Consider the following 72,089-nt stretch of genomic DNA (forward strand, 5'->3'; position numbering starts at 1 on the left):
ATTTTTTATTATTATAAGATGTCAATTATCGGAGAGTTGAAATATCAGTTCAACAGAGACATTGGAGCTTAATAAGGTCATTTTCTACACAAAAAAGATTACTAGGAACAAGGGCCTTAGACATAAGCTTTACTTTCATACTTTGGATTGAGATGTGAGTACTATACCACAATTTTTTTTAGTTAATTTATTTTCAAATTACGTTATTTATACCACTATTTTGGTACATCCTTATTTAGGCTGATTTTTTTTAATATAAAAAATGTGGAATTTGATATTGAAATAGATGCGTATAAAATACCATCACACTAATATAATATAATAACAATAATAATAATAATAATAATAATAATAATAATGACCATAACAATAATAACGATAATAATAATAATAACAATAATAATATATAAAAAATTAATAATAATAATAAGAATATATTAATAATATATTATTAATAATATAGTAATAATAATATACTATTATTACTATATTATTCAGAATAATAATATATTAATAATATATTAATAATAATATACTCATAACAGTAATTAGTATTAATAATAATACTAATTAATCATAATAACAGTAATAGTAATTGATACATCACTCGTATCCTCAATCGCCCGGTATACTCAGCACGCAAGTATCTGAGGCTGGCGTCACGTCAACCAACTTTGGAACGTGAGCAGATAAGCTCGGCCTCATCCATTCGAAAAATAAGAAACGTGCTCAACAAAACCTAATCACCAAAATATAATATCATAACCAACCTACAAACTAGGACTTATCCACAGAAAACGGTAAAACAATTCCTATAAAGCCGAACTAATATTCTCTGCTAAAGATCAGGTTCCACTACCAGTTTTCATATTCACTTATTCACTCTCACTTAATTACTCTCTCTTAAGATTATTACTAACTTAAGCGTTGGAGTATCTTTTGCAGGTATTTCCGCCGCGGTGTTTGATCCTGGCTGACGTAAAGCTCTTCCTCTCTGTTGACGACTTACTCAGAAGCGCTTAAGCTCGACCTCCTAAGTGTTCGGATGAATCAGTAATAATAATAATAGTAAATAATAATAAAAAATATTAATAACATATTATTAATAATATACTAAGATTAATAATAATATATTAATAATATATTAATGATAATAGCAGTAACAATAATAATACACTATAAAAAACACGGAAGATAGCAGCGACAAATTGTGTGCGGTTTTTTTATCAGCTACAATTTGTAAAATCGGTTAATTAATAATTAATTACCTTATAAATAAGGAATTTATTGTAGAAAGCCAAAAATGTGATTTGTATGGCTTAATATGATAGAGGAGATTGAAACGAGAATTTCAATACCAATTTTATAGAAATCAACCCAAGATTAGACTGAACGGGCAAAATCGGGCCAACTGGACCCAAATTGGGCCCTTGGTCCAACATAACTAAACCTAAAACCCTAATTTTCAGCACTATCTCTCCTCACTAGACACTCATACACGCTGAAAATGAAGGCACAAGGGGAAGAACACTCTCTCAAAGTTTTACCCTTGTTTGATCTTCAAACCACCATAACTTTTGATCTAGAGCTCCGATTGTCGCATCGTTTGCGGCCACGCGTTCACCGCGAAGAGCTCTACAAAACCCACTACTTTATTCTTGAAGTAAGTCACGATTTTATCTCAGTTCTTCATCCCTTAATTTCGAATTTTATGGAGAAAAGTGTTGAGATTTTGGGCTCTTTGATGTTATAGAACCCAACTCTCTTGAAGGAGAAGATTAATCTTGTCTCCTTGAACATTGGGTGTGGTGAGATTCTCAACCCTAGTAGAATTTATTGTTCTATGATGTTTGGATATTGACTTGCTGTGTTTGGGTATGATAATTGTGGCTTAGGTGGTGTGTATGTGAATATTGAAGCTTGATTGAGATTTTGGAAAGCTTGAAAAAGGGCTTTGGTGTGCTAAAAATCTTTTCTTGGAGGTGTTGGGACCCTGAGAGTTTGTGTAAGAGTGATTTGGAAGTGCTCCGGTTGAGCGGGGGAAATCGGCTAAGGTATGGTCTCGGTTTTCTGTATCTAAAATATAATGTGGTGTGAAAACTTAAGCTAGAGACCCTAAGATAGGGATTGAATTGTTGATGTTGTTGAATGGTTGAGATATATTGTGTGGTCATATATGTGATTATGAATATTGGTGCCTTGATGGTATGATGTATGAGAAATATGAATGTTATGATATATGCTTGATGATTGATTGAGGTTAAATTATGGGTGAAACCATGTTGATGGTGAGTATGATATTGATTATGTGTAATGATGGTTAGTTGGAAATGGTGATGTTAGAAATTGGGATGAGGAAGAATATATGACATGGAAATGTGTTGAAATTAGGTATTTGATTGAGATGGGTTAAAATGGTGCGTTGGTGGTTTTGTGAATTTTGGTAAGAATGTGAATATATAAGTTGAGGAGGCTTGATGTTGATTTTTGGTATGTTTTGGGTGATTTTCAAAAGGGTTGAAATTAGTTTGTTTTGAAAATGGCACTTTGTGGTTTTGTATGACATGTAGTTTTTAGGCATACTTTGACGGAGCATAACTTGGACTCCAGATTCTCGATTTGTGCCAAACTTGTTTAGAAATGAAATTGGATCTGAGATGTTTATGCCGTTTGAAGAATGGGTGAAAAATGATTTGAAACGAAGAAGTTATGCCCATCAGAAGATTGGGGTTTGAAACTGTAAATTCTGCAGCTTTTAACTTAGAAAAATTTTTGGCAGAACGCACCCCCACGCATAGGCATGGTTGACACGTACGCGTCGGTGTGCTGCATCAGTTGCCCAGCCAAAATTCCCAAGAGTTGTGCCTAAGTTGTGCTTGTTTTGTGAATTTTTTGAGATTGTCTAATTGACTGCATATTACTTGCTAATTGCCTAAATGTCGTATCTGTTTCCTATTTGTATATCTCTTGTCTGATATAACTGTGTTTGCCATATTATACTCCTGCTGGTGGTTGGGAGGTTTGAAGAATTTGGAAAGGGAAGTATTAGTTGGACTGAAGATCTTTAGTCAGTTGCCATTTGTGGTTTAGCCTGTTTATAAGCTTTGAATTATCTGTTGGAAGTTCTAGGATTGCCTTCACCTTTTCCAGTACATTACATGTTGGATATGTGGGCACTATTACCATACTGAGAACCTCTGGTTCTCAGCCATGCAGATTTTGAGGTTTTCAGATGCAAGACGTGAGGCTTCTCGCTGAAGCATGTTGGAGACTTCTGGATTAGCGAAGATCCTTGGTTCTCAGGACTTTATTTTGGTTTTATATTTTTTGATACTTTTATCTCCACTAAATAATACATACTATGTTGACTCCTCTTAGAGGTGGCTTTGGAGATTAGGTTTTGTAATTCGCCCTTTGGGGTTTCCTTTGGGTTTCTTGCTTTATATATTTGTATATATTGCTATGCTCGGACCGGTTATCTTCGTAACCGGGTCTTGAGTTTTGATATTCGTGTTTTTGGCACTTCTTTGTATATATATATAATCTCGCATTAGCTTATCCTTTATTTGTTACGTTTTCGATCGGAGTGTTGCGCTTTCGAGTTACAATTTTGTTTTACCGCTTTTTCTTCAAAGGCTCCTAGTTATAATCATTTTTCACACTACTATACGTATTAAATTTTATTTTAGAGGTCGTAATACCTTGCCATCTTTGAATTATGACTTAAGCATAAGACTTTGTATGGTAGGGTGTTATATTATGGTATCAGAGCAGTTCATTCCTATAGAGCCTGAGGGACGGACTGATTATGCTTATGTGCATTCTCTATATGTGTGTTTATGTGCTATTAGAATATCTAACTGATATACCTGGTATAAACATTCATGAGCTTGCATTTGGGACTTGAAGCACTAAACTTCCGATATTGAGACTGATCAACTTGATATCGATTGTTTGGTGTGTATAAGAACTAGATGGCGCCTCGTGAACGCGGTCGAGGTCGTGGTAGAGGTCGTACTAATCATGAGGGGCCGGGGATCAACCCAAATGACCCGGTAAACTTTATGACAACATTGGAGAACATCGTTGCTGCTATGCAGGCCACTGTAGAGGCTCTTGGGCAACAGATGAACAACTATGGCAATGACAGAAGTGGAGCTCAGGGCCCGATGACATTGACAACCTTCTTGATCAGGCTATGAAGTGAGCACTGCAAGCGCAAATGGTATCTGAGGGGTAGTGTATTGAGTTTGCTACCTATTTGCTCACCGGGGAAGCATCGCATTGGTGGCGAGGAGTCCGACGTCTCCTGCAACAGGGTGATGACTATATCACATGGGATGCCTTTCAGGAGGAGTTCTATAAAAAGTACTTTCCAACTTCTGCCAGGACAGTCAAGGAACTTGAGTTGCTGCCGCTGAAGCAGGGTACTATGTCCGTATCTGAGTATACTGACAAATTTAACGAGCTGTTAAGGTTTTCCCGTATGTGTCAGTGGACTCCGGTAGACTATGAGAAATGGAAGTGTATTAAGTATGAAAGAGGACTCCAGAGTGATATCTTTAGCTCAGTGGGACCAAGGGAGATCAGAACTTTCTCCGAGTTGGTGAACAAGAGTAGGGTTGTTGAAGAATGTGTGAAAAAGGCAACTGCAGAGAGAGGAAGTCATAGGGGACCATTCCCACATAACCGAGGGAAGAGCTTTGCTCCTAGAGGTCCGCCTTTTAAGCGGGGAGGCTCTTTCAAGAGGGCCAACAACAACAACAACTCCCAGGGGAAGGGATTTGGGAAGCAACCTCAGAATAAGCAAGCATGTGCTAGGTGCGGAAGTCACCATCCGGGAGCCCCGTCCAAGGCCGGGTGGAGCTTGTGCTATTCTTGTGGTAAGGCGGGGTATAAAGCCGCAAACTATCTGGAGAAGCAGAAACAAGGTGCAGGGAGAGCACAGTAGCCTGGTCAAGTGTTCACCACCTTAACTATAGGTGCCGAGGGATCCAAGACACTTATCCGAGGTAACTGTGAAATGGCTGGCAAAACCTTAAATTCTTTATTTGATTCGGGAGCAACACATTCATTCATTGCATTCGAAAAAGCTAGTGAGTTAGGATTGAAGATTGTAGTTTTAGGTTATGACCTAAAGGTGTATAATGCCACCCATGAAGCCATGGTAACTAGGCTAGGATGCCTGCAAGTTCCATTTAGGATCAAGCAACATGACTTTGTCCATAATTTTATCTGTTCGCCGATGATCGATCTTAATCTTATCTTAGGACTGGACTGGTTAGCTGAGAACCATGTCCTGCTCAACTGTTCTGCAAAATTGGTGTACTTGATGCCTGAAGATACAGAAGGAACAGTTGTATTGAATAGTTATTACTTGAATTCGATAATGGTGAATTGTTCAGGAACTGAATGTCAGGGTATCTTGTTGTTAACCACAGGTGTTTTGGGTGATGATCAAAGATTGGAGCAAATTTTGGTTGTGTGTGAGTTTCTGGAGGTGTTTCCCGACGATATTGATGAATTTCCACCTAACCAAAAAGTTGAATTTGCTATTGAGTTGGTGCCTGGGGCGGGACCAATATCGAGTGCTCCTTATAGGATGTCAACGCTAGTAATGGCCGAGGTAAAGTCTCAGTTAGAGGATCTATTGGGTAAGAACTTTATCCGATCAAGTGTTTCCCTGTGGGGCGCGCTAGTGCTACTGGTAAAGAAGAACGACGGGAGTATGCGGCTCTGTGTGGATTACAGACAACTGAACAAGGTTACTGATGAGCGGATAATTTGTATGCTTTTTGGCATTGTTTTTAGTATGTTTTTAGTATCTTTTAGTTAGTTTTTAGTATATTTCTATTAGTTTTTAATTAAAATTCACTTTTCTGGACTTTACTATGAGTTTGTGTGTTTTTCTGTAATTTCAGGTATTTTCTGACTGAAATTGAGGGTCCTGAGCAAAAATCTGATCCAGAGACTGAAAAGGACTGCAGATGCTGTTGGATTCTGACCTCCCTGCACTCGAAGTGGATTTTCTGGAGCTACAGAAGCCCAATTGGCGCGCTCTCAACGGCATTGGAAAGTAGACATCCTGGGCTTTCCAGCAATATATAATAGTCCATACTTTGTCCAAGATTTGATGGCCCAAACCCGCGTAGCAATCCGGCCTCAGAAATTCCAGCGTTAAACGCCGGAACTGGAATAAAAGTTGGAGTTAAACGCCCAAACTGGCATGAGAACTGGCGTTTAACTCCAGAAAAGGTCTCTACACGAATTTCCTTTATTGCTCAGCCCAAGCACACACCAAGTGGGCCAGGAAGTGGATTTTTCTGTCATTTACTCATTTCTGTAAACCTTAGGATACTAGTTTACTACTTATAGGACCTTTTTACATTGTAATCAGTACCGGATGTGACCTTATGACATTGTACACATTTTCTTCCACAGCATGAGTTTCTAAACCCCATGGTTGGGGGTGAGGAGCTCTGCTGTGTCTTGATGGATTAATGCAATTACTACTGTTTCTTATTCAATCATGCTTGCTTCCATTGTAAGATAACACTTGTTCTTAATCCGGATGAATGTGATGATCCGTGACAATCATCATCATTCTCAACCATGAACATGTGCCTGACAACCACCTCTGTTCTATCTTAGATTGAGTAGTTATCTCTTGGGTTCTTTAATCGGAATCTTCGTGGTATAGGCAGGACCTGATGGCAGCATTCAAGAGAATCCGGAAGGTCTAAACCTTGTCTGTGGTATTCTGAGTAGGATTCAATGATTGAATGACTGTGACGTGCTTCAAACCTGTAACCTACTGGGCGTTAGTGACAGACGCAAAAGAGTGATTCTATTCCGGTAGGGGAGGGAACCAAACCGGTGATTGGCAGCACTGTGACAGAGTGTGTGCATTAGCTTTCACTGCGCGGATGGGAGGTAGCTGCTGACAACAGTGAGACCCTACACGAGCTTGCCATGGAAGGAGACATGCGTGTTTGATGAAGAAGACAGTAGGAAAGCAGAGATTCGGAAGATGGAGCATCTCCAAACCTCAACCTATTCTCCATTACTGCAATACAAGTAACCATTACATGTTCTTTTGCTTTTTACAATCAATCCTGATAATTTCTGATATCCTGACTAAGATTTACAAGATAACCATAGCTTGCTTCAAGCCGACAATCTCCGTAGGATCGACCCTTGCTCACGCAAGGTATTACTTGGACGACCCAGTGCACTTGCTGGTTAGTTGTGCGGGATTGCAAAAGTGTTATTGCAATTTCGTGCACCAAGTTTTTGGCGCCGTTGCCGGGGATTGTTCGAGTTTGGACAACTGACGGCTTATCTTGTTGCTTAAATTAGGACTATTTTATTTTTTTTTTGGTTTAGAGTCTTTTAGTTGAGTCTAGTTTCATATTCTAAGTTTGGTGTCAATTGCATGCTGTTGTTTTTCTTTTGATTTTCGAATTTTTCTTATTCTTAGTCCCTTTTTAATTCACAAAAGTTCTAAGTTTGGTGTCCTCTTTGTGTTTTCCTTCAAAATTTTCGAAAATTTAGTGTTTGATTTTCTAAAAATTTTAAGTTTGGTGTCTTTTTGTGTTTTTCTCTTTCCTCTTTTTAAGAATCAAATCTTTTTCATAAAAATTTTTCAATCATATCTTTTTAATTGCTGTTTTCAAAATCTTTTTTTTTACTAATTGATTCAGTTCTCAATTTGCTTTGATCTTATTCTCTTTTGATTTTTGAATTTTCATTTTAATTTTCCTTTATTTTATTTTCTTTTTTTTCGGTTATTTCAAAAAAAAAAAATTTAAAAACAAACAAAATTTATCTCTTTGCAATTATTCTCATTTCCCTTTTGTCCATTATGGACTTAAGTGGAATTAATCAGTCCAAGAGGACTCTGGGGTCTTATGCTAACCCCATTACAGCTGCATATGGGAGTAGCATCTGTATACCTCCCATCAAAGCAAGCAGCTTTGAGCTAAACCCTCAACTCATTATCATAGTGCAGCAAAATTGCCAGTATTCCGGTCTTCCACAGGAAGAACCTACTGAGTTTCTGGCACAGTTCTTACAAATTGCTGACACAGTACATGATAAAGATGTAGATCAGGATGTCTACAGACTATTACTGTTTCCATTTGCTGTAAAAGATCAAGCTAAAAGGTGGTTAAATAACTAACCTACAGCAAGCATAAAGACATGGAAACAGTTATCAGACAAATTCCTGAATCATTTTTACCCTCCAAAGAGGATGACACAGCTAAGGCTGGACATCCAAGGCTTTAAACAAGAGGATCATGAATCCCTTTATAATGCCTGGGAGAGGTATAGAGGTATGCTAAGAAAATGTCCCTCTGAAATGTTTTCAGAGTGGGTACAGTTAGACATTTTCTACTATGGGCTTACAGAAAAAGCTCAGATGTCTTTAGACCACTCAGCTGGTGGATCTATACACATGAGGAAGACAATTGAAGAAGCTCAAGAGCTTATAGACACTGTTGCTAGGAACCAATATCTATACTCTAGCAATGAGTTCTCTCCAGAAGAGGAAGTCATGACAGTAGTCACTGACTCTAATCCTCAAGAACAGGTAATGGAGCTTAATCAACAACTACTCCTGATGACAGAACAGTTAGCAGAATTTAAAGAGATGCTCAATGAAACTAAAGTTGCTAATAAAAGCATAGAACTACAGTTGAGTCAAGCAAAACAGCAAATATCTAAACAGATAACAGAAGAGTGTCAAGCAGTTCAATTGAGGAGTGGAAAGACCTTGAATAACACTGTTCAAAAGAGCAAAAAGCCAAATAAGGAACAAATGACAGAGGACAACCAAACCACTGTTCAAAATCCCTCTGAGGACAGTAAGAGCCCAGAGAGGAATATTGGCGTTCAAACGCCAGAAAGGGAGGGAAAGTTGGCGTTAAACGCCCATTCCTTGCCCAGTTCTGGCGTTCAAACGCCAGAAAAGGAAGGGAAGTTGGCGTTTAACGCCCAAACTTCACCCATTCCTGGCGTTCAAACGCCAAGGGAGGATCAGACACCTGAGAGTGCTGACAGTAATCCCTCTAACAAGGCTTCTTCAACCACTTCTGTAAGGAATAAACCTGCAGCATCTAAGGTTGAAGAATATCAAGCCAAGATGCCTTATCCCCAGAAACTCCGCAAAGCGGAACAGGATAAACAATTTGCCCGCTTTGCAGACTATTTAAGGACTCTTGAAATAAAGATTCCTTTTGCAGAGGCACTTGAGCAAATACCTTCTTATGCTAAGTTCATGAAAGAGATCTTAAGTCATAAGAAGGATTGGAGAGAAACTGAAAAAGTGTTTCTCACTGAAGAATGCAGTGCAGTCATTCTAAAAAGCTTACCAGAAAAGCTTCAAGATCCTGGAAGCTTTCTGATACCATGCACATTGGAAGGCACTTACACCAAGGTAGCCTTATGTGATATTGGAGCAAGTATTAATTTAATACCTGCATCCACTATCAGAAAGCTTGGGTTGATTGGAGAAGTCAAACCAACCAGGATATGCCTCCAACTTGCTGATGGCTCCATTAAACACCCATCAGGCATAATAGAGGACATGATTGTCAAGGTTGGGCCGTTTGCCTTTCCAACTGACTTTGTGGTGCTGGAAATGGAGGAGCATAAAAATGCAACTCTCATTCTAGGAAGACCTTTCCTAGCAACTGGACGAACTCTCATTGATGTACAAAAGGGGGAAGTAACCTTGAGAGTCAATGAGGATGAGTTCAAGTTGAATGCTGTAAAAGCTATGCAGCATCCAGACACACCAGAGGACTGCATGGACGCTGACATTATTGACTCTCTGGTAGAAGAGATCAATATGGCTGAAAGCCTAGAATCAGAGCTTGAGGACATCTTCAAAGATGCTCAAACTGATCAGGAAGAGCCAAAGGAGGCAAAGGAATTTTCGAAAATTCCTCAGGAGGAGGATAAGCCTCCTAAGCCTGAACTCAAACCACTACCATCATCCCTGAAATATGCATTTCTGGGAGAGGGTGACACTTTTCCAGTGATTATAAGCTCTGCTTTAAATCCACAGGAAGAGGAAGCACTGATTAAAGTGCTAAGGACACACAGACAGCTCTTGGGTGGTCCATAAGTGATCTCAAGGGTATTAGCCCAGCTAGATGCATGCACAAGATCCTGTTGGAGGATAATGCCAAACCAGTGGTCCAACCACAGAGGAGGCTAAATCCTGCCATGAAGGAGGTGGTGCAGAAAGAGGTCACTAAATTACTGGAGGCTGGGATTATTTATCCTATTTCTGATAGCCCCTGGGTGAGCCCTGTCTAAGTTGTTCCCAAAAAGGGAGGCATGACAGTGGTTCACAATGAAAAAAATGAACTGGTCCCTACAAGAACAGTCACAGGGTGGCGCATGTGTATTGACTACAGAAGACTCAATACAGCCACCAGAAAGGATCATTTTCCTTTACCATTCATAGACCAAATGCTAGAAAGACTAGCTGGCCATGATTACTACTGCTTTTTGGACGGCTATTCAGGCTATAACCAAATTGCAGTAGATCCCCAGGACCAAGAAAAAATAGCATTCACCTGCCCTTCTGGCGTGTTTGCCTACAGGAGAATGCCTTTTGGTCTGTGCAATGCACCTGCAACCTTTCAGAGGTGCATGCTCTCTATCTTCTCAGATATGGTAGAGAAATTTCTGGAAGTCTTCATGGATGACTTTTCAGTATATGGAGACTCATTCAGCTCCTGTCTTAACCACCTATCACTTGTCCTGAAAAGATGCCAAGAGACTAACCTGGTTTTAAACTGGGAGAAATGTCACTTTATGGTGACTGAAGGAATTGTCCTTGGGCACAAAATTTCAAGTAGGGGAATAGAGGTGGATAAGGCAAAGGTAGAGGTAATTGAAAAATTACCACCACCTGCCAATGTTAAGGCAATCAGAAGCTTTCTGGGGCATGCAGGATTCTACAGAAGGTTTATCAAGGATTTTTCGAAAATTGCTAAACCTCTGAGTAATCTGTTAGCTGCTGACACACCATTTGTGTTTGACACACAGTGTTTGCAGGCATTTGAGACCCTAAAAGCTAAACTGGTCACAGCACCAGTCATCTCTGCACCAGATTGGGCATTACCATTTGAATTGATGTGTGATGCCAGTGATCATGCCATTGGTGCAGTGTTGGGACAGAGGCATAACAAACTTCTGCATGTCATTTATTATGCTAGCCGTGTTCTAAATGATGCACAGAAGAATTACACAACCACAGAAAAAGAATTACTTGCAGTGGTCTATGCCATTGACAAGTTTAGATCCTACTTAGTGGGATCAAAGGTGATTGTGTACACTGACCATGCTGCTCTTAAATACTTACTCACAAAGCAGGATTCCAAACCCAGGCTTATCAGATGGGTGTTGCTTCTGCAAGAGTTTGATATAGAAATAAGAGACAGAAAAGGGACAGAGAATCAAGTAGCTGATCATCTGTCCAGAATAGAACCAGTAGCTGGGGCGTCCCTCCCTTCTACTGAGATCTCTGAGACCTTCCCAGATGAGCAACTCTTTGCCATTCAGGAAGCTCCATGGTTTGCAGATATTGCAAACTATAAAGCTGTGAGGTTCATACCCAAAGAGTACAGTTATGTGCAGAGAAAGAAACTAATTTCAGATGCCAAGTACTACCTTTGGGATGAACCATATCTCTTTAAGAGATGTGCTGACGGAGTGATCCGCAGGTGTGTACCCAGAGAGGAAGCACGAAGGATCCTATGGCACTGCCATGGATCACAGTATGGAGGACATTTTGGAAGTGAGCGAACAGCCACTAAAGTTCTCCAGTGCGGCTTCTACTGGCCTACTCTCTATAAAGACTCCCGAGAGTTTGTGCGTAACTGTGACAGTTGCCAAAGAGCTGGTAACCTGCCTCACGGATATGCCATGCCTCAACAAGGAATACTAGAGATAGAATTGTTTGATGTATGGGGAATTGATTTCATGGGGCCATTCCCACCATCATACTCAAACACTTACATTCTGGTGGCAGTGGATTATGTATCTAAATGGGTAGAAGCAATTGCTACACCCACTAATGATACCAAGACTGTGCTGAAATTCCTCCAAAAAAACATTTTCAGCAGGTTTGGCGTCCCCAGAGTGCTAATCAGTGATGGGGGCACTCATTTCTGCAATAAACAGCTATACTCTGCTATGGTTAGATATGGAATCAGCCATAAAGTGGCAACTCCGTATCATCCACAGACAAATGGGCAAGCTGAAGTCTCTAACAGAGAGCTAAAAAGAATCCTGGAACGGACTGTAATGGCCCGAAGAAAGGATTGGGCAAAGAGCTTGGATGATGCTCTGTGGGCATACAGAACAGCATTCAAGACTCCTATAGGAACCTCTCCATACCAATTGGTGTATGGGAAGGCCTGTCATTTGCCTGTGGAACTGGAACATAAAGCCTACTGGGCAACCAGATTCCTAAACATGGATGCACAGTTAGCTGGTGAGAAAAGACTGCTCCAGCTAAATGAGCTAGAGGAGTTCAGACTCAATGCCTTTGAAAATGCAAAAATTTATAAGGAAAAGGCAAAGAAGTGGCATGACAAGAGATTGTCAACCAGAGTCTTTGAGCCAGGACAGAAAGTTCTGCTCTTCAACTCCAGGCTCAAACTGTTTCCAGGAAAACTCAAGTCCCGGTGGAGGGGTCCGTATGTGATTACAGGAGTATCACCATATGGATATGTTGAGCTTCAGGATATTGATTCTGACAAGAAGTTCATTGTTAATGGACAGAGGATCAAACACTATCTTGAAGGAAATTTTGAGCAGGAATGCTCAAAACTGAGACTTGAGTGATTCTCAGTGAAAGTCCAGCTAAAGACAGTAAAGAAGCGCTTGCTGGGAGGCAACCCAGTCATTAGGAAGTTGTATGATTAGTTCTTACAGAGGCAAGTATCAAAAATGAAGGAATTCACAGAGTTACAGAAGGATTCAGCTAAAAAAGCAGAGAAAATGAGCTTACTGGCGAAAAAACGCCAGTAAGGGGCATTTTGGGCGTTAAACGCCAGAATGGGTACCATTCTGGGCGTTTAACGCCAGGAATGGTGCCATTTTGGGCGTTAAACGCCAGAATGGGCACCATTCTGGGCGTTTAACGCCAGGTGAGCAGCATCCTGGGCGTTTTAGAAAAACGCCCAGTAAGGAAGAATTTCTGGCGTTTAACGCCAGCCAGGGTACCTGGCTGGGCGTTAAACGCCCAAGTGGGGCAACAGATGGGCGTTAAACGCCAGAATGGGTGCCATTCTGGGCGTTTAACGCCAGCTTGGTGGGGGGACCACAATTTTGTTTTCAAATCAGATTTTTTTCAAACTTTCCTTTTCTCACCCATACTTTTCTACAAAATCACACTTCAATCATTCATCATTCACTTTCAAATCTTCAAAAATCAAAACCATTCTTCAAATCTATTTCAAAATAATCTCAAATCTTCTTCAAAAACTCACCCTTTTCTCAAATATTTTTCATATCTTTTCAAATTTCCTTTCAAATCTCTCTTTTGTTTTCGAAATTCTACTCCCCCCACTCTATAAATGAACGTTCCTCACCCCTCCTTCCTCACACCATTCGAATTTTCTCCCCCCTCTCTCTCTTATCTTCTTTCTTTTCTTTTTGCTTGAGGACAAGCAAAACCTCTAAGTTTGGTGTGCTTTTCCGTGATCACTAAGCCAAGATTCATCAATATCATGGCTCCCAAGGGAAAACAAACCAACTCAAGAGGAAAGAAAGAGACTAATCCAAAGAATCTTTGGAATGAAGAGAAGTTCTTAACCAAAGAACATGAAGACCATTATCACAAAATAATGGGTCTGAGGTCAGTGATCCCGGAAGTTAAATTTGATCTGAAAGAAGATGAATATCCGGAGATCCAAGAGCAAATTCGAAACAGAGGTTGGGAAGTTCTGACCAATCCTGAGACAAAGGTTGGAAGGAACATGGTTCAGGAATTCTACTCAAATCTGTGGCTAACAGATAAGCAGAGAATGACTGGAACTGCTTACCATACCCATAGAACCATGGTCAGAGGGAAAGTTATATACTTCCATCTGGACAAAATAAGAGAAATATTCAAGTTGCCTCAACTGCAAGATGATCCTGATTCCTTTAATAGGAGGATGGTGAGAGTAGATAAGGGGTTGGATCAGGTTCTAGAGGACATATGCCTCCCTGGAACTAAGTGGATAACCAATTCTAAGGGTGTCCCAAACCAACTCAAGAGGGGAGACCTCAAACCAATTGCAAGAGGTTGGCTAGACTTTATTGGGCATTCCATATTGCCCACTAGCAACCGTTCTGAGGTCACCATCAAGAGAGCAGTGATGATTCATTGCATTATGCTTGGAAAAGAGGTGGAGGTCCATCATGTGATTGCCTGTGAGATTTACACAATTGCAAATAAGAATTCCACTGAAGCCAAATTGGCTTATCCAAGCTTGATTTCATTGCTCTGTAAAGAGGCTGGGGTGAAGATGGGGGTAGATGAGTTCATACCCATTGAACACCCAATCACCAAGAAGTCAATGGAAGGACAAGTGCAAGACAACTCCATCAAGAGGAGGGCGCAGGAATTCCTCCCTGAATTCCCAAGAGTTGACTACTGGTCCAACCTAGAAGCATCTATTAACAAGTTGCAAGAGACTATGGAGCAACTGAAGGAAGAACAGCAGAATCAGAACTGCATGCTCTGCAAATTGCTGAAGGAACAAGAGAAGCAGGGGCGTGAAATTCAAGAGATGAAACGCCAAAAGCTCTCCTCTCAAGCTGAGGGAGCATCCACTTCTCAAAATCAAGGTTGTTGAGTTCTAACTCTGTGAAAACCTCTATCATTAGGAGCCTATTATTTTTCGTTTTTTTTATTTATTATTTTTAGTCTCATTTTATATCTATATTTGAGTCTTGTTCTTAATTAATAAAATTTAAGTTTATGCCTTAAAGCTATGAATGTCCTATGAATCCATCACCTCTCTTAAAAGAAAAATGCTTTAATCACAAAAGAACAAGAAGTACAGGATTTCGAAATTTATCTCTGAAACTAGTTGAATTAGTTTGATGTGGTGACAATACTTTTTTGTTTTCTGAATGAATGCTTGAACAGTGCATATGTCTTTTGAATTTGTTGTTTTAAGAATGTTAAAATTGTTGGCTCTTGAAAGAATGAGGAGAAAGAGAACTGTTATTGAGGATCTGAAAAATCATCAAATTGATTCTTGAAGCAAGAAAAGCAGTGAAAAAAAAAATTCGAAAAAAAAAGAAGAAAGAAAAAGAAAAGAAAAAAAGAAAGAAAAAGAAAAGAAAAAAAAAGAGAAGGAAATAAAGTTGTGATCCAAAGCAACAAGAGTGTGCTTAAGAACCCTGGATACCTCTAATTGGGGACTTTAGCAAAGCTGAGTTACAATCTAAGAAGGTTCACCCAATTATGTGTCTGTGGCATGTATGTATCCGGTGGTAATACTGGAAGACAGAGTGCTTTGGGCCACAGCCAAGACTCATACACTGGCTATGTTCAAGAATCAATGTACTTAACTAGGAGAATCAATAACACTATCTGAGTTCTGAGTTCTTATAGATGCCAATCATTCTGAACTTCAAAGGATAGAGTGAGATGCCAAAACTGTTCGGAGGCAAAAAGCTACTAGTCCCGCTCATCTAATTGGAGCTGTGTTTCTTTGATATTTTGGAGTCTATAGTATACTCTCTTCTTTTTATCCTATTTTGATTTTCAGTTGCTTGGGGACAAGCAACAATTTAAGTTTGGTGTTGTGATGAGCGGATAATTTGTATGCTTTTTGGCATTGTTTTTAGTATGTTTTTAGTATCTTTTAGTTAGTTTTTAGTATATTTCTATTAGTTTTTAATTAAAATTCACTTTTCTGGACTTTACTATGAGTTTGTGTGTTTTTCTGTAATTTCAGGTATTTTCTGACTGAAATTGAGGGTCCTAAGCAAAAATCTGATCCAGAGACTGAAAAGGACTGCAGATGCTGTTGGATTCTGACCTCCCTGCACTCGAAGTGGATTTTCTGGAGCTACAGAAGCCCAATTGGCACGCTCTCAACGGCATTGGAAAGTAGACATCCTGGGCTTTCCAGCAATATATAATAGTTCATACTTTGTCCAAGATTTGATGGCCCAAACCCGCGTAGCAATCCGGCCTCAGAAATTCCAGCGTTAAACGCCGGAACTGGAATAAAAGTTGGAGTTAAACGCCCAAACTGGCATGAGAACTGGCGTTTAACTCCAGAAAAGGTCTCTACACGAATTTCCTTCATTGCTCAGCCCAAGCACACACCAAGTGGGCCAGGAAGTGGATTTTTCTGTCATTTACTCATTTCTGTAAACCTTAGGATACTAGTTTACTACTTATAGGACCTTTTTACATTGTAATCAGTACCGGATGTGACCTTATGACATTGTACACATTTTCTTCCACAGCATGAGTTTCTAAACCCCATGGTTGGGGGTGAGGAGCTCTGCTGTGTCTTGATGGATTAATGCAATTACTACTGTTTCTTATTCAATCATGCTTGCTTCCATTCTAAGATAACACTTGTTCTTAATCCGGATGAATGTGATGATCCGTGACAATCATCATCATTCTCAACCATGAACACGTGCCTGACAACCACCTCTGTTCTATCTTAGATTGAGTAGTTATCTCTTGGGTTCTTTAATCGGAATCTTCGTGGTATAGGCAGGACCTGATGGCAGCATTCAAGAGAATCCGGAAGGTCTAAACCTTGTCTGTGGTATTCTGAGTAGGATTCAATGATTGAATGACTGTGACGTGCTTCAAACCTGTAACCTACTGGGCGTTAGTGACAGACGCAAAAGAGTGATTCTATTCCGGTAGGGGAGGGAACCAAACCGGTGATTGGCAGCACTGTGACAGAGTGTGTGCATTAGCTTTCACTGCGCGGATGGGAGGTAGCTGCTGACAACAGTGAGACCCTACACGAGCTTGCCATGGAAGGAGACATGCGTGTTTGATGAAGAAGACAGTAGGAAAGCAGAGATTCGGAAGATGGAGCATCTCCAAACCTCAACCTATTCTCCATTACTGCAATACAAGTAACCATTACATGTTCTTTTGCTTTTTACAATCAATCCTGATAATTTCTGATATCCTGACTAAGATTTACAAGATAACCATAGCTTGCTTCAAGCCGACAATCTCCGTGGGATCGACCCTTGCTCACGCAAGGTATTACTTGGACGACCCAGTGCACTTGCTGGTTAGTTGTGCGGGATTGCAAAAGTGTTATTGCAATTTCGTGCACCAGTTACAATAAAGAATAAGTATCCACTGCCGAGGATTGATGATCTCATGGATCAGTTATAAGGAGTTGGGGTTTTCTCCAAGATCGATTTGCGATCCGATTATCACTAGATAAGAGTGAGTGGTGAGAACATCCCTAAGACTGCTTTCAGGACTCGTTATGGTCATTACGAGTACACTGTAAGGTCTTTTGGATTGACAAACGCTCCTACAGTGTTTATGGATTATATGAATAGAGTGTTACGTCCGTTTCTGGATAAATTCGTTGTTGTCTTCATTGATGACATACTGATTTATTCTAAGAGTGAAGAAGAGCATGCAGAACACTTGAAGATCGTGTTGCAGATACTAAAGGAAAAGAAACTCTATGCGAAATTGTCCAAATGTGAATTTTGGAAGAGTGAGGTGAAGTTTTTGGGTCACGTGGTGAGTAAGCAAGTGATAGCAGTAGACCCATATAAAATGGAGGCGGTAATGAATTAGGGGCGACCAACTTCAGTGACTGAGATAGGGAGTTTTCTGGGCTTAGCTGGTTACTACCGGAGGTTCATTAAAGGTTTTTTGCAGATAGCTTTGTCATTGACAAGGTTAACCCGCAAAGACACACTATTTGTTTGGACTCCTGAGTGTGAGGAGAGCTTTCAGGCGTTGAAGCAAAAGTTGACCACCGCACCTGTGTTGGTGTTACCTGAGCCAAATGAGTCATTCGAGGTGTACCGTGATGCCTCACTGAAGGGTCTAGGGTGCGTGCTGATGCAGCATTGTAATGTGGTGGCGTATGCCTCACGTTAGTTGAGACATCATGAAGTTAATTATCCTACGCACGATTTGGAGTTCGCTGCTGTTGTGTTTGTGCTAAAAGTTTGGAGACATTATCTCTATGGGGTTAAGTTCCAAGTCTTCTCTGATTACAAGAGCTTGAAGTATCTCTTTGATCAGAAAGAGCTTAATATGAGACAGAGGAGGTGGATGGAATTACTGAAGGACTACGACTTTGAGTTGAATTACCATTCGGAGAAGGCGAATATAGTGGCGGATGCGTTAAGTCGGAACTCTTGTATGCTGCTTGGATGATGCTTCATGAAGAGGAGTTGCTCAAGAAATTCGAGAGTCTGAGGATTGGTGCTCAGGAAATGGCTAGAATTCTGTGTTTGAGTCAATTATAGATCTCAAGTGATTTTAAATCCGAACTCCCAAAGGCACATGAAAATGATGACGTGTTACCGAAGGTGCTACCAGCTATTGAGCAAGGGAAGCAATGGAGAGTGTCGGAGGATCAAGATGGGTTATGGAGATTCAAGGGTAGGATCATTGTGCCTGATGTTGGCACTTTGCGGCAAGATATCTTAAAAGAAGGACACAAAAAACGGATTTTCTACTCACCCAGAGAGTACTAAGATGTACCACGATTTAAAGGCGAGGTTTTGGTGGCCGGGTATGAAGAATGATGTAGCGGAATATGTTTCAAAGTGTTTAACCTGTCAGAAGGTGAAGATTGAAGACCAGAGACCTGCCGGGATGTTGCAACCTTTAGAGGTTCCACAATGGAAGTGGGAAAGCATAACAATGGACTTTGTGTCGGGATTGCGAAGAACTAGGGCCGGTTTTGATGCTGTCTGGGTGATTGTGGACTGACTGACAAAGTTAGCTCACTTTTTACCCGTTTGGATGACTTACACCCTTGAAGAGCTAGCACGGTTATACGTAAAGAAGATTGTGAGAATTCATGGTGTCCCTGCTACTATAATCTCTGATAGAGACCCTCGTTTCACTTTGAGGTTTTGGGGTGAATTTCAGAAAGCTTTCGGAACCTAATTAAGCTTGAGCACAGCATACCATCCTCAAACAGATGGTCAATTCGAGAGGATGATCCAAACATTAGAAGATATGTTGAGGGCTTGTGTTCTAGATCAGCCGGTGAGATGGGATCGATATATGCCACTAGTGGAGTGTGCGTACAATAATAGCTACCATGCGAGCATCGGAATGGCTCCGTATGAGGCTTTGTATGGGAGGAAATCTCAAACTCTACGATGTTGGTATGAAGCTGGGGAGAAAGGCTTGTTGGGCCCCGAGATGATAGTGAGACCACTGAACAAGTCAAGAAAATTCGAGATAGGTTGCTTACTGCGTAGAGTCGTCAGAAGAGTTATGCCGATCAGAGGCGGAAGCCCTTGGAATTTGAGGAAGGAGACCTGACGTTAGGATTTTTGCCAGTAAAGAATGTCATAAAAACAGTTGCGTTGTAGATATAGTCTCTAAACCGACAAAAATCCCTTCGTACAAATGTTTTGGGTGTCACAAGTAACAAACCCCTTTAGAAATTGTTAACCGAGTATTCAAACCTCGGGTCGTCTTCTCAAGGAACTGCGAGGAAGTATGTTCTTATTATTGGTTATAAAGGTTGTAATCGGGGTTTAGAAGGTGAGAAGCAAGTAATTTAAATGATGAGTGAATTAAATGGCAATTAAAAATAAATAATAACTGTAAAACAACTCTTGGCAAGATAAGGGAATTTAGAGGTCTAACTTAGTTATCTCTCTCAACTATAATGAAAGTTGAATCTAAACTCCACTTGGTCAACCTTTACCAGGGCAATAGAAAGTCAAGGGACTAATTAAATTGACCTTTGAATCCTAATTATTTCCTAAGAAAATGTTAGGATTATTCAGGTTCAGCTCAATTAGCAAGATAACGATTATTAATTACGTTGAGTTTAAAAACTGTTGAGTTACTAAATTCTTGATCAGAACCAAAAGGGAAAAAAGTAAAATTGCTGGAATAATAAAAATATCCTTAGATGGGAAGCAATGGCAACTTAATTCAAAGAGAACAATTATAAACTGAAAATACCTCAATTATCATTAATTCAAAGAACAATCCGTGACATGGGAGAAATTCATAAATCAAATTATAATAATCAATTCAAATGTTGGAATAAATAAATAAAAGTAAAACTTAAAATAAAAGAACATTAAACCTGGGATCCAGAGTTACTCTTAAAACAAGAAGAAATCCTAAATCCTAAAAGAGAGAGAGAACCTCTCTCTAGACTAAATCTAAATCATAGAAAAAAACTAGAAAATTGGCGAGCTCCCCCTGAATGGATGCATTCCCCTACTTCATAACCTCTGGTCTATGCCTTCTGGACTTGGATTTGGGCCAAAAAGGGCCTCAAAACTCGTTATGAGTGTTTTCTGCAATTTCTGGTGCGTGGCCTCTGTCACGCATCCGCGTGGGTCACGCGGTCGCGTCATTCGGAGCTTTTCCTTGCCACGCGGTCACATCAGTCATGCGACCGCGTCATGTGCGTTCTGCTTAAGACACGCGGTCGCGTCAGTCATGCGGCCGCGTCGCTGCTGATTCGTGCTTGGCACGCGATCGCGTGGATACCAGTTTCCTTAAAGCTCCGTTTTGCTTTCTCCTTTCCTTTTAGTATGTTTCCTTTTTCATCCTTTAAGTCATTCTGCCTTAGAAAATCTGAAACTACTCAACACACTAATCACGACATCGAATGGAAATAAAGGTAATTAAAATAATTAATTTTCAAAGCTTAGGAAACATGTTTTTCACAATATGACATAATAAGGAAGGGAAAGTAAAACCATGCAATTAATGTGAATAAGTAGGTGAGGGATTGTATAAATCACTCAAATTAAGCACAAAAGATCTCATGAAATATGGGTTTATCAACCTCCCCACTCTTAAACACTAGCATGTCCTCATGCTAAATCCAAGGTAAATAATTAAGGTTAAAGTGATGGAATGTTATGAAATGCAACCTATTCTGAATGCATCTACCTAATGAGTCATGCAATTCTAATTTATCAACTCATATATAAAGCCTACATGTAGTTAAATTATTTCGCATTCTCAAGGAGTTATATATACATATATAGCTAACCCTCAAATAATAACGCAAGTGAGATGAGAAAGAAAACATTAAAACTTGCAAGACAATTATTAATTTGAATAGAGATAAATGTTAATGAGCTATTGAATCCTTACTGGATTTTGTGTTTACTCTCTAATCACTCAGTGTTTATTGGGTTAATCACTCTATTCTTCTTTTTATTCTTCCCTTCTATAACCTTGTTTTTCGTCTAACCAATCAATTATAGAACATAGTCATACCAAAACTCATGAGGTCTTTAATCAAGGTTGTAATGGGGTCAAGGTAAAGGTAAGGATATATGTATAAGGCTAAGTGAGCTAATAAGTGAATCCTTAATTAGACTAAGATCTCACCTAACATACATATTTAGTAAAATAATGCTTCTTTACCTATTCTCCCTATTTTCTCACTTTTGATGTGGCATGCTCATGTTTCAGTTCTTGTTTTTATCCCATGTGCATTTATTTTTATTTTGCATTGGGGAGTTCTTTTTGTATACCTTTTTATTTAGATGTTGAAATTTTTTTTTAATGCACATGGTAATTGAATCACTTTGATTTTCTCATGAGCATGCTTCCCAAATTTATTTTTATTTCTTTTTAACTTTCCTAACCCTTTGTTTCTATCACTCATGTTCCCAAAAGGTTTCCCACATTTTACTCTATTAATAATTTTCTATCTTAAGCTAACCAAGGATTCACTTGGGATTTTCTTTTATTTTTCTGCTTAAGGCTAGTAATTTGGCTAAATAGAATAAAGAGGTTTTAAAAGGCTCAAGGGGGCTAACAAAGGTGATGTAAAAGGTAGGCTAATCTGGGGTAAGTGAGCTAAAATCAAATAATGGCCTCAATCATTATTTTGGGATGTACCTATATTCTACAATCGGATATATAGACTAAAACAAAGTAAAGAACACCAGAATAAGAAAGAAGGTTGGAACACACAGGAATAAAAATTATGGTTTGAATGTAACCATACAGTTAAGCTCAAAACTCACAGGCTATATGTTCTCTAGCTGAAAAATCATTTATCACTTATGTATGTCATGCAGGTTTAAAAATTCTCATTATTCTCTTAAAAAGTAATTTAGGGTAGCCTTTGAAATTTTAATGTTTCTCCTTGATAAAATGTTGTCAGTTTAACTACATCATGTAATGCTATATATACAAGGTTTTATGGATCTAAATTTATTATGTTCAAGTTCCTAGCTTACTCTTTATTATTTTTATCAATTTAAACTAAGCTATAATTAAGCTATCTTATGTCAAAAGGGTAAACTATACTAATTGATCCACTGATAAGTTAGAATTGCAACTAAACTAATGAACTAAATAACTTAAAATATGAACTAAAAATGCAAAATGCAGAAAATAGAGTAACAATACACAAGTAGCAATGTATAAGTACTTAGAAAATAACAAATAAAAGAAAAAAGAGAAAAATACCGAAAAGTATCCAAAATAAAAGAAAAGTATGTAGTGGTTCACCAAGATAAATGCTAGAGATGGCGACCTCCCCACACTTAAAATGAAGTATCGTCCCCGATGCTCAATCAAGCCGGGTGTGAAGGAGTGTCATCACTGGTAGGGATGGTAGCTGGGGTCTCCGTGGCGGTGGTGGGCTGAGAGTCTGGCTGCTGTAAAGGGGGGACTGACTGGAGTGGGATCTCCAGATCTGCAACCTCAAGCTGGGGCATAACCTCCTGATGCGGGGCAGCCTGCTCTGTGGCTGCCTGCTGATGAGTCTCCTCCTGGAAATGAGTCTCTGCCTGGGAATGAGGCTCCTCCTCGTGCTCATCCTCCTCCTCCTCTGATGGCTCTGATGGAGTGTTGGGCTCGGAGGGGATGTCGGCGCCCTATCTGATCATCAGCTTCAGATGGGAATAGCGTCGCCTGCTGTGGCGCTCCAATCTCTCATACCGGCGCCTGTTACGGCGCTCCATCTGATCAAGCTGGCGGAATAAACGGTGCACGAGTCCATAAACCGGCTCAGAGGCAGGTGGAGGTGCAGTGGTAGCAGCAGGGGCAGCTGGGGCAGCTGTGGATGAAGAGGGTCCAGCAGACGGAGGGGCTGTCTCATCAGTAGCAGTGACAGGTGGTGGTCTGTAGCCCAAAGCAAGGAAGTTCCTGCTGTGCGGGATGATCTTCCTGCAGTCCGCTGCTGGTGGTCGCTTATTGGCATCCTCCCAAGGTACATCAGCCTGACGGCCTAGCCGTGTAACTAGATAAGGAAAGGGGAGGGTGCCTTGAACGTGGGCCCTGGCCATATAATGCCGGATAAAACGAGGCAAGTACAGGTCCTTACCTTCCAGCACACACCAGAGGAGGGTAATCATGGCAACCGGGATCTCAGTCTCATGAGTACTCGGCATCACATAGTTGCTCAAGATCTGATGCCATAGCCGAGCCTCATCATTCAAGTACACTCTCTTGATCCCTCTAGGCATGGTAGTGTCCTGACCCATCTCCCAAGGAACTGTCGGGTCGAGAGCTATCCGTGCCTTCACGGCATCCCAATCAAACTGCATCTGACTCATGTCCTCCTCAGCCTTTGAAAAACCATCAGGCTGATCGGATTTAGCTGGGAGCTGGAGGATGTCCTCTAAGGCCTCTTCGGTGACCAAAATTTGTTTTCCTCTCAGGTTTACGACATCTAGGGTGGTGAGGTAGTAGTTGCAATAGAATTCCCGGACCCTAGATACGTTGACCTCTGTCAGTGTTCTTTCCAGAAAGAACCAGCCCCTGTGCTTGATTTGCTCAGTGGTGTATTGCTGGAGGGCTTCTGGAATCTTCAAGGAACGTTCCAGGTATAGATTTCTGGAGTTTGCAAAAGTCGGGTACTTCAGCTCACAATACCGGTTTGCAAATTTTATAGGATCAGTCGAAGGGAGCAGCTGGTCAGCTTTTTCCTGCTGTGTGAAGTTCTTCTCCCGCCATGAGGAATCGTGCATTAGAGCAATGATGGACTGGGAGGAAGCTCCTCGCTTGCGCTTGCCAGTAGCCTTACCTTTGCCTTTCCTTTGTGAGGCAAACATCCTAAAAAACAGAAAACCAGGAAATGGATAAAATAGGAAAGCAAATAGGCAATGCAAACAAAGGGAACTCAAAGCGGTACGGGAGAAATAGAATAAGGAAAATGAGTAATTGAAATGTGAATGAATTAATGTTAAATGGAAAGAGAAAAATCAATATGCCATAGTGAGAAAGTTAGAGGAAAGTGAAAATAATCAGAAAAGAGATCAAAAGGGTTAGTATGGTTAGGATTTGTAAAAGAAATTAGTAAATTAAAATCAGTGAGTTAGTAAAGTGCGGGTTAAAGTAAGTGGCATAGAGAAAAAAAAACCATATAACAAGGATTCACAGGTAAGAATAGAAGTACTCATAATTGAACAAGCAGTTTATGAACCAGGAAATCAAAAAGGATAAGATAGTCTGCCATAGCATTTATGTAATGGTTTGGGTAAAGCAGAGTAAAACAGATTTCAGAAATGCCAAACCAAAACATGAATGAAAACAATTTAAAAAAATTTGGGCAGCATTCCGGCTAAAATTGGATTGTCCCGGAAAATAAACAGCAATCATATCAGTTCATATGAATTAAAGGAAAGCAAGCTGCATGTACATGGATATAAAATAAGCATAAAAAACTCAATGTAAACAGCAGCAACATATAAGAAAGCAGCATATGAATCATGAATATAGCAGCAACAAATTTGCACATAGGATAAAACAGAAGTAAGAACAGTGCAAGTAAACAGACCTAGATCCACGAACTACAGCCGAAGCTACCTAACAACCTAAAAATCCACTACAACATGCAAGTCTAGCTATCCTAATTATGAACATAAACGGAGTAAAAAAATACAGAAAAGTGACGAATGGACAAAAATGGTTGGGTGTTGCGGAACCTGGTAAGCGGAAGGGGTGGAACAGGGGAGAAGGTGTCTGCAGCGGCGTCCGGCGCGATGGTGGTGCACGGCGTCACGGTGGCGGCGGAGGGGGGATATTACGGTTAGTGAGAGAGGAAGAGGATAGGGGAGGGGAGGGTGGTGGTTGCTGCTGGCTGAAGGGGGTGGGTGGCGGAGAGGGGGGCGCGGCGGGTTGGCCGGCGGTGGAGGGCGGTGGCTGCGGTTGGCAGTGGTGGAGAGGGGGGAAGAGAGGAAGAAGGAAGAAGAGAGAAGGGGAGGGGGATGGTACGGCGGTGGCATCTGGGCGGCGGCGGCGTCGGGGTGGTGGCGTGGCGGCTGGCCGGCGGTGGCTGGGGGAAGAAGAAGAGAGAAGGGGAAGAGGGTTAGGGGTGAAGGGGGGGCTGCGCGACTGATAGAGTTCGCGTGGTTGGGGGGGTTATATTATCGAATCCACGCGGCCGCGTGGTGCACGCGGTCGTGTGATTGGGATGAAAATGGGGATGATGCGATCGCGTGGATCGCGCGATCGCATGAGAGGGGGAAAAGAGGAGTGACGCGATCGCGTGGGTCTCGCGATCGCGTCGCTGGAATTCGTGCTAAACGCACGACTCCAGCGCCGTTTCAGCGCAACTCTCTGTCTCCTTTTGGGGTGATATGCAATCTATGCGACGCGATTGCGTCGCTCACGCGGTCGTGTGGTATTGGGGTTGGGTAAGTGACGCGATCGCATGGGGCATGCGATCGCGTGGGCCAATTTGTGCGAAACGCACAAGAGCCGCACGATTCCAGCCCAACTTTCTGTTCGTTGGATCCTTACGCCGATATATATATCACGCGGCCGCGTGGATCACGCGATCGCATGGGTGGTGTTTTTCGCGATATGACGTGATCGCATGGGGCATGCGGTCGCGTCGTGCAACCCTTTTTTTTGTTTTTTTATGCATGAAAAAATGCAGAATACAATGACTATCATGAATGCTTATGCATGATTCCAGGTTTAATAAATTAAAATAAAAAAGGAAAAATGAAAGCAATTAACAAGAAATAAATTGAAAAAGAAGCGACCATACCATGGCGGGTTGTCTCCCACCTAGCACTTTTAGTTAAAGTCCTTAAGTTGGACATTGGAAGAGTATCTTGTTATGGTGGCTTATGTTTAAATTCGTCCAAAATTTCCACCAGTGCTTGGAATGCCAATAGCCTCCGGGGTCCCAAACTAGACATGTAAAGCTTCTGAGCAGCTTCAAACAGATATTCAGCCTCCCGGGATGACGAATGTCAGAATATAATCCATGATCCCAAGCTGTGTTTTTAGATCCGCCTCCGTTTTGATTTGTAAGTTTCCATTCGGGCGGGTTAAAAAGTAGAATCTCACCGTGGTGACCAAACGTTCTCCGTGATCCATGCAATTAAGCATGATACCAATCCGTGTACTTCAAGGTGAAGCGTGGAACCTTATTGAACCTTGTGCACCAGCTCTGAGTACGAGCCATTTCCCTCTTACTCTTAAAGCCGCAGAGAGCTCTAAGCTGGCCATCTGTTTCGAGCAAACCATATTCAAGTGAATAAGTGAAGTTATAAGTTAAGGATTGTACCCACTTGAAGCTTGTATTAGGTGGTAATGGCCTTGGGATAGGTGTTTTTGGTGGTTCTGCAAGTTCTGTTTCCTTGTGCTCTTCTGTGAATTCTTCCACCTCCTTGCAAAGATCTTTAATTGTATTTGTATCATGGTCAAAGTCTTCTATGTCTTCCTCATCACTCAAGTCATAGATTGGAGGTTGAGAAAAATCCACCTCTGCATCATCTTCATATTCACTTGGGGAAGATTCTTCGATTTCAGAGAATTCACTTGTGGATGCAAGTTCATCACCAAGAGAGCTAGACTTGTGAATATCATCATCAAGGGAAATTGCTTCTTGGATTATTCCGTCTGATTCCTCATAAACGACTTGCCTTGGAGATTGTACAGTATCTTCCTTAGCATCAACTGTAGCATCCTGGACGGAGTTTTCCTCAATTCTGGATTCCCAAGGAAGTTCAGCATCGCCTAGATCTTCAACCAACTCTTCTTCTTGAACAATGACAGCTTCTTCCACTTGTTCTAGTACGAATTCATTCTCTGCCTTGTCCACTGGAGTCTCTAGTATTTCTTTCATGCTACGCTCTTCATCGGGTTGTCCACATGGAGTTGTGGTTGATCCTTGTATATTTGAGAGCTTAGTGGCCCATTGGATTAGTGCTTGCTCCAGTTGTTGAATGGTTGTTTGAAATTTAATTACTGTTTCTTTTAGGCGATCTTCTGCTTCACGGTTTGCTGGACTTAGATATGATACATAGGGAAGTGGTGATGACTGGGAACGATTGGATTGGTACTGGGGTAAGGAAGGTTCATATGATGGCGAATGGTGAAGAGAAGCTTGTGAGTGTGGTGGTTTGAGGTTATGTTGAAAGGACGATTCATATGCACGGGGTGGGGCTTGTTGGTAGTTACAAGGTTGTCCACGATGTCTTTCAGCTGGGTATGCACGGTAGAATGGTCTTGGTCCAGGATATCTAGGAGGGTGTTGCTGCCAAAAGGGTTCATTAGATCCTCTTGGTTCCATCCATCCTTGATTGGTCTGACCTTGATGCACATTCCTGCTGTAACTTCTATTTCCTTTAACAATATTAGAACCAAACTTAAAGCGAGAGGGGTGAGAGTTCATGGTAGCAAATAAAGATAAAAAGGAAAAACGAAAATAAATAAACAAGCAAAAGAAAAATATTTACAATAACCAATAATAAGGCACACGTTAGCAGTTCCCCGGCAACGGCGCCATTTTGACGTTAGGATTTTTGCCAGTAAAGAATGTCATAAAAACAGTCGCGTTGTAGATATAGTCTCTAAACCGACAAAAATCCCTTCGTACAAATGTTTTGGGTGTCACAAGTAACAAACCCCTTTAGAAATTGTTAACCGAGTATTCAAACCTCGGGTCGTCTTCTCAAGGAACTGCGAGGAAGTATGTTCTTATTATTGGTTATAAAGGTTGTAATCGGGGTTTAGAAGGTGAGAAGCAAGTAATTTAAATGATGAGTGAATTAAATGGCAATTAAAAATAAATAATAACTGTAAAACAACTCTTGGCAAGATAAGGGAATTTAGAGGTCTAACTTAGTTATCTCTCTCAGCTATAATAAGAGTTGAATCTAAACTCCACTTGGTCAACCTTTACCAGGGCAATGGAAAGTCAAGGGACTAATTAAATTGACCTTTGAATCCTAATTATTTCCTAAGAAAAGGTTGGGATTATTCAGGTTCAGCTCAATTAGCAAGATAACGATTATTAATTACGTTGAGTTTAATAACTGTTGAGTTACTAAATTCTTGATCAGAACCAAAAGGGGAAAAAGTAAAATTGCTGGAATAATAAAAATATCCTTAGATGGGAAGCAATGGCAACTTAATTCAAAGAGAACAATTATAAACTGAAAATACCTCAATTATCATTAATTCAAAGAACAATCCGTGACATGGGAGAAATTCATAAATCAAATTATAATAATCAATTCAAATGTTGGAATAAATAAATAAAAGTAAAACTTAAAATAAAAGAACATTAAACCTGGGATCCAGAGTTACTCTTAAAACAAGAAGAAATCCTAAATCCTAAAAGAGAGAGAGAACCTCTCTCTAGACTAAATCTAAATCATAGAAGAAAACTAGAAAATTGGCGAGCTCCCCCTAAATGGATGCATTCCCCTACTTCATAACCTCTGGTCTATGCCTTCTGGACTTGGATTTGGGCCAAAAAGGGCCTCAAAACTCGTTATGAGCGTTTTCTGAAATTTCTGGTGCGTGGCCTCTGTTACGCGTCCGCGTGGGTCACGTGGTCGCGTCATTCGGAGCTTTTCCTTGCCACGTGGTCGCGTCAGTCATGCGATCGCGTCATGTGCGTTCTGCTTAAGACATGCGGTCGCGTCAGTCATGCGGCCGCGTCGCTGCTGATTCGTGCTTGGCACGCGATCGTGTTGTCCATGCGATCGCGTGGATACCAGTTTCCTTAAAGCTCCGTTTTGCTTTCTCCTTTCCTTTTAGTATGTTTCCTTTTTCATCCTTTAAGTCATTCTGGCTTAGAAAATCTGAAACTACTCAACACACTAATCACGGCATCGAATGGAAATAAAGGTAATTAAAATAATTAATTTTCAAAGCTTAGGAAACATGTTTTTCACAATATGCCATAATAAGGAAGGGAAAGTAAAACCATGCAATTAATGTGAATAAGTAGGTGAGGGGTTGTATAAATCACTCAAATTAAGCACAAAAGATCTGATGAAATATGGGTTTATCAAGACCATGTTTTTCTTAAGGTTACTCCAACCACAGGAGTAGGTAGGGTGATGAGCGGATAATTTATACGCTTTTTGGCATTGTTTTTAGTATGCTTTTAGTATGTTTTAGTTAGTTTTTATTATATTTTTATAAGTTTTTATTTAAAATTCACTTTTCTGGACTTTACTATGAGTTTGTGTGTTTTTCTGTGATTTCAGGTATTTTCTGGCTGAAATTGAGGGACCTGAGCAAAAATCTGATTCAGAGGCTGAAAAGGGCTGCAGATGCTGTTGGATTCTGACCTCCCTGCACTCGAAGTAGATTTTCTGGAGCTACAGAAGCCCAATTGGCGCGCTCTCAATTGAGTTGGAAAGTAGACATCCAGGACTTTCCAGAAATATATAATTGTCCATACTTTGTCTGAGATTTGATGGCCCAAACAGGCGTTCCATGTCAGCTTCAGAATTCCCGGCGTTAAACGCCGGAACTGGCACAAAAGTGGGAGTTAAACGCCCAAACTGGCACAAAAGCTGGCATTTAACTCCAAGAAAAGTCTCTATACATGGAAGCTTCAATGCTCAGCCCAAGCACACACCAAGTGGGCCCGGTAGTGGATTTTTACGTCATTTACTCATTTCTGCAAACTCTAGGCTACTAGTTCTCTATAAATAGGACCTTTTGCTATTGTATTTGGGGGGATCTTTTCAATCTTCGGATCATCTTTTGATCATGTTTTTATGATTGAACCCTCTTTGGGAGGCTGGCCATTTGGCCATGCCTAGACCTTGTTCTTATGTATTTTCAACGGTAGAGTTTCTACACACCATAGATTAAGGTGTGGAGCTCTGCTGTACCTCGAGTATTAATGCAATTACTATTGTTCTTCTATTCAATTCAGCTTATTCTTGTACTAAGATATCACTTGTTCCTAAACTTGATGAATGTGATGATCCGTGACACTCATCATCATTCTCACCTATGAACGTGTGCCTGACAACCACCTCTGTTCTACCTTAGATTGAGTGGATATCTCTTGGATTCCTTAATCAGAATCTTCGTGGTATAAGCTAGAATCCATTGGCGGCCATTCTTGAGAATCTGGAAGGTCTAAACCTTGTCTGTGGTATTCTGAGTAGGATTCAAGGATTGAATGACTGTGACGAGCTTCAAACTCGCGATTGTGGGGCGTTAGTGACAGACGCAAAAGAATCACTGGATTCTATTCCTGTATGATCGAGAACCGACAGATGAATAGCCGTGCTGTGACAGAGCGCGTTGAACATTTTCACTGAGAGGAGGGACTGTAGCCATTGACAACGGTGATGCCCAACATACAGCTTGCCATGGAAAGGAGTAAGAAGGATTGGATGAAGACAGTAGGAAAGCAGAGAGATGGAAGGGACAAAGCATCTCCATACGCTTATCTGAAATTCTCACCAATGAATTACATAAGTATCTCTATCTTTACTTTATGTTTTATTTATCTTTTAATCATTAATCCTCCATAACCATTTGAATCCGCCTAACTGAGATTTACAAGATGACCATAGCTTGCTTCATACCAACAATCTCCGTGGGATCGACCCTTACTCGCGTAAGGTTTATTACTTGGACGACCCAGTGCACTTGCTGGTTAGTTGTGCGAAGTTGTGATAAAGAGTTGAGATTGCAATTGAGCGTACCATGTTGATGGCGCCATTGATGATCACAATTTCGTGCACCAAGTTTTTGGCGCCGTTGCCGGGGATTGTTTGAGTTTGGACAACTGACGGTTCATCTTGTTGCTTAGATTAGGTAATTTTATTTTTTGTTTAAGCTTTTTACTTTTCGATAATTTTTCAAAAATACAAAAAAATATTTCTATTTTGTTCTTCAGAGTTTTTAAGAATGGATTCTAGAGTTTCATGATGATTTGTTGAAGTATGGCTGGCTGTGAAGCCATGTCTAATCTTTTGGACTGAGGTTTCAACTTATCATCACAAGAGCATGTTGATTTCTATCAATTTTGCTGTTGTGAGCAATGATCTGCTAAAGCTTGGCTGGCCATTGGCCATGTCTAGTGTTTTGGACCGGAGCTTTCACTAAAAGCTAGGCTGGCTGTGAAGCTGGTGCACGAAATTGCAATCACACTTTTGCAATCCCGCACAACTAACCAGCAAGTGCACTGGGTCGTCCAAGTAATACCTTGCGTGAGCAAGGGTCGATCCCACGGAGATTGTCGGCTTGAAGCAAGCTATGGTTATCTTGTAAATCTTAGTCAGGATATCAGAAATTATCAGGATTGATTGTAAAAAGCAAAAGAACATGTAATGGTTACTTGTATTGCAGTAATGGAGAATAGGTTGAGGTTTGGAGATGCTCCATCTTCCGAATCTCTGCTTTCCTACTGTCTTCTTCATCAAACACGCATGTCTCCTTCCATGGCAAGCTCGTGTAGGGTCTCACTGTTGTCAGCAGCTACCTCCCATCCGCGCAGTGAAAGCTAATGCACACACTCTGTCACAGTGCTGCCAATCACCGGTTTGGTTCCCTCCCCTACCGGAATAGAATCACTCTTTTGCGTCTGTCACTAACGCCCAGTAGGTTACAGGTTTGAAGCACGTCACAGTCATTCAATCATTGAATCCTACTCAGAATACCACAGACAAGGTTTAGACCTTCCGGATTCTCTTGAATGCTGCCATCAGGTCCTGCCTATACCACGAAGATTCCGATTAAAGAACCCAAGAGATAACTACTCAATCTAAGATAGAACAGAGGTGGTTGTCAGGCACGTGTTCATGGTTGAGAATGATGATGATTGTCACGGATCATCACATTCATCCGGATTAAGAACAAGTGTTATCTTAGAATGGAAGCAAGCATGATTGAATAAGAAACAGTAGTAATTGCATTAATCCATCAAGACACAGCAGAGCTCCTCACCCCCAACCATGGGGTTTAGAAACTCATGCTGTGGAAGAAAATGTGTACAATGTCATAAGGTCACATCCGGTACTGATTACAATGTAAAAAGGTCCTATAAGTAGTAAACTAGTATCCTAAGGTTTACAGAAATGAGTAAATGACAGAAAAATCCACTTCCTGGCCACTTGGTGTGTGCTTGGGCTGAGCAATGAAGGAAATTCGTGTAGAGACCTTTTCTGGAGTTAAACGCCAGTTCTCATGCCAGTTTGGGCGTTTAACTCCAACTTTTATTCCAGTTCCGGCGTTTAACGCTGGAATTTCTGAGGCCGGATTGCTACGCGGGTTTGGGCCATCAAATCTTGGACAAAGTATGGACTATTATATATTGCTGGAAAGCCCAGAATGTCTACTTTCCAATGCCGTTGAGAGCGCGCCAATTGGGCTTCTGTAGCTCCAGAAAATTCACTTCGAGTGCAGGGAGGTCAGAATCCAACAGCATCTGCAGTCCTTTTCAGTCTCTGGATCAGATTTTTGCTCAGGACCCTCAATTTCAGTCAGAAAATACCTGAAATTACAGAAAAACACACAAACTCATAGTAAAGTCCAGAAAAGTGAATTTTAATTAAAAACTAATAGAAATATACTAAAAACTAACTAAAAGATACTAAAAACATACTAAAAACAATGCCAAAAAGCATACAAATTATCCGCTCATCACAACACCAAACTTAAATTGTTGCTTGTCCCCAAGCAACTGAAAATCAAAATAGGATAAAAAGAAGAGAATATACTATAGACTCCAAAATATCAAATAAACACAGCTCCAATTAGATGAGCGGGACTAGTAGCTTTTTGCCTCCGAACAGTTTTGGCATCTCACTCTATCCTTTGAAGTTCAGAATGATTGGCATCTATAAGAACTCAGAACTCAGATAGTGTTATTGATTCTCCTAGTTAAGTACATTGATTCTTGAACATAGCCAGTGTATGAGTCTTGGCTGTGGCCCAAAGCACTCTGTCTTCCAGTATTACCACCGGATACATACATGCCACAGACACATAATTGGGTGAACCTTCTTAGATTGTGACTCAGCTTTGCTAAAGTCCCCAATTAGAGGTATCCAGGGTTCTTAAGCACACTCTTGTTGCTTTGGATCACAACTTTATTTCCTTCTCTTTTTTTTTCTTTTTCTTTCTTTTTTTTTTTGAAATTTTTTTTTTCACTGCTTTTCTTGCTTCAAGAATCAATTTGATGATTTTTCAGATCCTCAATAACAGTTCTCTTTCTCCTCATTCTTTCAAGAGCCAACAATTTTAACATTCTTAAAACAACAAATTCAAAAGACATATGCACTGTTCAAGCATTCATTCAGAAAACAAAAAGTATTGTCACCACATCAAACTAATTCAACTAGTTTCAGAGATAAATTTCGAAATCCTGTACTTCTTGTTCTTTTGTGATTAAAGCATTTTTCTTTTAAGAGAGGTGATGGATTCATAGGACATTCATAGCTTTAAGGCATAAACTTAAATTTTATTAATTATGAACTAAGAACAAGACTCAAATATAGATATAAAATGAGACTAAAAATAATAAATAAAAAAAAACGAAAAATAATAGGCTCCTAATGATAGAGGTTTTCACAGAGTTAGAACTCAACAACCTTGATTTTGAAAAGTGGATGCTCCCTCAGCTTGAGAGGAGAGCTTTTGGCGTTTCATCTCTTGGATTTCACGCCCCTGCTTCTCTTGCTCCTTCCATTGTCTTCTTGGTGATTGGATGTTCAATGGGTATGAATTCATCTTCTTCTATCTTCACCCCAGCCTCTTTACAGAGCAAGGAGATCAAGCTTGGGTAAGCCAATTTGGTTACAGTGGAATTCCTATTTGCAATTGTGTAGATCTCACAGGCAATCAGATGATGAACCTCCACCTCTTTTCCAAGCATAATGCAATGAATCATCACTGCTCTCTTGATGGTGACCTCAGAACGGTTGCTAGTGGGCAGTATGGAACGCCCAATAAAGTCTAGCCAACCTCTTGCAATTGGCTTGAGGTCTCCCCTCTTGAGTTGGTTTGGGACACCCTTAGAGTTGGTTATCCACTTAGTTCCAGGGAGGCATATGTCCTCTAGAACTTGATCCAACCCTTTATCTACTCTCACCATCCTCCTATTGAAGGAATCAGGATCATCTTGTAGTTGAGGTAGTTTGAATATTTCTCTTATTTTGTCCAGATGGAAGTATATAACTTTCCCTCTGACCATGGTTCTATGGGTATGGTAAGCAGTTCCAGTCATTCTTTGCTTATCTGTTAGCCACAGATTTGAATAGAATTCCTGAACCATGTTCCTTCCAACCTTTGTCTCAGGATTGGTCAGAACTTCCCAACCTCTGTTTCGAATTTGCTCTTGGATCTTCGGATATTCATCTTCTTTCAGATCAAATTTAACTTCCGGGATCACTGACCTCAGACCCATTATTTTGTGATAATGGTCTTCATGTTCTTTGGTTAAGAACTTCTCTTCATTCCAAAGATTCTTTGGATTAGTCTCTTTCTTTCCTCTTGAGTTGGTTTGTTTTCCCTTGGGAGCCATGATATTGATGAATCTTGGCTTAGTGATCACGGAAAAGCACACCAAACTTAGAGGTTTTGCTTGTCCTCAAGCAAAAAGAAAAGAAAGAAGATAAGAGAGAGAGAGGGGGAGAAAATTCGAATGGTGTGAGGAAGGAGGGGTGAGGAACGTTCATTTATAGAGTGGGGGGAGGAGAATTTCGAAAACAAAAGAGAGTTTTGAAAGGAAATTTGAAAAGATATGAAAAATATTTGAGAAAAGGGTGAGTTTTTGAAGAAGATTTGAGATTATTTTGAAATAGATTTGAAGAATGGTTTTGATTTTTGAAGATTTGAAAGTGAATGATGAATGATTGAAGTGTGATTTTGTAGAAAAGTATGGGTGAGAAAAGGAAAGTTTGAAAAAATCTGATTTGAAAACAAAATTGTGGTCCCCCCACCAAGCTGGCGTTAAACGCCCAGAATGGCACCCATTCTGGCGTTTAACGCCCATCTGTTGCCCCACTTGGGCGTTTAACGCCCAGCCAGGTACCCTGGCTGGCGTTAAACGCCAGAAATTCTTCCTCACTGGGCGTTTTTCTAAAACGCCCAGGATGCTGCACACCTGGCGTTAAACGCCCAGAATGGTGCCCATTCTGGCGTTTAACGCCCAAAATGGCACCATTCCTGGCGTTAAACGCCCAGAATGGTACCCATTCTGGCGTTTAACGCCCAAAATGCCCCTTACTGGCGTTTTTTCGCCAGTAAGCTCATTTTCTCTGCTTTTTGAGCTGAATTCTTCTGTAACTCTGTGAATTCCTTCATTTTTGATACTTGCCTCTGTAAGAACTAATCATACAACTTCCTAATGACTGGGTTGCCTCCCAGCAAGCGCTTCTTTACTGTCTTTAGCTGGACTTTCACTGAGAATCACTCAAGTCTCAGTTTTGAGCATTCCTGCTCAAAATTTCCTTCAAGATAGTGTTTGATCCTCTGTCCATTAACAATGAACTTCTTGTCAGAATCAATATCCTGAAGCTCAACATATCCATATGGTGATACTCCTGTAATCACATACGGACCCCTCCACCGGGACTTGAGTTTTCCTGGAAACAGTTTGAGCCTGGAGTTGAAGAGCAGAACTTTCTGTCCTGGCTCAAAGACTCTGGTTGACAATCTCTTGTCATGCCACTTCTTTGCCTTTTCCTTATAAATTTTTGCATTTTCAAAGGCATTGAGTCTGAACTCCTCTAGCTCATTTAGCTGGAGCAGTCTTTCTCACCAGCTAACTGTGCATCCATGTTTAGGAATCTGGTTGCCCAGTAGGCTTTATGTTCCAGTTCCACAGGCAAATGACAGGCCTTCCCATACACCAATTGGTATGGAGAGGTTCCTATAGGAGTCTTGAATGCTGTTCTGTATGCCCACAGAGCATCATCCAAGCTCTTTGCCCAATCCTTTCTTCGGGCCATTACAGTCCGTTCCAGGATTCTTTTTAGCTCTCTGTTAGAGACTTCAGCTTGCCCATTTGTCTGTGGATGATACGGAGTTGCCACTTTATGGCTGATTCCATATCTAACCATAGCAGAGTATAGCTGTTTATTGCAGAAATGAGTGCCCCCATCACTGATTAGCACTCTGGGGACGCCAAACCTGCTGAAAATGTTTTTCTGGAGGAATTTCAGCACAGTCTTGGTATCATTAGTGGGTGTAGCAATTGCTTCTACCCATTTAGATACATAATCCACTGCCACCAGAATGTAAGTGTTTGAGTATGATGGTGGGAATGGCCCCATGAAATCAATTCCCCATACATCAAACAATTCTATCTCTAGTATTCCTTGTTGAGGCATGGCATATCCGTGAGGCAGGTTACCAGCTCTTTGGCAACTGTCACAGTTACGCACAAACTCTCGGGAGTCTTTATAGAGAGTAGGCCAGTAGAAGCCGCACTGGAGAACTTTAGTGGCTGTTCGCTCACTTCCAAAATGTCCTCCATACTGTGATCCATGGCAGTGCCATAGGATCCTTCGTGCTTCCTCTCTGGGTACACACCTGCGGATCACTCCGTCAGCACATCTCTTAAAGAGATATGGTTCATCCCAAAGGTAGTACTTGGCATCTGAAATTAGTTTCTTTCTCTGCACATAACTGTACTCTTTGGGTATGAACCTCACAGCTTTATAGTTTGCAATATCTGCAAACCATGGAGCTTCCTGAATGGCAAAGAGTTGCTCATCTGGGAAGGTTTCAGAGATCTCAGTAGAAGGGAGGGACGCCCCAGCTACTGGTTCTATTCTGGACAGATGATCAGCTACTTGATTCTCTGTCCCTTTTCTGTCTCTTATTTCTATATCAAACTCTTGCAGAAGCAACACCCATCTGATAAGCCTGGGTTTGGAATCCTGCTTTGTGAGTAAGTATTTAAGAGCAGCATGGTCAGTGTACACAATCACCTTTGATCCCACTAAGTAGGATCTAAACTTGTCAATGGCATAGACCACTGCAAGTAATTCTTTTTCTGTGGTTGTGTAATTCTTCTGTGCATCATTTAGAACACGGCTAGCATAATAAATGACATGCAGAAGTTTGTTATGCCTCTGTCCCAACACTGCACCAATGGCATGATCACTGGCATCACACATCAATTCAAATGGTAATGCCCAATCTGGTGCAGAGATGACTGGTGCTGTGACCAGTTTAGCTTTCAGGGTCTCAAATGCCTGCAAACACTGTGTGTCAAACACAAATGGTGTGTCAGCAGCTAACAGGTTACTCAGAGGTTTAGCAATTTTCGAAAAATCCTTGATAAACCTTCTGTAGAATCCTGCATGCCCCAGAAAGCTTCTGATTGCCTTAACATTGGCAGGTGGTGGTAATTTTTCAATTACCTCTACCTTTGCCTTATCCACCTCTATTCCCCTGCTTGAAATTTTGTGCCCAAGGACAATTCCTTCAGTCACCATAAAGTGACATTTCTCCCAGTTTAAAACCAGGTTAGTCTCTTGGCATCTTTTCAGGACAAGTGATAGGTGGTTAAGACAGGAGCTGAATGAGTCTCCATATACTGAAAAGTCATCCATGAAGACTTCCAGAAATTTCTCTACCATATCTGAGAAGATAGAGAGCATGCACCTCTGAAAGGTTGCAGGTGCATTGCACAGACCAAAAGGCATTCTCCTGTAGGCAAACACGCCAGAAGGGCAGGTGAATGCTGTTTTTCTTGGTCCTGGGGATCTACTGCAATTTGGTTATAGCCTGAATAGCCGTCCAAAAAGCAGTAGTAATCATGGCCAGCTAGTCTTTCTAGCATTTGGTCTATGAATGGTAAAGGAAAATGATCCTTTCTGGTGGCTGTATTGAGTCTTCTGTAGTCAATGCACATGCGCCACCCTGTGACTGTTCTTGTAGGGACCAGTTCATTTTTTTCATTGTGAACCACTGTCATGCCTCCCTTTTTGGGAACAACTTGGACAGGGCTCACCCAGGGGCTATCAGAAATAGGATAAATAATCCCAGCCTCCAGTAATTAGTGACCTCTTTCTGCACCACCTCCTTCATGGCAGGATTTAGCCTCCTCTGTGGTTGGACCACTGGTTTGGCATTATCCTCCAACAGGATCTTGTGCATGCATCTAGCTGGGCTAATACCCTTGAGATCACTTATGGACCACCCAAGAGCTGTTTTGTGTGTCCTTAGCACTTTAATCAGTGCTTCTCTTCCTGTGGATTTAAAGCAGAGCTTATAATCACTGGAAAGTGTCACCCTCTCCCAGAAATGCATATTTCAAGGATGATGGTAGTGGTTTGAGTTCAGGCTTAGGAGGCTTATCCTCCTCCTGAGGAATTTTCGAAAATTCCTTTGCCTCCTCTGGCTCTTCCTGATCAGTTTGAGCATCTTTGAAGATGTCCTCAAGCTCTGATTCTAGGCTTTCAGCCATATTGATCTCTTCTACCAGAGAGTCAATAATGTCAGCGTCCATGCAGTCCTCTGGTGTGTCTGGATGCTGCATAGCTTTTACAGCATTCAACTTGAACTCATCCTCATTGACTCTCAAGGTTACTTCCCCTTTTGTACATCAATGAGAGTTCGTCCAGTTGCTAGGAAAGGTCTTCCTAGAATGAGAGTTGCATTTTTATGCTCCTCCATTTCCAGCACCACAAAGTCAGTTGGAAAGGCAAACGGCCCAACCTTGACAATCATGTCCTCTATTATGCCTGATGGGTTTAATGGAGCCATCAGCAAGTTGGAGGCATATCCTGGTTGGTTTGACTTCTCCAATCAACCCAAGCTTTCTGATAGTGGATGCAGGTATTAAATTAATACTTGCTCCAAGATCACATAAGGCTACCTTGGTGTAAGTGCCTTCCAATGTGCATGGTATCAGAAAGCTTCCAGGATCTTGAAGCTTTTCTGGTAAGCTTTTTAGAATGACTGCACTGCATTCTTCAGTGAGAAACACTTTTTCAGTTTCTCTCCAATCCTTCTTATGACTTAAGATCTCTTTCATGAACTTAGCATAAGAAGGTATTGCTCAAGTGCCTCTGCAAAAGGAATCTTATTTCAAGAGTCCTTAAATAGTCTGCAAAGCGGGCAAATTGTTTATCCTGTTCCGCTTTGCGGAGTTTCTGAGGATAAGGCATCTTGGCTTGATATTCTTCAACCTTAGATGCTGCAGGTTTATTCCTTACAGAAGTGGTTGAAGAAGCCTTGTTAGAGGGATTACTGTCAGCACTCTCAGGTGTCTGATCCTCCCTTGGCGTTTGGACGCCAGGAATGGGTGAAGTTTGGGCGTTAAACGCCAACTTCCCTTCCTTTTCTGGCGTTTGAACGCCAGAACTGGGCAAGGAATGGGCGTTTAACGCCAGCTTTCCTTCCCTTTCTGGCGTTTGAACGCCAGAACTGGGCAAGGAATGGGCGTTTAACGCCAACTTTCCTTCCCTTTCTGGCGTTTGAACGCCAATATTCCTCTCTGGGCTCTTACTGTCCTCAGAGGGATTTTGAACAGTGGTTTGGTTGTCCTCTGTCATTTGTTCCTTATTTGGCTTTTTGCTCTTTTGAACAGTGTTATTCAAGGTCTTTCCACTCCTCAATTGAACTGCTTGACACTCTTCTGTTATCTGTTTAGATATTTGCTGTTTTGCTTGACTCAACTGTAGTTCTATGCTTTTATTAGCAACTTTAGTTTCATTGAGCATCTCTTTAAATTCTGCTAACTGTTTGTCATCAGGAGTAGTTGTTGATTAAGCTCCATTACCTGTTCTTGAGGATTAGAGTCAGTGACTACTGTCATGACTTCCTCTTCTGGAGAGAACTCATTGCTAGAGTATAGATATTGGTTCCTAGCAACAGTGTCTATAAGCTCTTGAGCTTCTTCAATTGTCTTCCTCATGTGTATAGATCCACCAGCTGAGTGGTCTAAAGACATCTGAGCTTTTTCTGTAAGCCCATAGTAGAAAATGTCTAACTGTACCCACTCTGAAAACATTTCAGAGGGACATTTTCTTAGCATACCTCTATACCTCTCCCAGGCATTATAAAGGGATTCATGATCCTCTTGTTTAAAGCCTTGGATGTCCAGCCTTAGCTGTGTCATCCTCTTTGGAGGGTAAAATGATTCAGGAATTTGTCTGATAACTGTTTCCATGTCTTTATGCTTGCTGTAGGTTGGTTATTTAACCACCTTTTAGCTTGATCTTTTACAGCAAATGGAAACAGTAATAGTCTGTAGACATCCTGATCTACATCTTTATCATGTACTGTGTCAGCAATTTGTAAGAACTGTGCCAGAAACTCAGTAGGTTCTTCCTGTGGAAGACCGGAATACTGGCAATTTTGCTGCACTATGATAATGAGTTGAGGGTTTAGCTCAAAGCTGCTTGCTTTGATGGGAGGTATACAGATGCTACTCTCATATGCAGCTGTAATGGGGTTAGCATAAGACCCCAGAGTCCTCTTGGACTGATTAATTCCACTTAAGTCCATAATGGACAAAGGGAAATGAGAATAATTGCAAAGAGATAAATTTTGTTTGTTTTAAATTTTTTTTTTGAAATAACCGAAAAAAAGAAAATAAAATAAAGGAAAATTAAAATGAAAATTCGAAAATCAAAAGAGAATAAGATCAAAGCAAATTGAGAACTGAATCAATTAGTAAAAAAAAGATTTTGAAAACAGCAATTAAAAAGATATGATTGAAAAAATTTTTATGAAAGAGATTTGATTTTTAAAAAGAGGAAAGAAAAAAACACAAAAGACACCAAACTTAAAATTTTTAGAAAATCAAACACTAAATTTTTCGAAAATTTTAAGAGAAAAACACAAAGAGGACACCAAACTTAGAATTTTTATGAATCAAAAAGGGACTAAGAACATGCAAAAACGAAAATTTAAAAGAAAAACAACAGCATGCAATTGACACCAAACTTAGAATATGAAACTAGACTCAACTAAAAGACTCTAAACCAAAAAAAAAAAAATAGTCCTAATCTAAGCAACAAGATAAGCCGTCAGTTGTCCAAACTCGAACAATCCCCGGCAACGGCGCCAAAAACTTGGTGCACGAAATTGCAATCACACTTTTGCAATCCCGCACAACTAACCAGCAAGTGCACTGGGTCGTCCAAGTAATACCTTGCGTGAGCAAGGGTCGATCCCACGGAGATTGTCGGCTTGAAGCAAGCTATGGTTATCTTGTAAATCTTAGTCAGGATATCAGAAATTATCAGGATTGATTGTAAAAAGAAAAAGAACATGTAATGGTTACTTGTATTGCAGTAATGGAGAATAGGTTGAGGTTTGGAGATGCTCCATCTTCCGAATCTCTGCTTTCCTACTGTCTTCTTCATCAAACACGCATGTCTCCTTCCATGGCAAGCTCGTGTAGGGTCTCACTGTTGTCAGCAGCTACCTCCCATCCGCGCAGTGAAAGCTAATGCACACACTCTGTCACAGTGCTGCCAATCACCGGTTGGTTCCCTCCCCTACCGGAATAGAATCACTTTTTGCGTCTGTCACTAACGCCCAGTAGGTTACAGGTTTGAAGCACGTCACAGTCATTCAATCATTGAATCCTACTCAGAATACCACAGACAAGGTTTAGACCTTCCGGATTCTCTTGAATGCTGCCATCAGGTCCTGCCTATACCACGAAGATTCGATTAAAGAACCCAAGAGATAACTACTCAATCTAAGATAGAACAGAGGTGGTTGTCAGGCACGTGTTCATGGTTGAGAATGATGATGATTGTCACGGATCATCACATTCATCCGGATTAAGAACAAGTGTTATCTTAGAATGGAAGCAAGCATGATTGAATAAGAAACAGTAGTAATTGCATTAATCCATCAAGACACAGCAGAGCTCCTCACCCCCAACCATGGGGTTTAGAAACTCATGCTGTGGAAGAAAATGTGTACAATGTCATAAGTCACATCCGGTACTGATTACAATGTAAAAGGTCCTATAAGTAGTAAACTAGTATCCTAAGTTTACAGAAATGAGTAAATGACAGAAAAATCCACTCCTGGCCCACTTGGTGTGTGCTTGGGCTGAGCAATGAAGGAAATTCGTGTAGAGACCTTTTCTGGAGTTAAACGCCAGTTCTCATGCCAGTTTGGGCGTTTAACTCCAACTTTTATTCCAGTTCCGGCGTTTAACGCTGGAATTTCTGAGGCCGGATTGCTACGCGGGTTTGGGCCATCAAATCTTGGACAAAGTATGGACTATTATATTGCTGGAAAGCCCAGGATGTCTACTTTCCAATGCCGTTGAGAGCGCGCCAATTGGGCTTCTGTAGCTCCAGAAAATCCACTTCGAGTGCAGGGAGGTCAGAATCCAACAGCATCTGCAGTCCTTTTCAGTCTCTGGATCAGATTTTTGCTCAGGACTCTCAATTTCAGTCAGAAAATACCTGAAATTACAGAAAAACACACAAACTCATAGTAAAGTCCAGAAAAGTGAATTTTAATTAAAAACTAATAGAAATATACTAAAAACTAACTAAAAGATACTAAAAACATACTAAAAACAATGCCAAAAAGCATACAAATTATCCGCTCATCAGAAGCCATGTCTAATTCCTGGACCGGAGTCTTAGACTAGCATTGCAATGATTCCTGGAATTCTCATTAAGAATTTTGAACCCTTGTTTTTCTTTTCCACTCAATTTTCGAAAAAGCACAAAAAAAAATATTTATAAAATCTTAAAATCAAAAATATTTTTATGTTTCTTGTTTGAGTCTAGTGTCTAATTTTAAGTTTGGTGTTAATTGCATGTCTTTATTCTTCTAATTTTCGAAAATTACATGCATTATGTTCTTCATTGATCTTCAAGTTGTTCTTAATGATTTCCTTGCTCTGATCCTTAAATTCTCTTGTCTTGAGTGTTTTGTTATTTCTCATATGCATTCTCAATTTGTTAGTGTCAATAGTATACAAATTTCTAAGTTTGGTGTCTTGCATGCATTGTTTATTTGATCTTAGTTTCATTTTGATTATTCCTCATCATTAAAAATTCAAAAAAAAATTTTTAATTTGTGTCTTTTCAAGTCAATAATACAGAGAATTGAAGATTCAGAACATGCAGCAGAGGAATTACACAGAAAAAGTTGGGCGTTCAAAACGCCCAGTGAAGAAGGAAAACTGGCGTTTAAACGCCAGCCAGGGTACCTGGTTGGGAGTTTAACGCCCAAAAGGGTAGCATTTTGGGCATTAAACGCCAGAATGGATACCATTCTGGGCGTTTAACGCCAGGATGATACAAGAGGGAAGATTTTGTTTTTAATTCAAAATTTTTTTCAAGTTTTCATAATTTTTCAAAATCAAATCTTTTTCAAACCATATCTTTTCAATCATATATTTTCAAAATCAATTTCTTTCCATTCTCAAAAATACTTGCCTACAATTAATGATTTGATTCAACATTTCAAGTATGTTGCCTTTTCTGTTAAGAAAGGTTTAATGTTTGAATCATATCCTTTAAATTTCTTGTTAGCCAAGTCATTAGTTTTAAAAATCAAATCTTTTTAAATTGTTTCTTAATCATATCTTTTCAATCATATCTTTTTAAAACCATAACTCTTCAATCATATCTTCGTAATCACATCTTTTTTCAAATAATTTTCAATCTTTTTTATTTCTAATTTCAAAATCTTTTTCAAAAATCACTTTATTTCTTTCCCAACTTTAATTTTCGAAAATCATTCTTCAATTTTTCAAAATTTCTTCAAAATCTTTTAATTTATTTTTGAAAATTCTTCCCCTTTTCTCACATCCTTCTATTTAAGGACTAACACTCCTCCACTATCAACAATTCGAACTCTATCTCTCTTGATAAGTTCAAATTCTTCTTGTTCTACCTCCTCCTTCTATTCTTCTTTTTCTCTGACATCTCAAGGAATCTCTATACTGTGACATAGAGGATTTCATATTTTCTTGTTCCCTTCTCTTTCATATGAGCAAGAGCAAAGACAAAAGCATTCTTGTTGAGACTGACCTTGAACCTGAAAGGACCTTGAAGCGAAAGCTAAGAGAAGCTAAAGCACTACTCTCTGTAGAGGACCTAACAAAAATCTTCAAACAAGAAAAAGACATGGCAGCCAAAAACAACAACAATGCCAACAATGCAAGGAAGGTGCTGGGTGACTTTAGTGCACCTACTCCCGACTTCTATGGGAGAAGCATCTCTATCCCTGCCATTGGAGCAAACAACTTTGAGCTTAAGCCTCAATTAGTTTCTCTAATGCAACAGAATTGCAAGTTCCATAGACTTCCATTGGAAGATCCTCATCAATTTTTAGCTGAATTCTTGCAAATCTGTGACACTGTCAAGACCAATGGGCTTGACCCTGAGGTCTACAGACTTATGCTATTCCCTTTTGCTGTAAGAGACAGAGCTATGATATGGTTGGACTCACAACCTAAAGAAAGCCGAAACTCTTGGGAAAAGCTAGTCAATGCCTTCTTAGCAAAGTTCTTTCCACCTCAAAAATTGAGTAAGCTTAGAGTGGAAGTCCAAACCTTCAGACAGAAGGAAGGTAAATCCCTCTATGAAGCTTGAGAAAGATACAAACAATTGATCAGAAAGTGTCCTTCTGACATGCTTTCTGAATGGAGCATTATAGGTATCTTCTATGATGGTCTGTCTGAACTGTCCAAGATGTCATTGGACAGCTCTGCTGGAGGATCTCTTCATCTGAAGAAGACGCCTGCAGAAGCTCAAGAACTCATTGAAATGGTTGCAAATAACCAATTTATGTACACTTCTGAAAGGAATCCTGTGAACAATAGGACGAATCAGAAGAAAGGAGTTCTTGAGATTGATACTTTGAATGCCATATTGGCTCAGAACAAAATATTGACTCAGCAAGTCAATATGATTTCTCAAAGTATGTCTGGAATGCAAGCTGCACCAGGCAGTACTAAGGACGCTTCATCTGAAGAAGAAGCTTATGATCCTGAGAACCCATCAATGGAAGAGGTGGATTACATGGGAGAACCCTATGGAAACACCTATAATCCTTCAAGGAGAAATCATCCAAATCTCTCATGGAAGGATCAACAGAGACCTCGACAAGGTTTCAACAACAATAATGGTGGAAGAAACAGGTTTAGCAATGGCAAGCCTTTTCCATCATCTTCTCAGGAACAGACAGAGAATTCTAACCAGAGCCACTCTGACTTAGCAACCATGGTCTCTGATCTAATCAAAACCACTCAAAGTTTCATGACTGAAACAAGGTCCTCCATTAGAAACTTGGAGGCCCAAGTGGGTCAGCTGAGTAAGAAAGTTACTGAACTCCCTCCTAGTACTTTTCCAAGCAATACAGAAAAGAATCCAAAAGGAGAGTGTAAGGCCATCAACATGGCCGAATTTGGAGAGGAGGAAGAGGCAGTGATCGCCACTGAGGAAGACCTCAATGGACGTCCACTGGCCTCCAATGAGTTCCCTAATGAGGAACCATGGGAATCTGAGGCTCACACTAAGACCATAGAGATTCCATTGGATTTACTTCTGCCATTCATGAGCCCTGATGAGTATTCTTCCTCTGAAGAGGACGAAGATGTCACTGAAGAGCAAGTTGCTAAGTATCTTGGAGCAATCATGAAGCTAAATGACAAGTTATTTGGTATTGAGACTTGGGAGGATGAACCCCCTTTGCTCACCAAAGAACTGGATGACTTGACTAGGCAGAGATTACCTCAAAAGAGACAGGACCCTGGGAAGTTCTCAATATGTTGTACATTAGGCACCATGACCTTCGAGAAGGCTCTGTGTGACCTAGGGTCAAGCATAAACCTCATGCCTCTCTCTGTAATGGAGAAGCTAGGGATCTTTGAGGTATAAGCTGCAAGAATCTCACTAAAGATGACAGACAATTCAAGAAAACAAGCTTATGGACTTGTAGAGGATGTTCTGGTAAAGATTGAAGACCATTACATCCCTGCTGATTTCATAGTCCTAGAGACTGGGAAGTGCATGGATGAATCCATCATCCTTGGCAGACCCTTCCTAGCCACAGCAAAGGCTGTGATTGATGTTGACAGAGAAGAATTGATCATTCAAGTGAATGAAGAATCCTTTGTGTTTAAGGCTCAAGGATATCCCTCTGTAACCATGGAGAGGAAGCATGAAGAGCTTCTCTCAAAACAGAGTCAAACAGAGCCCCCACAGTCAAACTCTAAGTTTGGTGTTGGGAGGCCACAACCAAATTCTAAGTTTGGTGTTGAACCCCCACATTCAAACTCTAAGTTTGGTGTTGGGAGGTTCCAACATTGCTCTGAACATCTGTGAGGCTCCATGAGAGCCCACTGTCAAGCTACTGACATTAAAGAAGCGCTTGTTGGGAGGCAACCCAATGTTATATTTATCTATTTTCCATTGTTATTTTATGTTTTCTATGGGTTGATGATCATGTGAAGTCACAAAAACAATTAAAAAAGCAAAAACAGAATGAAAAAATAGAATGAAAAATAGCACACCCTGGAGGAAAAACTTGCTGGCGTTTAAACGCCAGTAAGGGCAGCAAATAGGCGTTTAACGCCTAGTCTGGCACCATTATGGGCGTTTAACGCCAGAAAGGGGCACCAGATTGGCGTTTAACGCCAGAAATGGGCAAAAAACTGGCGTTTAATGCCAGAAAAGGGCAACAGCCCGGCGTTTAACACCAGGATTGGCAGAAAGGACGTTTTGCACTCCACTTGGTGCAGGGATGAGCTATCCTTGACACCTCAGGATCTGTGGACCCCACACGATCCCCACCTATCCCACCATTCTCTTCATCACTCCCATCCATCCTTCATAAAACCCCACAAACCCCACCATCCATATTCAAACCACTTTCCCTCCCAAACCCACCTATAATGGCCGAACCCTACCCCTATCTCCACCCCTATATAAACCCTTCTTCACTCCTTCATTTTCACACAACCTAAACACTACTTCTCCCCCTCAGCCGAACCACAAAAGCCCCCTCCATCTCCTCTATTTCTTCTTCTTCTACTCTTTTCTTTCCTGTTTTGCTCGAGGATGAGCAAACCTTCTAAGTTTGGTGTGGTAAAAGCGTTGTTTTTTGTTTTTCCATAACCATTTATGGCACCTAAGGCCGGAGAAACCTCTAGAAAGAGGAAAGGGAAGGCAAAAGCTTCCACCTCCGAGTCATGGGAGTTGGAGAGATTCATCTCAAGGGTGCATCAAGACCACTTCTATGAAGTTGTGGCCATGAAGAAGGTGATCCTCGAGGTCCCTTTCAAACTTAAAAAGAGTGAATATCCGGAGATCCGACATGAGATCCGAAGAAGAGGTTGGGAAGTTCTTACCAACCCCATTCAACAAGTCAGAATCTTAATGGTTCAAGAGTTCTATGCCAATGCATGGATCACCAAGAACCATGATCAAAGTGTGAACCCGGACCCAAAGAATTGGCTTACAATGGTTGGGGGGAAATGCTTAGATTTTAGTCCGGAAAATGTAAGGTTGGCATTCAACTTGCCCATGATGCAAGGAGATGAACACCCTTACACTAGAAGGGTCTACTTTGATCAAAGGTTGGACCAAGTCCTCATAGATATTTGTGAAGAGGGCACTCAATGGAAGAGAGATTCAAGAGGGAAGCCGGTTCAACTGAGAAGGCATGACCTCAAGCCCGTGGCTAGGGGATGGTTGGAGTTTATCCAACGCTCAATCATTCCCACTAGCAACCAGTCCAAAGCTACTATAGACCGGGCTATCATGATTCATAGCATCATGATTGGAGAGAAAGTAGAAGTTCATGAGGTTATATTCCAAGAACGTTATAAGGTGGTGGACAAGTCCTTTACCTTGGCAAGGTTAGCCTTCCCTCATCTGATTTGTCACCTCTGTAATTCAGTTGGAATTAACATAGAGGGAGACATCCTCATTGATGAGGACAAGCCCATCACTAAGAAGAGGATGAAGCAAACAAGAGATCCCACTCATGGACATGAGGAAATTCCTCATCATGAAATCCCTGAGATGCCTCAAGGGATGCACTTTCCTCCACAAAACTATTGGGAGCAAATCAACACCTCCCTAGGAGAATTGAGTTCCAACATGGGACAACTAAGGGTGGAGCACCAAGAACATTCCATCCTCCTCCATGAAATTAGAAAAGATTAAAGAATCATGAGAGAGGAGCAACAAAGGCAAGGAGGAGACATTGAGGAGCTCAAGCACTCCATAAGATCTTCAAGAGGAAGAACAAGTCGCCATCACTAAGGTGGACCCATTATTTAATCTCCTTGTTCTTTATTTTTCTGTTTTTCGAAAATTATGCTTTATGTTTTATTTATGTTTGTTTCTTATGATCATTAGTGTCTTAGTGTCTATGCCTTAAAGTTATGAATGTCCTATGAATCCATCACCTTTCTTAAATGAAAAATGTTCTTAATTGAAAAAGAGAAGAATTGCATGAATTTCGAATTTTATAACAGATTAATTATTTTGATGTGGTGGCAATACTTTTCATTTCTGAATGTATGCTTGAACAGTGCATATGTCTTTTGAATTTGTTGTTCATCAATGTTAAAATTGTTGGCTCTTGAAAGAATGATGAAAAAGGAGACATGTTACTGAGGATCTGAAAAATCATAAAAATGATTCTTGAAGCAAGAAAAAGCAGTGAATTCAAAAAAAAAAAAGAGAAGAGCAAGCAGAAAAAGCCATTTAAACCAAAAGGCAAGGATAATAAAAAGGATCCAAGGCATTGAGCATCAGTGGATAGGAGGGTCTACAGGAATAACATCCTGGCCTAAGCGGCTAAACCAAGCTGTCCCTAACCATGTGCTTGTGGCGTGAAGGTGTCAAGTGAAAACTTGAGACTGAGCGGTTAAAGTCGTGATCCAAAGCAAAAAGAGTGTGCTTAAAAACCCTAGACACCTCTAATTGGGGACTCTAGCAAAGCTGAGTCACAATCTGAAAAGGTTCACCCAGTTATATGTCTGTGGCATGGATGTATCCGGTGGTAATACTGGAAAATAGAGTGCTTTGGGCCACGGCCAAGACTCATAAAGTAGCTGTGTTCAAGAATCATCATACTTAACTAGAAGAATCAATAACACTATCCGGATTCTGAGTTCCTATAGAAGCCAATCATTCTGAACTTCAAAGGATAAAGTGAGATGCCAAAACTGTTCAGAGGCAAAAAGCTAAAAGCCCCGCTCATCTAATTAATACTGATCTTCATAGATATTTTTGGAATTTATTGTATATTCTCTTCTTTTTATCCTATTGATTTTCAGTTGCTTGGGGACAAGCAACAATTTAAGTTTGGTGTTGTGATGAGCGGATAATTTATACGCTTTTTGGCATTATTTTTAGTATGCTTTTAGTATGTTTTAGTTAGTTTTTATTATATTTTTATTATTTTTTATTTAAAATTCACTTTTCTGGACTTTACTATGAGTTTGTGTATTTTTCTGTGATTTCAGGTATTTTCTGGCTGAAATTGAGGGACCTGAGCAAAAATCTGATTCAGAGGCTGAAAAGGGCTGCAGATGTTGTTGGATTCTGACCTCCCTACATTCAAAGTGGATTTTCTGGAGCTATAGAAACCCAATTGGTGCACTCTCAATTGCGTTGGAAAGTAAACATCCAGGGCTTTCCAGCAATATATAATAGTCCATACTTTGCCTGAGATTTGATGGCCCAAACAGGCGTTCCAAGTTAGCTTCAGAATTCCCGGTGTTAAACGCCGGAACTGGCACAAAAGTGGGAGTTAAACGCCCAAACTGGCACAAAAGCTGGCGTTTAACTCCAAGAAAAGTTTCTACACATGGAAGCTTCAATGCTCAGCCCAAGCACACACCAAGTGGGTGCAGAAGTAGATTTTTACGTCATTTACTCATTTCTGTAAACCCTAGGCTACTAGTTCTCTATAAATATGACCTTTTGCTATTGTATTTGGGGGGATCTTTTCAATCTTCGGATCATCTTTTGATCATGTTTTTATGATTGAACCCTCTTTGGGAGGCTGGTCATTTGGCCATGCCTAGACCTTGTTCTTATGTATTTTCAACGGTAGAGTTTCTACACACCATAGATTAAGGTGTGGAGCTCTGCTGTACCTCGAGTATTAATGCAATTACTATTGTTCTTCTATTCAATTCAGCTTATTCTTGTTCTAAGATATCACTTGTTCCTCAACTTGATGAATGTGATGATCCATGACACTCATCATCATTCTCACCTATGAACGTGTGCCTGACAACCACCTCCGTTCTACCTTAGATTGAGTGGATATCTCTTGGATTCCTTAATCAGAATCTTCGTGGTATAAGCTAGAATCCATTGGCGGCCATTCTTGAGAATCTGGAAGGTCTAAAACTTGTCTGTGGTATTCTGAGTAGGATTCAGGGATTGAATGACTGTGACGAGCTTCAAACTCGCAATTGTGGGGCGTTAGTGACAGACGCAAAAGAATCACTAGATTCTATTCCTACATGATCGAGAACCGACAGATGAATAGCCGTGCTGTGACAGAGCGCATTGAACATTTTCACTGAGAGGACGGGACTGTAGTCATTGACAACGGTGATGCCCAACATACAGCTTGCCATGGAAAGGAGTAAGAAGGATTGGATGAAGACAGTAGGAAAGCAGAGAGACGGAAGGGACAAAGCATCTCCATACGCTTATCTGAAATTCTCACCAATGAATTACATAAGTATCTCTATCTTTACTTTATGTTTTATTTATCTTTTAATCATTAATCCTCCATAACCATTTGAATCCGCCTGACTGAGATTTACAAGATGACCATAGCTTGCTTCATACCAACAATCTCCGTGGGATCGACCCTTACTCGCGTAAGGTTTATTACTTGGACGACCCAGTGCACTTGCTGGTTAGTTGTGCAAAGTTGTGATAAAGAGTTGAGATTGCAATTGAGCGTACCATGTTGATGGCGCCATTGATGATCACAATTTCGTGCACCATAGGGCAATTAAAGCGAAGAAGCTGAATCCTCGATTCATTGGTCCGTTTCAAATCCTGGAGAGGGTTGGACCGGTGGCGTATCAAATGGCTCTACCACCTCACCTTTCAAACCTGCACGACGTATTTCACATGTCGCAGCTTCGGAAGTATACTTCTAATGCTAGCCATGTGTTAGAACCTGAATCTGTTCAGTTAAAGAAGATTTGACGCTTCCGGTGGATCCAGTCAGAATTGATGGTACTAGTATCAAACGATTGCGTGGAAAGGAGGATTCGTTAGTCAAAGTGACATGGAGTCAAGGCGGTGTTGAAGAACACACTTGGGAACTTGAGTCGGAGATGCGAGCTGACTACCCGCACTTATTTTCAGGTAATTGAATTTGAATTTTGTGGGCAAATTTCCCAATTAGGTGGGTAGAGTGTAAAACCAGGTTAATTAATAACTAATTAGCCTATAAATGAGAAATTTATTCTAGAAAGCCAAAAATATAATTTTTATGGCTTAATATGATAGAGGAGATTGAAACGAGAATTTTGATACCAATTTTATCAAAATCAGCCCAAGATTGGACCGAACAGGCCAAACCGGGCCAACCGGACCCATATTGAGCCCTAATTTTCAGCACTCTCTCTCCTCACTAGACACTCATACACGCTGAAAATGAAGGCACAAGGGGGAAGAACACTCTCTCAAAGTTCTACCCTTGTTTGATCTTCAAACCATCATAAGTTTTGATCTAGAGCTCCGATTGTCGCACCGTTTGTTTTCACGCGTTTACCGCAAAACCCACTACTTTATTCTTGAGGTAAGCCACGATTTCATCTCAGTTCTTCATCCCTTAATTTCGAATTTCATGGAGAAAAGTGTTGAGATTTTAGGCTCTTTGATGTTCTAGGACCCAACTCTCTTGAAGGAGAAGATTAATCTTGTCTCCTTGAACCTTGGGTGTGATAAGATTTTCAACACTAGCAGAATTTGTTGTTCTATGATTATTGGGTATTGAGTTGTTGTGTTTGGGTATGATAATTGTGGCTTAGGTGGTGTGTTTGTGAATATTGAAGCTTGACTAAGATTTTGGAAAGCTTGAGAAAGGGATTTGGTGTGCTAAAAATCTGTTCTTGGAGGTGTTAAGACCTTGAGAGCTTGTGGAAACGTGATTTGGAAATGCTCCGATTGAGCGGGAGAAATCGACTAAGGTATGGTTTCGGTTTCCTGTATCTAAAATGTAATGTGGTGTGAAAACTTAAGCTAGAGGCCCTGAGATAGGGATTTAATTGTTGATGTTGTTGCATGATTGAGATATATTGTGTGGTCATATATGTGATTATATATGTGATTATAAATATTGGTGCCTTGATGGTATGATGCATGAGAAATATGAAAGTTGTGATATAAGCTTGATGATTGATTGAGGTTGAATTGTGGGTGAAACCATGTTGATGGTGAGTATGATATTGATTATGTGTAATGATGGTTAGTTGGAAATGGTGTTGTTAGAAATTGGGACGAGGAAGAATATATGACATGAAAATATGTTGAAATTGGGTATTTGATTGAGATGGGTTAAAATGCTGGGTTGGTTGTTTAGTGAATTTTGGTGAAAATGTGAATATATGACTTGAGGAGGCTTGAGGTTGAAAAAGGGTTGAAATTGGTTTGTTTTGAAAATGGCACTTTGTGGTTTTGTATGACAATGTGGTTTTTGGGCATACTTTGATGGAGCATAACTTGGACTCCGAATCCCCGATTTGTGCCAAACTTCTTTAGAAATGAAATTGGATCCGGGATGTTTATGCCATTCGAAGAACGGGTGAAAAATGATTTGAAACGGAGAAGTTATCCCCGTCGGAAGATTGGGGTTTGAAATTGTGAATTTTGCAGCTTTTAACTTCAAAAAATTTTTGGCAGAACGTACCCCCACGCATAGGTGTAGTTGACGCGTACGCGTCATTTTCACTACCCACGCGTGCGCATGGCGGACGCGTACGCGTCGGTTTGCTGCATCAGTTGCCCAGCCAAAATTCCCGAGAGTTGTACCTGAGTTGTGCTTGCTTTGTGCCTGGGTCACAAAACACACCCACGCGTAGGCATGGGCGATGCGTACGCGTCGATGTACTTTTGGCGTTCCACGCGTGCGCGTGGGCGATGCGCACGCGTGACCTTGTTTTTACCCCAAAGTTGATTTTTGAGCTTTCAAAGCCAAATTTCATACTTCTAAGCCTCCGATCTCACCCAATATGTCTTAGGTCATTATGATATGCCTAGCAATGAGAAAGGGGCTAGGGGATGTCGTAACTTGTGAATGAAGAAAGGGAAAAATTTATGATCAATGATGATCAAAGATGATTGTATGAGATATGGAGGATGGCGGTGGAAGTGCTTTATGTGCTATGAGCCGATGGGCTATATTTGTTAATAAATTGGATGGATATGGATTGAATTATGAGCCGGATGGCTGAGTTATTGCCGAGTTGCGGCGGAGCCGTTATTGAATTATGGCCGTGTATAATTGCATATATGCTATTGAATAAAATGTGAATGTTGCACTTCCACTATCTGAGATAAGAGTTTCCCTGGAAGAAAGCAGTGGCTAGCCACCACGTGTTCCAGGTGGAGACTCGATACTCCGCTGACCCTATATCGTAAGTGTGGCCAGGCACTGTGAAAGTTCCGGATGAGCTCGCCCCCGTGGATATACACCAGTTAGGGTGATGGATATGAATTATGAATTATGTTGAGTATAACTCGAGTTGGGGATGCACGACAGAGGGATAGTCCAATGGTTAGCTACCAGGACATGTCGGGTTGGTTTTATAACCGACAGATGAGACTCGTCAGCCATTAGGACAGGCATACATCATATGCATATTATGTGAATTGTTTGAGATTTTCTAATTGACTGCATATTACTTGCTAATTACCTAAATGTCGTATCTGTTTCCTATTTGTATATCTCTTGTCTGATATAACTGTGTTTGCCATATTATACTCCTGCTGGTGGTTGGGAGGTCTAAAGGATTTGGAAAGGGAAGTATTAGTTAGACTGGAGATCTTTAGTCAGTTGCCATTTGTGGTTTAGCCTGTTTATAAGCTTTGAATTATCTGTTGGAAGTTCTAGGATTGCCTTCGGCTTTCCCAAGACATTACAAATTAGATATGTGGGCACTGTTACTATACTGAAAACCTCCGGTTCTCACCCATGTGGATTTTGTGGTTTTCAGATGCAGGACGTGAGGCTTATCGCTAAAGCATGCTAGAGACTTTTGGATTAGCGAAGATCCTTGGTTCTCGGCACTTTATTTTGGTTTTATGTTTTCTCTTAGATACTTTTATCTCTACTAAATAATACATACCATGTTGACTCCTCTTAGACGTGGCTTTGGAGAATAGGTTTTGTAATTTGCCATTTGGGGTTTTCTTTGGGTTTCTTGCTTTATATATTTGTATATATTGCTATGCTCGGACCAGTTATCTTTGCAACCGGATCTTGAGTTTTGATATTCGCGTTTTTGGCACTCCTTTGTATATATATAATCTTGCGTTAGCTTATCCTTTATTCGTTATGTTTTCGATTGGAGTGTTGCGCTTTCAAGTTACGATTTTGTTTTACCCCTTTTTCTTCAAAGGCTCTGATGAGCGGATATTTTATACGCTTTTTGGGGATAATTTCATGTAGATTTTAGTATGTTTTAGTTAGTTTTTAGTATAATTTTATTAGTTTTTAGGCAAAATTCATATTTCTGGACTTTACTATGAGTTTGTGTGTTTTTCTGTAATTTCAGATATTTTATGGCTGAAATTGAGGGAGCTGAGCAAAAATCTGATTTAGGCTGAAAAAGGACTCTTGATGTTGTTGGATTCTGATCTCCCTGCACCCGGAATATATTTTTTTGGAGCTACAAGAGTCCAATTGGCGCGCTCTCAATTGTGTTGGAAAGTAGACATCCAGGGCTTTCCATCAATATATAATAGTCCATACTTTGCGCGAAGATAGACGACGTAAATTGGCGTTCAACGCCAGTTCCATGTTGCAGTCTGGCGTTCAGCGCCAAAAACAGGTTGCAAGTTGGAGTTCAACGCCAGAAACAGGTTACAACCTGATGTTCAACTCCAGAAACAGCCCAGGCACGTGAGAAGCTTAAGTCTCAGCCCCAGCACACACCAAGTGGGCCCCAGAAGTGGATTTCTGCACTATCCATCTTAGTTTACTCATTTTCTGTAAACCTAGGTTACTAGTTTAGTATTTAAACAACTTTTAGAGATTTATTTTGTATCTCATGACATTTTTAGATCTGAATTTTATACTCTTTTACGCATGTGTCTCTAAACTCCATTGTTGGGGGTGAGGAGCTCTGCAGCGTCTCGATGAATTAATGCAATTATTTCTGTTTTCCATTCAAATATGCTTGTTCTTATCTAAGATGTTCATTCGCGCTTCACTATGAAGAAGGTGATGATCTGTGACACTCATCACCTTCCTCAATCCACGAACGTGTACCTGACAACCACCTCCATTCTACATCAGATTGAATGAGTATCTCTTAGATCTCTTAATCAGAATCTTCGTGGTATAAGCTAGAATTGATGGCGGCATTCATGAGAATCCGGAAAGTCTAAACCTTGTCTGTGGTATTCCGAGTAGGATTCAAGGATTGAATGGCTGCGATGAGCTTCAAACTCGCGATTGTTGGGCGTAGTGACGAACGCAAAAGGATCAATGGATCTTATTCCGACATGATCGAGAACCAACAGATAATTAGCCGTGCTGTGACAGAGCTTTTGGACCATTTTCACTTAGAGGATAGGAAGTAGCCATTGACAACGGTGACACCCTACACACAGCTTGCCATGGAAGGAACTTTGCACTTTTGAAAGTGAGGAAGCATTATGTTACAGAAATTCATAAGACAAAGCATCTCCAAAACTCCAACATATTCTCCATTATTGCATAATAAGTAATTCGAATTTTTCAACATCATTTACTATTTTTATTCCAACTTTGTATTATTTAATCCATGTCCTCTTGTTCATTTGCAAGTCAACTGATAATCATAATTGGTATCCTGACTAAGAATAACAAGATAGCCATAGATTGCTTCAAGCCAACAATCTCCGTGGGATTCGACCCTTACTCACGTAAGGTATTACTTGGATGACCCAGTGCACTTGCTGGTTAGTTGTGCGGATTGCAAAAGTGTAATTGCAATTTCGTGCACCAAGTTTTTGGCGCTGTTGCCGGGGATTGTTCGAGTTTGGACAACTAAAGGTTTATTTTGTTGCTTAGATTAGGAATAATTTATTTTTGATGCTATAGAGTCATTAAATCTGAGTCCTTTATTTTCTTTTCAAAAATTTTTCAAAAATATTATTTTTTTCCTTATTAATTTTTAATTTTTATGTGAGTTTAGTTTTATATTTTAAGTTTGGTGTCAATTGCATATTTTATATTTTCCTTTAAATTTTCGAATTGCATGTTATTTATTTTTCCTTGATCTTCAAATTGTTCTTGTCAAATTTTCTTGTTTGATCTTTGGTTTTTCCTATTTTTGTGTGTTTTTTGTGTTTTCCTTGTGCTTTTTCAAAATTTTAGTTTTCAAAAATATATTTTTTATATACAATATTAAAACACGTTACATTTATAGCTCAGTTGGCTAGAGCGTTGGTTTATGTTCTTGGCAATTGGGTATCTTCTTTTTAAAATATTTTTCAAAAATAATTTTTCTTTGATTGAATCTTGTGCCAAACTTTAAGTTTGGTGTTTTCTTGTTAATTTCCTTTAATTTTCAAAAATTTATTTTGGTTTTCTAAAAATTTTAAGTTTGGTGTTCTTTCTTTTGTTCTTGTTGTTCTTGTGAATCTTCAAGGTGTTCTTGAGTCTTCCTTGTATTTTGATCTTAAAATTTTTAAGTTTGATGTTCCTTGGTATTTTCCCTCCAAAATTTTCAAAAACAAGGAGTATTAGATCTAAAAATTTTTAGGTCTTGTGTCTTCTGTGTATTTTTCTCTTTCATCATAAAATTCAAAATTCAAAAAAAATATATCTTTTCTAACTAATTTTAAGCCATCTTTTCGAATTTTTTTTAAAATTTAGATTTCAATTTCAAAAATATCCTAACCACTTTCTCTCTCCTCACTTTTTTGAAAATCTTCATAAAATATTTTTAATTTTTTTATTATTATTTTGTTTTTATTTATTTTTATTTTCATTGTCGTCTTTATTTTATCTTATTTTATTATTATTATTTCAAATTTATTTTATATAATAAAATAAATAAAATAAATTCACATCATCTCCCTTTCTCCATTATGGACTTAATTGGAAATGAACAGTCCATAAGGACTCTGGGGTCATATGCTAACCCCAATACTACTTCATACGGGAGTAGTATCTGTATAACCTCCATTGGAGTCAGTAGTTTTAAGTTGAATCCTCAGCTCATTATCATGGTGCAGCAAAGTTGCCAGTATTTCGGTCTTTCACAAGAAGAACCTATAGAGTTTTTGGCACAATTTTTACAAATTGTTGACACAGTACATGATAAGGAAGTAGATCAGGATGTCTACAGATTATTACTATTTCCATTTGCTGTAAAGGACCAAGCTAAGAGGTGGTTAAATAACCAACCTAAGGACAGCATAAAGACATGGAAACAGCTGTCAGAAAAATTCCTGAATCACTATTTTCCTCCCAAACGGATGACACAGCTAAGATTGAGCATCCAAGGCTTCAAACAAGGAGATAATGAATCCCTTTATGATTCCTGGGAGAGATACAGAGAGATGCTAAGAAAATGCTCGTCTGAAATGTTTTCAGAGTGGGTGCAGTTAGACATCTTCTATTATGGGCTTACAGAGAGAGCTCAGACTTCTCTAGACCACTCAACTGGTGGGTCTATACATATGAGAAAGATAATAGAAGAAGCTCAAGAGCTTATTGATACAGTTGCCAGAAATCAGCATCTGTACCTAAGCAGTGAACCTTCCATCAATGAAAAGGCTAAAACAGTAACTGCTGAACTCAGTCCTGCAGAACAAGTTACTGAATTTAATCAGCAACTGGATTTTCTAACAAAACAGCTAGCCGAATTCAAGGAGATACTACAAGAAACAAGAATGGCTAATCTGAATATGGAAGTACAGTTGAAGCAAACAGAACAGCAGTTATCAAAACAAATAATAGAAGAGTGCCAAGCAGTTCAATTAAGAAGTGGGAAAACATTAAATACCTCACTTCAAGGTAGCAGGAAGCCAAGAAATGAGCAAACTACCCAAAATCCATCTGAGGACAGTAAGAGCCCAGAGAGGAATAATTCTGGCACTCAAACGCCAGAAAATGGGTGGAAAGATGGCGTTGAACGCCCAAACTATGCTCAGTCCTGGCGTTCAACGCCAGAAACAAGCAAGGAATTGGCGTTGAACGCCCAAAGGAAGCACAGTTCTGGCGCTCAGACGCCAGAAACAGGTGAGGAGTTAGCGTCTAACGCCACTCCAGCTTCCACCCCTGGCATTCAAACGCTAGTGGGAAATCAGACACATACAAGTATTGATAGCAACCCCTCTAAAAAGGCTTCTCAACCCACATCTGTAGGCAATAAACCTACAGCAACTCAGGTTAATGAATACAAAGCCAAAACGCCTTATCCTCAAAAACTCCGTCAAGCGGAATAGGATAAGCAATTTGCTCGCTTTGCAGACTATCTCAGGACTCTTGAAATAAAGATTTCGTTTGCAGAAGCACTTGAGCAAATACCCTCTTATGCTAAGTTCATGAAAAAGATCTTAAGTCATAAGAAGGATTGGAGGGAAACTGAAAAAGTTTACCTCACTAAAGAATGCAGTGCAGTCATTTTGAAAAGCTTACCTGAGAAGCTTAAAGATCCTGGAAGTTTTATGATACCATGCACATTAGAAGGTACTTGTACTAAGAAAGCTCTATGTGATCTTGGGGCAAGTATCAACCTAATACCTGCATCTACTATCAAAAAGCTTGGGTTGACTGATGAAGTCAAACCAACCCGGATATGTCTCCAACTTGCTGATGGTTCCATTAAACACCCATCAGGCGTGATTGAAGACATGATTGTCAAGGTTGGGCCATTTGCCTTTCCCACTGACTTTGTGGTGCTGGAAATGGAGGAGCACAAGAGTGCAACTCTCATTCTAGGAAGACCCTTCCTAGCAACTGGACGAACCCTCATTGATGTCCAAAAATGAGAAGTAACCCTGAGAGTCAATGAGGACGAGTTTAAGTTGAATGTTGTCAAAGCCATGCAACATCCAGACACCCAAAATGACTGCATGAGCATTGATATCATTGACTCTCTGGTAAAAGAGGTCAATATGACTGAGAGTCTCGAATCAGAGCTAGAGGATATCTTTAAAGATGTTCAGCCTGATCTGGAGGAACCAGAGAGAATAATAGAACCTTTGAAAATCCCTCAGGAAGAGGAGAAGCCTCCCAAACCCGAGCTCAAACCATTACCACCATCCCTGGAATATGCATTTCTGGGAGAAGGTGATACCTTCCCTGTGATCATAAGCTCTACCTTAGAGCCACAGGAAGAGGAAGCACTAATTCAAGTGCTAAGGACACACAAGACAGCCCTTGGGTGGTCCATCAGTGATCTTAAGGGCATTAGCCCAGCCAGATGCATGCACAAAATCCTATTAGAGGGTGACGCTAAGCCAGTGGTTCAACCACAAAGGTGGCTAAATCTAGCCATGAAGGAGGTGGTGCAGAAGGAGGTCACTAAATTACTAGAGGCTGGGATTATTTATCCTATTTCTGATAGCCCTTGGGTAAGTCCTGTCCAAGTTGTCCCTAAGAAGGGTGGCATGACAGTGGTTCATAATGAAAAAAAAATGAACGGGTTCCTACAAGAACAGTTACAGGGTGGCATATGTGTATTGATTATAGAAGGCTTAATACAGCTACCAGAAAGGATCATTTTCCTTTACCCTTCATAGACCAGATGCTAGAAAGACTAACCGGTCATGAATACAACTGCTTCCTGGATGGATATTTTAGTTACAATCAAATTGCTGTAGATCCCCAGGATCAAGAGAAAACAGCATTCACATGTCCATTTGGAGTATTTGCATACAGAAGGATGCCATTTGGTCTGTGCAATGCACCTGCAACCTTTCAAAGGTACATGCTCTCAATTTTCTCTGATATGGTGGAAAAATTTATGGAAGTCTTCATGGATGACTTTTCAGTATTTGGAGACTCATTCAGCTCCTGTCTTGACCATCTAGCACTTGTTCTAAAGAGGTGCCAAGAGACTAACCTGGTTTTAAACTGGGAGAAATGCCACTTTATGGTGACTGAAGGAATTGTCCTTGGGCACAAAATTTCGAACAAGGGAATAGAAGTGGATTAAGCTAAGGTAGAGGTAATTGAAAAATTACCACCACCTGCCAATGTTAAGGCAATCAAAAGCTTTCTGGGGCATGCATGATTTTATAGGAGGTTTATAAAGGATTTTTCAAAAATCACCAAACCTCTGAGTAATCTGCTAGCTGCTGACACGCCATTTATCTTTGATAAAGAGTGTCTGCAGGCATTTGAAACTCTGAAAGCTAAGCTGGTCACATCACCAGTCATCTCTGCACCAGACTGGACATTACCATTTGAATTAATGTGTGATGCCAGTGACTATGCAATTGGTGCAGTGTTGGGACAAAGGCATGACAAGCTTTTGCACGTCATTTATTATGCCAGTCATGTTCTAAATGATGCACAAAAGAACTACACAACCACAGAAAAAGAGTTACTTGCAGTGGTTTACGCCATTGACAAGTTCAGATCTTATTTAGTAGGATCAAAAGTGATTGTGTACACTGACCATGCTGCTCTTAAATATCTACTCACAAAGCAAGATTCAAAACCCAGACTCATAAGATGAGTGTTGCTTCTGCAAGAGTTTGATATAGAAATAAGAGACAGAAAAGGGACAGAGAATCAAGTAGCAGATCACCTGTCCGGAATAAAACCAGTAGAAGGGGCGTCCCTCCCTCTTAACGAGATCTCTGAAAACTTTTCGGATGAGCAATGCTTTGCCATCCAGGAAGTGCCATGGTTTGCAGACATTGCAAACTACAAGGCAGTGAGGTTCATACCCAAAGAATACAGTAGGCAGTAATCAAAGAAGTTGATCACGGATGCAAAATACTACCTTTGGGATGAACCATATCTCTTCAAGAGATGTGCAGACGGAGTAATCTGTAGATGTGTGCCAAAAAAAGAAGCACAGAAGATCTTCTGGTACTTCCATGGATCACAGTATGGAGGACATTTTGGAAGTGAGCTGATGAGCGGATAATTTATACGCTTTTTGGCATTGTTTTTAGTATGATTTTAGTAGTTTTAGTTGAGTTCATAGTATATTTTTATTAGTTTTTAATTAAAATTCACTTTTTTGGACTTTACTATGAGTTTGTGTGTTTTTCTGCGATTTCAGGTATTTTCTGGCTGAAATTGAGGGATCTGAGCAAAAATCTGATTCAGAGACTGAAAAGGACTGCAGATGCTGTTGGATTCTGACCTCCCTGCACTCGAAGTGGATTTTCTGGAGCTACAGAAGCCCAATTGGCGCGCTCTCAACGGCGTTGGAAAGTAGACATCCTGGGCTTTCCAGCAATATATAATAATCCATACTTTGCCCAAGATTTAATGGCCCAAACCGGCGTTCAAAGTCACCTACAGAAATTCCAGCGTTAAACGCCGGAACTGGCACCTAAATGGGAGTTAAACGCCCAAACTGGCATAAAAGCTGGCGTTTAACTCCAAGAAGAGTCTCTACACGAAAATGCTTCATTGCTCAGCCCAAGCACACACCAAGTGGGCCCGGAAGTGGATTTTTATGTCATTTACTCATCTTTGTACACCTTAGGCTACTAGTTTTCTATAAGTAGGACCTTTTACTATTGTATTTTCATCTAAGAATCTTGGTAGCTATCTTTGAGTTTCATGCTATCTTAGATCATTTGGGAGGCTGGCCATTCGGCCATGCCTAGACCTTGTTCTTATGTATTTTCAACGGTGGAGTTTCTACACACCATAGATTAAGGTGTGGAGCTCTGCTGTACCTCGAGTATTAATGCAATTACTATTGTTCTTCTATTCAATTCCGCTTGTTCTTTGTCCAAGATATCACTTGTTCTTCAACTTGATGAAGGTGATGATCCGTGACACTCATCATCATTCTCACTCATGAACAAAGTGACTGACAACCACTCTTGTTCTACAAGCATCTGAGGCTTAGTGAATATCTCTTGGATTCCTGATACACGATGCATGGTTGATCGCCTGACAACCGAGTGCTCGCCTGACAAACGAGCCAGCCATTCCGTGAGATCAGAGTCTTCGTGGTATAGGCGAGAACTGATGGCGGCATTCAAGAGAATCCGGAAGGTCTAACCTTGTCTGTGGTATTCTGAGTAGGATTCAATGATTGAATGACTGTGACGTGCTTCAAACTCCTGAAGGCGGGGCGTTAGTGACAGACGCAAAGAATCACTGGATTCTATTCCGGCCTGATTGAGAACCGACAGATGGATAGCCGTGCCGTGACAGGGTGCATTGAACATTTCCAATGAGAGGATGGGAGGTAGCCACTGACAACGGTGAAACCCTTGCATAAGCTTGCCATGGAAAGGAGTAGGAAGGATTGGATGAAGACAGTAGGAAAGCAGAGAGACGGAAGGGAAGGCATCTTCATACGCTTATCTGAAGCTCTCACCAATGATATACATAAGTATCTCTATCTTTATCTTTATGCTTTATTCGTTTATCACTATACCCATTTGAGTCTGCCTGACTGAGATTTACAAGGTGACCATAGCTTGCTTCATACCACCAATCTCCGTGGGATCGACCCTTACTCGCGTAAGGTTTATTACTTGGACGACCCAGTGCACTTGCTGGTTAGTTGTGCGAAGTTGTGTTTATGCCATGGTATTGAGCACCAAGTCTTTGGAGCCATTACCGGGGATTGTTCTGTGTATTAAAAAGTATTGATCACAATTTCGTGCACCAAGTTTTTGGCGCCGTTGCCGGGGATTGTTCTTGAGTATGGACAACTGACGGTTCATCTTGTTGCTTAGATTAGGTATTTTTCTTCAGAGTTCTTAAGAATGAATTCTAGTGTTTCATGGTGATCTGTTGAAATCTGGCTGGCTGTGAAGCCATGTCTAATCTTATTGGACCGAGTTTTCAACTGATCATCACAATAGCTTGTTGATCTCTATCAATCTTGCTATTGGAGCAATGATCTGCTAAGGCTTGGCTGGCCATTGGCCATGTCTAGTGTTTTGGACCGAAGCTTTCTTTGAAAGCTTGGCTGGCTGTGAAGCCATGTCTAATTCCTGGACCGGAGTCTTAGACTAGCATTGCAATGATTCCTGGAAATTCAAATTGAGAATTCTGAAACCTTTATTTTCTATTTTCATATAATTTTCGAAAAAAAAAGCACAAAAAAATTTACAAAATCATAAAAACCAAAAATATTTCATGTTTCTAGTTTGAGTCTAGTGTCTAATCTTAAGTTTGGTGTTTTGCATGCCTTGTTTATTTGATCTTGGTTCTATTTTCAAGTCAATAGTACAGGGGACTGAAGATTCAGAACATGCAGCAGAGGAATTACACAGAAAAAAAACTGGGCGTTCAAAACGCCCAGTGAAGAAGGACAGACTGGCGTTTAAACGCCAGCCAGGGTACCTGGTTGGGCGTTTAACGCCCAAAAAGGTAGCATTTTGGGCGTTAAACGCCAAAATGTATACCATTCTGGGCGTTTAACGCCAGGATGGTGCTAGGGGGAAGATTTTGTTTTTCAAATCAATTTTTTTTCAAGTTTTCAAAGTTTTTCAAAATCAAATCTTTTTCAAATCATATCCTTTCAATCAAATGTTTTCAAAATCAATTTCTTTCCTTTTTCAAAGATACTTGCTAACAATTAATGATTTGATTGAACATCTCAAGTATATTGCCTTTTCTGTTGGGAAAGGTTTAATGTTTGAATCATATCTTTTCTTGTTAGGCAAGTAATTAATCAAATCTTTTTAAAATTGTTTTCAAATCAAATCTTTTTAAAATTGTTTTCAAATCATATCTTCTCAATCACATCTTTTTCAAAATAAATTTTCAATCAAATCTTTTTGACTTCTAATTTCAAAATCTTTTTCAAAAATCACTTGATTTCTTTTCCACTTTGAATTTTCGAAAATTATCAATCAATTTTTCAAAATGTTTTTGACATCTTTCTAATTAATTTTTGAAAATTCTCTTCCCTTCTTCCCACATCCTTCTATTTATGGAGTACTACTCCTTCTTAATGCACAATTCGAACTCTATCTGATCAAGTTCGAATTCTCCTTCTTCTTTCTTCTATTTTTCTTTTCCTCTGACACTTCAAGGAATCTCTATACTGTGACATAGAGGATTCCATATTTTCTTGTTCTCTTCTCTTTCATATGAGCAGGAGCAGAGACAAAGGCATTCTTGTTGAAGCTGACCCTGAACCTGAGAGGACCTTGAAGCGAAAGCTAAGAGAAGCTAAGGCACAATTCTCTGTAGAGGACCTGACCGAATTCTTCAAAGAAGAACCCATGGCAGCCGAAAACAACAACAATGCCAACAATGCAAGGAAGGTGCTGGGTGACTTTACTGCACCTACTCCCGACTTCTATGGGAGAAGCATCTCTATCCCTGCCATTGGAGCGAACAACTTTGAGCTTAAGCCTCAATTAGTTTCTCTAAATGCAACAGAATTGCAAGTTCCATAGACTTCCAATGGAAGATCCTCATCAGTTTTTAGCTGAGTTCTTGCAAATCTGTGACACAGTCAAGACTAATGGGGTTGACCCTGAGGTCTACAGACTGATGCTATTCCCTTTTGCTGTAAGAGACAGAGCTAGAATATGGTTGGACTCTCAACCTAAAGAAAGCCTGGACTCTTGGGAAAAGCTAGTCAATGCCTTCTTGGCAAAATTCTTTCCACCTCAAAAATTGAGTAAGCTTAGAGTGGAAGTCCAAACCTTCAGACAGAAGGATGGTGAATCCCTCTATGAAGCTTGGGAAAGATACAAACAATTAATCAGAAAATGTCCCTCTGACATGCTTTCTGAATGGAGCATCATAGGTATTTTCTATGATGGTCTCTCTGAACTATCCAAGATGTCTTTGGATAGCTCTGCTGGAGGATCTCTTCATCTGAAGAAGACGCCTACAGAAGCTCAAGAGCTAATTGAAATGGTTGCAAATAACCAATTCATGTACACTTCTGAAAGGAATCCTGTGAACAATGGGACAAGTCAGAAGAAAGGAGTTCTTGAGATTGATGCTCTGAATGCCATATTAGCTCAAAACAAGATATTGACTCAACAAGTCAATTTGATTTCTCAAAGTCTGTCTGGAATGCAAAATGCACCAAGCAGTACTAAGGATGCTTCATCTGAGGAAGAAGCCTATGATCCTGAGAACCCTTCAATGGAAGAGGTGAATTACCTAGGAGAACCCTATGGGAACACCTATAATTCTTCATGGAGAAATCACCCAAATTTCTCATGGAAGAATCAAGAGAAACCTCAACAAGGTTTCAACAATAATGGTGGAAGAAACAGGTTTAGCAATGGCAAGCCTTTTCCATCATCTTCTCAGCAACAGACAGAGAATTCTAAGCAGAACCCCTCTGACTTAGCAACCATGGTCTCTGATCTAATCAAAACCACTCAAAGTTTCATGACTGAGACAAGGTCTTCCATTAGGAATTTGGAGGCACAAGTGGGACAGCTGAGTAAGAAAATTACTGAACTCCCTCCAAGCACTCTTCCAAGCAATACAGAAGAAAATCCAAAAAGAGAGTGCAAAGCCATAACCATGGCCGAATTTGGAGAGGAAGGAGGGGAAGTGAACGCCACTGAGGAAGGCCTCAATGGGCGTGCACTGACCTCCACTGAGTTTCCCAATGAGGAACCATGGGAATCTGAGGCTCAAAATGAGACCATAGAGATTCCATTAGACTTACTTCTGCCATTCATGAGCTCTGATGAATATTCTTCCTCTGAAGAGGATGAGTATGTCACTGAAGAGCAAGTTGCTAAATACCTTGGAGCAATCATGAGGCTAAATGACAAGTTGTTTGGAAATGAGACTTGGGAGGATGAACCCCCTTTGCTCACCAAAGAACTGGATGACTTGTCTAGGCAGAAATTGCCTCAAAAGAAACAAGATCCTGGGAAGTTTTCAATACCTTGTACCATAGGCACCATGACCTTCAAGAAGGCTCTGTGTGACTTAGGGTCAAGTGTAAACCTCATGCCTCTCTCTGTAATGGAGAAGCTAGGGATCTTTGAGGTACAAGCTGCAAGAATCTCACTGGAGATGGCAGACAACTCAAGAAAACAAGCTCATGGACTTGTAGAGAATGTTTTGGTGAAAGTTGAAGACCATTACATCCCTACTGATTTCATAGTCCTAGAGACTGGGAAGTGCATGGATGAATCCATCATCCTTGGCAGACCCTTCCTAGCCACAGCAAAGGCTGTGATTGATGTTGATGGAGGTGAACTGATCATTCAAGTGAATGAAAAATCCTATGTGTTTAAGGCTCAAGGATATCCCTCTGTCATCATGGAGAAGAAGCATGAAGAGCTTCTCTCAAATCAGAGACAAACAGAGCTCCCACAGTCAAACTCTAAGTTTGGTGTTGGGAGGCCACAACCGAACTCTAAGTTTGGTGTTGAACCCCCATATTCAAACTCTAAGTTTGGTGTTGGGAGGTTCCAACATTGCTCTGAGTATCTGTGAGGCTCCATGAGAGCCCTCCGTCAAGCTACTGACATTAAAGAAGCGCTTGTTGGGAGGCAACCCAATGATTATATTTTATATATTTTCTTTTGCTATTTTATGTTTTTTTTGTAGGTTGATGATCATAAGAAGTCACAAAATCCATTGAAAAAGCAAAAACAGAATGAAAAACAGGAAGAAAAATAGCACACCCTGGAGGAAGAATTTACTGGCGTTTAAACGCCAGTGAGGCTAGCAGTTGGGCGTTTAACGCCCAGTCTGGCACCCTTCTGGGCGTTTAACGCCAGAAAGGGGCACCAGACTGGCGTTAAACGCCAGAAAAGGGCAAGAACCTGGCGTTAAACGCCAGGAATGGGCACCAGCCCGGCGTTTAACGCCAGAAATGCCTCAAAACGTGATTTTGAGTGCCAATTGGTGTAGGGATGACTTTTCCTTGACACCTCAGGATCTGTGGACCCCACAGGACCCCCACCAACCCCACCACTCTCTCTTTCTTCTTTCCCCATTCACCAATCACCTCAATACCTCTTCCCCAAAAACCCTTCACCTATCAAATCCCATCTTTCTCTTCACCACTCACATCCATCCTTCATAAAACACACCAACCTCACCCTTCAAATTCAAACCACTTTCCCTCCCACACCCCACCCATAATAGCCGAACCCCATCTCCCCCCTCTCCTATATAAACCCTCCTTCACACCTTCATTTTCACACAACTTACACACCACTTCTACCCCTCCTTGGCCGAATACATAAGCCACTCCTTTCTTCCTCATTTTTTCTTCTTCTACTCTCTTCTTTCTTCTTTTGCTCGAGGACGAGCAAACATTTTAAGTTTGGTGTGGTAAAAGCATTGCTTTTTGTTTTTCCATAACCATTTATGGCATCCAAGGCCGTAGAAACCTCTAGAAAGAGGAAAGGGAAGGCAAAAGCTTCCACCTCCGAGTCATGGGAGATAGATAGATTCATCTCAAGGGTGCATCAAGATCACTTCTATGAAGTTGTGGCCTTGAAGAAGGTGATCCCCGAAGTCCCCTTTTCACTCAAAAAGGGTGAATATCCGGAGATCCGCCATGAGATCCGAAGAAGAGGTTGGGAAGTGCTTACCAACCCCATTCAACAAGTCGGAATCTTGATGGTTCAAGAGTTCTATGCCAATGCATGGATCACCAAGAACCATGATCAAAGTGTGAACCCGGATCCAAAGAATTATCTTACTATGGTTCGGGGGAAATACTTGCATTTCAGTCCGGAAAATGTAAGGTTAGCATTCAACTTGCCCATGATGCAAGGAGATGAGCATCCTTACACTAGAAGGGTCAACTTTGATCAAAGGTTGGACCAAGTCCTCACAGTTATATGTGAAGAGGGCGCACAATGGAAGAGAGATTCAAGAGGGAAGCCGGTTCAATTGAGAAGGCATGACCTCAAGCCCGTGGCTAGAGGATGGTTGGAGTTTATCCAACGCTCAATCATTCCCACTAGCAACCGGTCTGAAGTTACTCTAGACCGGGCCATCATGATTCATAGCATCATGATTGGAGAAGAAGTGGAAGTTCATGAGGTCATGGCCCAAGAACTCTACAAAGTGGCGGATAAGTCTTCCACCTTGGCAAGGCTAGCCTTTCCTCATCTCATTTGTCACCTCTGTTATTCAGTTGGGGTTGACATAGAAGGAGATATCCCCATTGATGAGGACAAACCCATCACCAAGAAAAGGATGGAGCAAACAAGAGACCCCACTCATCATGAGATCCCTGAGACACCTCAAGGGATGCACTTTCCTCCACAAGGCTATTGGGAGCAAATTAACACCTCCCTAGGAGAATTGAGTTCCAACATGGGACAACTAAGGGTGGAGCATCAAGAACACTCCATTCTCCTCCATGAAATTAGAGAAGATCAAAGAATCATGAGAGAGGAGCAACAAAGACAAGGAAGAGACATTGAGGAGCTCAAGCACTCCATAAGACCTTCAAGAGGAAGAACAAGCCGCCATCACTAAGGTGGACCCGTTCTTTAAACTCCTTGTTCTTTATTTTCTTATTTTTCGAATTTTAGTGCTTTGTGTTTGTCCATGTTTGTGTCTTATGATCATTAGTGTCTTAGTGTCTATGACTTAAAGTTATGAATGTCCTATGAATCCATCACCTTTCTTAAATGAAAACTGTTTTTATCACAAAAGAACAAGAAGTACAGGATTTCGAATTCATCTTTAAAACTAGCTTAATTAGTTTGATGTGGTGACAATACTTTTTGTTTTCTGAATGTATGCTTGAACAGTGCATATATCTTTTGAATTTGTTGTTCCTGAATGTTAAAATTGTTGGCTCTTGAAAGAATGATGAAAAAGGAGACATGTTACTGAGGATCTGAAAAATCATAAAAATGATTCTTGAAGCAAGAAAAAGTAGTGAATACAAAAAAAAAAAGGGGAGCAAGCGAAAAAAAAAACGAAAAAAAAAGAGAAAAAGGAAGAAAAAGAAAGAAATAAAGTTGTGATCCAAGGCAATAAGAGTGTGCTTAAGAACCCTGGACACCTCTAATTGGGGACTCTAGCAAAGCTGAGTCACAATCTGAAAAGGTTCACCCAATTATGTGTCTGTGGCATGTATGTATCCGGTGGTAATACTGGAAGACAGAGTGCTTTGGGCCACGGCCAAGACTCAATAAGTAGCTGTGTTCAAGAATCATCATACTTAACTAAGAGAATCAATAACACTATCTGGATTCTGAGTTCCTAAAGAAGCCAATCATTCTGAATTTCAAAGGATAGAGTGAGATGCCAAAACTGTTTGGAGGCAAAAAGCTACTAGTCCCGCTCATCTAATTTGGAGCTAAGTTTCATTGATAATTTGGAGTCTATAGTATATTCTCTTCTTTTTATCTTATTTGATTTTCAGTTGCTTGAGGACAAGCAACAATTTAAGTTTGGTGTTGTGATGAGCGGATAATTTATACGCTTTTTGGCATTGTTTTTAGTATGATTTTAGTTGTTTTAGTTGAGTTCTTAGTATATTTTTATTAGTTTTTAATTAAAATTCATTTTTCTGGACTTTACTATGAGTTTGTGTGTTTTTCTGCGATTTCAGGTATTTTCTGGCTGAAATTGAGGGATCTGAGCAAAAATCTGATTCAGAGACTGAAAAGGACTGCAGATGCTGTTGGATTCTGACCTCCCTGCACTCGAAGTGGATTTTCTGGAGCTACAGAAGCCCAATTGGCGCGCTCTCAACGGCGTTGGAAAGTAGACATCCTGGGCTTTCCAGCAATATATGATAGTCCATACTTTGCCCAAGATTTGATGGCCCAAACCGGCGTTCAAAGTCACTTACAGAAATTCCAGCGTTAAACGCCGGAACTGGCACCTAAATGGGAGTTAAACGCCCAAACTGGCATAAAAGCTGGCGTTTAACTCCAAGAAGAGTCTCTACACGAAAATGCTTCATTGCTCAGCCCAAGCACACACCAAGTGGGCCCGGAAGTGGATTTTTATGTCATTTACTCATCTTTGTACACCTTAGGCTACTAGTTTTCTATAAGTAGGACCTTTTACTATTGTTTTTTCATCTAAGAATCTTGGTAGCTATCTTTGAGTTTCATGCTATCTTAGATCATTTGGGAGGCTGGCCATTCGGCCATGCCTAGACCTTGTTCTTATGTATTTTTAACGGTGGAGTTTCTACACACCATAGATTAAGGTGTGGAGCTCTGCTGTACCTCGAGTATTAATGCAATTACTATTGTTCTTCTATTCAATTCCGCTTGTTCTTTGTCCAAGATATCACTTGTTCTTCAACTTGATGAAGGTGATGATCCGTGACACTCATCATCATTCTCACTCATGAACAAAGTGACTGACAACCACTCTTGTTCTACAAGCATCTGAGGCTTAGTGAATATCTCTTGGATTCCTGATACACGATGCATGGTTGATCGCCTGACAACCGAGTGCTCGCTGACAAACGAGCCAGCCATTCCGTGAGATCAGAGTCTTCGTGGTATAGGCGAGAACTGATGGCGGCATTCAAGAGAATCCGGAAGGTCTAACCTTGTCTGTGGTATTCTGAGTAGGATTCAATGATTGAATGACTGTGACGTGCTTCAAACTCCTGAAGGCGGGGCGTTAGTGACAGACGCAAAAGAATCACTGGATTCTATTCCGGCCTGATTGAGAACCGACAGATGGATAGCCGTGCCGTGACAGGGTGCGTTGAACATTTCCAATGAGAGGATGGGAGGTAGCCACTGACAACGGTGAAACCCTTGCATAAGCTTGCCATGGAAAGGAGTAGGAAGGATTGGATGAAGACAGTAGGAAAGCAGAGAGACGGAAGGGAAGGCATCTTCATACGCTTATCTGAAGCTCTCACCAATGATATACATAAGTATCTCTATCTTTATCTTTATGTTTTATTCGTTTATCACTATACCCATTTGAGTCTGCCTGACTGAGATTTACAAGGTGACCATAGCTTGCTTCATACCACCAATCTCCGTGGGATCGACCCTTACTCGCGTAAGGTTTATTACTTGGACGACCCAGTGCACTTGCTGGTTAGTTGTGCGAAGTTGTGTTTATGCCATGGTATTGAGCACCAAGTCTTTGGAGCCATTACCGGGGATTGTTCTGTGTATTAAAAAGTATTGATCACAATTTCGTGCACCATGAGCAAACAGCCACAAGAGTCCTCCAATATGGCTTCTACTGGCCTACTCTCTATAAAAATTCCCAAGTGTTTGTACTTAATTATGACAGTTGCCAAAGATCTGGTAATCTGCCTCACAGTTATGCCATGCCTCAACAAGGGATCTTGGAGATTGAGTTGTTTGATGTATGGGGTATTGACTTCATGGGGCCTTTCCCACCATCATACTCAAACACTTATATTCTGGTGGCA

At 40.5% G+C, this 72,089-nt stretch overlaps 3 protein-coding genes and 1 non-coding gene across 4 annotated transcripts; 3 read left to right on the forward strand and 1 right to left on the reverse strand.

Annotated features, from left to right (window-relative positions):
* Positions 1-3,974: 3,974 nt before the first annotated feature.
* On the forward strand, positions 3,975-4,951 carry LOC130949358 (uncharacterized). Its single transcript, XM_057878105.1, has 2 exons — positions 3,975-4,140; positions 4,278-4,951. The coding sequence occupies exons 1-2, from the start codon at positions 3,975-3,977 to the stop codon at positions 4,949-4,951; spliced, it is 840 nt and encodes a 279-aa protein (XP_057734088.1).
* A 72-nt stretch (positions 4,952-5,023) lies between these two features.
* Positions 5,024-19,159, forward strand: LOC130949359 (uncharacterized). Its single transcript, XM_057878106.1, has 6 exons — positions 5,024-5,764; positions 17,456-17,524; positions 17,648-17,815; positions 17,912-18,055; positions 18,830-18,880; positions 18,989-19,159. Exons 1-6 carry the CDS (start codon positions 5,024-5,026, stop codon positions 19,157-19,159), a joined length of 1,344 nt encoding a protein of 447 aa, XP_057734089.1.
* A 5,917-nt stretch (positions 19,160-25,076) lies between these two features.
* LOC130949360 (uncharacterized) lies at positions 25,077-25,559 on the forward strand. The gene has a single exon (XM_057878107.1). It carries the CDS (start codon positions 25,077-25,079, stop codon positions 25,557-25,559), a length of 483 nt encoding a protein of 160 aa, XP_057734090.1.
* A 39,833-nt stretch (positions 25,560-65,392) lies between these two features.
* On the reverse strand, positions 65,393-65,500 carry LOC130953781 (small nucleolar RNA R71). The gene has a single exon (XR_009075942.1). It is a non-coding gene; the product is annotated as a small nucleolar RNA R71 (small nucleolar RNA).
* Between the last annotated feature and the right edge of the window lie 6,589 nt (positions 65,501-72,089).

This window comes from Arachis stenosperma, chromosome 9 (assembly GCF_014773155.1).
Source record: "Arachis stenosperma cultivar V10309 chromosome 9, arast.V10309.gnm1.PFL2, whole genome shotgun sequence".
NCBI lineage: Eukaryota > Viridiplantae > Streptophyta > Magnoliopsida > Fabales > Fabaceae > Arachis > Arachis stenosperma.

What these genes read in the sequence shown, in the direction of transcription:
- LOC130949360 (XM_057878107.1), top strand. Translation starts at nt 25,077, where the DNA reads ATGAACATAAACGGAGTAAAAAAATACAGAAAAGTGACGAATGGACAA.
- LOC130949359 (XM_057878106.1), top strand. Translation starts at nt 5,024, where the DNA reads ATGGCTGGCAAAACCTTAAATTCTTTATTTGATTCGGGAGCAACACAT. An exon ending in ATGGTCATTACGAGTACACT is followed by an intron (nt 17,525 to 17,647) that starts GTAAGGTCTTTT and finishes ATTTATTCTAAG; the next exon opens with AGTGAAGAAGAGCATGCAGA. An exon ending in GGATGTTGCAACCTTTAGAG is followed by an intron (nt 18,881 to 18,988) that starts GTTCCACAATGG and finishes TGACTGACAAAG; the next exon opens with TTAGCTCACTTTTTACCCGT.
- LOC130949358 (XM_057878105.1), top strand. Translation starts at nt 3,975, where the DNA reads ATGGCGCCTCGTGAACGCGGTCGAGGTCGTGGTAGAGGTCGTACTAAT. An exon ending in GCAACAGATGAACAACTATG is followed by an intron (nt 4,141 to 4,277) that starts GCAATGACAGAA and finishes TCACCGGGGAAG; the next exon opens with CATCGCATTGGTGGCGAGGA.